The sequence below is a fragment of the Lissotriton vulgaris genome, chromosome 1_1 (assembly GCF_964263255.1).
Source record: "Lissotriton vulgaris chromosome 1_1, aLisVul1.2, whole genome shotgun sequence".
NCBI classification, from domain to species: domain Eukaryota; kingdom Metazoa; phylum Chordata; class Amphibia; order Caudata; family Salamandridae; genus Lissotriton; species Lissotriton vulgaris.
Window position 1 is genome coordinate 2,048,385,051 of NC_141685.1, and position 72,089 is coordinate 2,048,457,139.

The following is a 72,089-nucleotide window of genomic DNA, read 5'->3' on the forward strand; positions in this document are numbered from 1 at the left end:
ATTATTTACATCCAGATAGTCGGTCAGAACTACATTCAATTGTTTTTCCAGGACTTTGGCCCCAATTGGTAGGCCGGCAATGGGACAATAGTTTTTGGGTTAATAGGGGTCCAGATTGGATTTTTTTAGAAAGGGGTGAGATCAATGCTTTTTTCCAGATTTCTGGGTAATGGCCAGATTCTAGGGCTTGGTTTATGTATAATACAAAGGATATTTTTAGATAACCTTGAGTGCAGTCTCTTTTGTGGTGTGCCTAGTGTGTCACTTGTTTATCTGTGTTTTGCACAAATGCTTTACACATTGCCTCTGGGATAAGCCTGACTGCTCTGCCAAGCTACCATTGGGGTTATCTTGGTGTATAACTCCCTTACCCTGATTAGACTGGTGGGTTTTTCTGCCTGGCTTAGGTGCATACTCTCACCAACCAGAAACCCCATGTACTATGTTCAATGTGGAGAATTGTTCAAGGTCCTTTCTCAGCAAACTGTTCCAACATGAGAAGTGTTTCAGAGCCCATATCTCAGCAAACTGTTCCAACATGAGAAGTGTTTCAAAGCCCATATCTCAGCAAACTGTTCCAACATGAGAAGTGTTTCAAAGCCCATATCTCAGCAAACTGTTCCAACAGGAGAAGTGTTTCAGAGCCTCAGATGTAGCTGTAGATCTTACAGCGGCTGCCACTAGATAACGATACATGAAGTTAGGGTCCAAACTATTGATCCCAATCCCGCAGATTGTTTTCTTCTGCAGTTCGAAGCTGAAAATCTGTTCGCAAGGTGTTGCTGTTTGTAGCCTCTCTGTTACAAATGATCAGCAATGCCATGTATAATGTTTTCCTTCGCATGGTTGTATGCCTGGTGCTTTATTATTTGTGCAGTAGGCGATCAGAAGCCTAATTTGTTATGGGGTTATCTTTATGATACAAATGAAGAAAGCAAACATACAAACAAGAACTGGAGTATATTAGTCCATGATGTCAGCAGAGGGCCTCATTAGAGGAGACCATCACTCCCATATAATCAATAGATCCACGCTTTCTCGTTTTACTAGAATTCAATTTAGGTTTCCTTCTACTTACATAAGAACAGAATGGGCTCACACAGGAAGTGACTGCACGCAATGTCACATAGAAAGCGAAAGATAGCAAATCTCCAGCAATCTATCAGGATTCTGGCGTTCCTGTTTGACATAAACATCCATGGTTATTGTCTGCCTTTTTTTCCAGCCAAAGGAAAAAACACAAAGAAGGGCTTGAATGATTCAGATGTGTGTGTTGTTACCGCATGCTGAATTACGCTACTTCCATCTCCCTTCTCTGTAATGAGGCATGCAGGTACACGAGAGCTTCAGATTTGTGTCGAAATGGTGTGGGCTGTAAGACAATGAGACTGAAGCATCCGGGCGCAGCTTTTCTGACTCTGAATAGGATGCATTGTTTTACGGAGCTACAGTGTTTTGTTCTCACATGACAACAGATTATGGTAATTGAAAATATTCAGGTACTATAGTAACACAATATGCTGTGGTAGTAAAGCTACAGCTAGAATTTAAATGTGACAAGCAGCTTCAAAGCATCCTGCAGTTTTATTTCGGTGGAACTTGAAAAGCCATGCATTTTAATCAAATTACTAAATACCACTGTCTAACTAGGTTTTTTGGCTCTGGATTTTATTGATGTAAGACTAAGCACGCTTAAAATGGTTGTTCTTCCATTGCCAGGGGCTGATACAATATAATGTGTTCATTATTATACACGGACATACATTTCAAAGACATTCACGGTAGATCGTCGAGGAGGTGAGAGTAAACAAAATTATTCTCGTGGAATAGCCTGGCGACTGAGCAGTGAAATGAAAGATAGCCTGTATCTACCGGGATGCTGAGTGATGCTGACTGAAATTGAGATTTACCATGCTTTAGAGAAAAGGTGTGTGCAGGGGGAATATGTAGAGGTGGGTGAGCCAACAAATTAACAGAGACAGCCGAGCCAGAGCCGAGTCAAGGGTCTAGCTCAGCTCTGATAATCAGGGTATGAGCCGAGTCCCGAAAAATACTTAATTTGTTTATTTTTTTGTTTTTATCTATAAAGTTTTACATAGCGCGTACTAGACCCTGGAAGGGTATCAGAGTGCTCTACAAGTGTTACATCAACTAGAATGCAGAATTAACTAGAAACATCTATGTGAGTAGCTAACAGAAAACATAAAAGTCAATACTGGTTGTAGATCCGGAAAGTACTCAAGAGTGCGTTAGCCATCTGCATGTAGAGCCAAGTGCAGATCCTGGTAGGTGAACCGAGTCTGATTAGTACCAAGCTAAATCAAGCATTGGGATCAGGGTAAAGTTGTATTCATTGAAAGCAGTTTGACTTCTTTTTTGAAGGAAGTGAGTGAAGGGTTCATTCTGATTTCCAAGGGAAGGGCGTTCTAGATCCTAGGTGCTAGTCCGAAGAAAGTATGGTTGTATGTTTCCTTTTTCTGAGATTTTGGAGGTTTCAATAGCAAGGCGCTGGTGCTTCTCGACGTTCTGTCACTGCCTTACAATTCCAGTTTATCAGCTAGATACCTTGGTGTGTTAAAGTGCGAGGCTTAATTTTAAATCAAGCAATTTTCAACTGTGTTCTTGCCTCATAAGGGAGCAGGTTCAGTGCCTTTAGATCAGGGGTGATGTGGTTGTTCTTTTTGTAGCCAGTGACAAGTCTTGCAGCCAAGATGAGGGAAGCTCTTAGTGGAGCCAGTCTGGATGTCAGCAAAACACATAGGGTTGTATTCCGATAGTCTATTCTGGGTATCACTAGAGCTTGCAATGGCGGATTTGAGGTCATCAGCGTTGAGGAAGGGGTTTCGTTTTCGAAGAATGTTCATATGAAAGTTTGAAAGTTTGCTTCTCTGGAGGCTGAGTTGTTCTTGCATTTTAAGATTGTTATCGACTGTTATTCCCAGTGATCTTGTGGAATCTATGAAGTGTGGTGTGCAGTTGAATGCTGTTAAGTGTTTTATCCAGTCTTAAATGTCAATGTGTCTTTGTGGTGGGGCAATTAGGGGGAATTTGTTTTTTAGCAAGTTGAGTTTGAGGTGGTTTCTGGTGTGCCAGTTGTGGGGTTTTTGCGAAGTTGTGTTGAGTAAACATATATCATCAAGGAATGATAATTTTAGGTTTAGTTGGGTATCATCCACAGACATATGGTAATGAATATTGGAGATATTCAGAATTTCTATTACGGTCTACATGAATAGATTGAAGATGGTAGGTGATAAGGAGGAACACTCAGGGACTCCCAGGGTGACTGAGCGGTAGTGGACAACGATTGGTTAATCTTGATTCTTTGAGTTCGGTTGTCTAGAAAGAGATAAACTACTTTAGGAAAGCCACTGATAAACCCTTTCTGTGTTCAAGTAAGTCCAGGAGACTGTTATGTTTGATTGTATTGAAGGCTGGGGATAGGTCTAGGAGATTAGGAGCCGGGATTCATCTTGATCTAGTATTCTGAGCGTGTCATCAGCAATGTGTATCAGGGCTGTTTCCATGCTAGGGCCCTAATGGAAGCCTGATTGGAATGGTTCAATAAGGTGGAATTGAGCTATGTGGCTGCATAGTTGGGAATGGCCACATTTCTCCAGTAGCTTTGCTAGGGCAGGAATAGTGGATATTGGACGGTTGTTATCTGGGATCAGCTGTGGGTTTTTTTCAGGGCCAAACTGGTGGTAGCGGGCACCAGGAGTTTCCCTGGTGGGCTGCCAGGGTGGGGGCCAGCTGTGGGCCCCTGGGGGCCGTTTTATTACTGGGCGCCCCCCTGTAACAAAATCGTTCATAACTGCATTAACTAACAGTTTGGATGCACCTCCCTCTCCACCCCCCTGTGGGCCAGCCGAGCAGTTTGCCAGGGCTACTTTGCTTCCCAGACCGCCCCAGTTTTTTTTTAGAATGGGTGTTACCTATCCTGCTTTTAAACAGTTTCGAAGGGTTATTTGTAGTAGTGAAGCATTTGCTATCTTGGTCCAGAGGAGTTTTAGAGAAGTTTTGATCTTGCTGAAGGCCACAGAAGTGACTGGATGGTTAAGTGTTGTTAAGAGCTTAAGAATGGCATTTTTGTCGAAGGTTTTCAAAGTGTTCCATGACACTTTAGTTTTGAGGGTGATTCCATGGTGGTTAGGGTTTTGTACAGTCAGCGGCATGTGGGGGATATATGGAGGTATCATTGTGAGGTGTTCCTTTGCTGTTTCGAAGTCATTTTTGATCTTTTAAGATTTTTCAAGGCAGGAGAAGGCAAATATATTGCAGTTCGGTTGTGGTTTGAGGCCTAATGTGGATGTGTTGAGTTGCTGAGTGTATTGGAGGTTTCTTGGGCGATTTCTGCCATTGTTTAATTTAACTTTGAAGAAATTTGCTTTTGAGATTCTAATGTGGTTGTTGTTGGTGCTCCTTCTTGATCTCAGGTGCTTAAATGAGTACCATTGAGTTGGGTAACAAAAAACATATGTCATTCAGCGCCAAGTTACCTACAGGTGAACGTGTGCTTAACAAATACAGATGCTATGTTATGTTAAGGTGTTCTAGGGACGGTAAAGATTTCCATGCATGTTCATCTTGTCTCAGGTTGCATCTTCATTCATTTAGGCTTCCACTGTACAATGGTTTGGAGTCTTTAGTGGACAGTCTTTTCAGCTGAAAGGGAGCAAATATGTCACGTATGCTACTCATGGAGTTGGTATAATCGGTTGTGAGGTCATAGACATCTGTCATGTCCACTGGCAGAGGCAGTAAGTTGTTGCAGACGTTTGTCAAATCATTGAGTCTTATGCATGCAAGTGTTCTTTTTCCATTGTTTGGCTTTCTTAAGTTGGGGTTCATGTGTCTTCGTTGGTTCAGTCAATCAATCAATCAAAGCATTTATATAGCGCACTACTCACCCAGAGGGTCTCAAGGCGCTAGGGGAGGCGGGTCCGCTACTGCTCGAACAGCCAGGTCTTGAGTTACTTCCTGAAGGTGAGGTGGTCCTGGGTCAGGCAGAGGTGGGTCGGGAGGGAGTTCCATGTCTTGGCGGCGAGGTAGGAGAATGACCGTCCCCCTGTGGTGGCTCTTCGGATGCGGGGGACGGCGGCGAGGGCGTGGCCGGTCGATCGAAGCTAGCGTTTGGGAGTGTAGAAGTTGAGGCGGCTGTTGAGGTATCCTGGGCCTTGGTTGTGTAGGGCTTTGTGTGCGTGGGTGAGGAGTCGGAAGGTGATTCTCTTGTTGACCGGGAGCCAGTGCAGGTCTCTCAGGTGTCCAGAGATGTGGCTGCGACGGGGGATGTCCAGGATGAGTTGTGCTGAGGCGTTCTGGATCCGCTGGAGTCTCTTCTGGAGTTTGGCAGTGGTTCCGGCGTAGAGGGAGTTGCCGTAGTCCAGACGGATGGTGACGAGGGCCTGGGTGACCGTCTTCCTGGTCTCGGTGGGGATCCACTGGAAGATCTTACGTAGCATGCGCAGGATGTTGAAGCACGATGAGGAGACAGCGTTGACTTGTCTGGTCATAGAGAGGGAGGAGTCCAGGATGAAGCCCAGGTTGCGTGCGTGGTCTGTTGGTTTGGGTGCGCTGCCTAGGGCGGGGGGCCACCAGGAGTCGTCCCAGGCGGAGGGTGAGGATCCCAGGATGAGGACTTCCGTCTTGTCCGAGTTCAGTTTCAGGCGGCTGTTCTTCATCCATTCGGCTACCTCTTTCATCCCTTCGTGAAGGTTGGCTCTGGCGGTGGCGGGCTCGTTGGTGAGGGAGAGGATCAGCTGGGTGTCGTCAGCGTAGGAGATGATGTTGAGGTTGTGCTGGCGTGTGATGTCTGCGAGGGGGCTCATGTAGACGTTGAAGAGGGTTGGACTGAGCGAGGAGCCTTGAGGAACGCCGCAGATGACTTTGGTGGCTTCAGATCTGAACGGGGGGAGGCGGACTCTCTGTGTCCTTCCGGCGAGGAAGGAGATGATACACTCCAGTGCCTTCTCCTGGATTCCGATGTTGCTGAGTCGCTGCACTAGTGTACGGTGGCAGACAGTGTCGAAGGCCGCGGAGAGGTCTAGGAGGATGAGGGCTGCTGTTTCTCCGTTGTCAAGCAGTGCTCGGATGTCATCGGTGGCTGCGATCAGGGCAGTCTCGGTGCTGTGGTTGGCCCGGAAGCCAGACTGCGAGAGGTCGAGGGATCCGTTCGTCTTGAGGAAGGCGGCCAGCTGCTTGTTGATGGTCTTCTCGATGACTTTTGCAGGGAACGGGAGCAGCGAGATGGGGCGGTAGTTCTTGAGGTCGGTGGGGTCGGCTGATGGCTTCTTTAGTAGAGCGCTGAGTTTGGCGTGCTTCCAGCTCTCTGGGAAGGTAGCGGTGTCGAAGGAGGTGTTGATGATGTCCCGCAGGTGGGGTGCGATGACAGCGTCGGCCTTGTTGAAGACCTGGTGACGGCAGGGGTCGGTCGAAGATCCGGAGTGGATGGAGTTCATCGTGCAGACGGTGTCTTCGGTGCTGATCGGGGTCCAGGCGCGGAGGGTGGTGGTGGGGGGCGGTGGTTCGGTCGTGGCGTGCGTCGGTTGAGTGCTGAAGCTGTTGTGTATGTCTGCGATGTTCAGTGATAAGGAAGGTGATACAGGGGTGGTCCATCAAGTTCACATGAGACAATCAATAAATGTTTACTGGAGTATGTCCTAGCGATGACAAGAACCAGTGTTGCACCCAGGTTGTGCATTGGACTGTCACAGATTTGGACCAGGTTGAGGTCAGCTAGGAAGGGTTTTAGGCTATTAACTGAGGTGTCATTGTGGTCATTCCTATGAAGGTTGAAGTCTCCGAGGAAGATTTTGGAGCAGTGTTGCCCTACGTTGGAAGTGATAATTTCCATGATTTGTTTGATGAATTGTTGTTGCTCACAATGATTATGCATAGGTATTCACAAGTGGAAAGGTTGATGGTGTGTAACTGATTCACCATAAGGCTATTGCGGTGTAAACATGCTATACCACCCAGATCTTTTTGGTTGGTCTGCTCTTATAATGCCATAGCCTGGTGGGAGTAAAATGTCAAGGATTGGTGCGGAGGCGTTATTTAGCCTTTCAGTTAGGAGAACTAGGTCAAGATCATGCATAAGAATGAAGTCAGCTATGTCCACTTCATGTTTCATGGCTGATCTGCAATTTAAGAGCATGTACTTCAGGTGAGGTTTGGTGTCTGCCGAGGTTTTCTCTGTGATGGGTACTGGTTTGAGATTGGCCGTATTTACATCTCTAGAGTTTGGTCTCCATTCTCTGTGTGGGTTTGAGGCAATTGTTAGGATGGTATTCAGGCTATGTGGCTGGTCATGGTGTGCAATATGAACATACAAAAATCCCCCCTCGGCCAATTCCTACTTACATAACTAGTTACATCAAGCAAGTTTATTTACCTTCTTAATAGCATGGGTGAGACAACAACAAGAATTTCATTTTATATATTTTGTTTATTTTCTTTTTTTAAAGTGTATCAAAAGATATATATATTTTTACTTTTTTTGAATCATTTCTTGTATATACATCAAGTTCATAAATATCATTTTAAATTCAGTTCAATTAAAATCAAAGTGCAAAGTGCCTTGATCTTCACAGTGTTATTAGAATTTCAATCCTTAATATAAAGCAAAAACAATACAACCCTCCCATCCACACATCAACCAACAGTCACACTACCACATTCATACATTTTCCACATTTATTCCAATCACAACAAAGAGGCTGATTCTAAGGTTCTAGTGACACAGATGTTATTTGTGTCTTGTCCACGCCAGGTCTACGCGCGTTTCGGTGGGTTGAGACCACCTTCCTCAGGACCAGACAAGAAAGAGTATTTACTCTCTCTTCCGTAAGTGTGTGCAGGGTACCTGAAATTACAAACAAAATATAATATACCCATGCCTTACACTAGACAAGAAGGACATGTGATTTAATCACAAACACTTAATACAATCATTACATTTTTACATAGGCTGTGAAACACCACATTACACCTGGGGTGGCTAAGTGTGGAAGGGTATTATATTATCCGGGTTTGTGAGGCTCCTAGTGAGTTTCAATAATAGTGAACCAGGTATTTAGACTTCGTTGTTTGCAGTCAGGGACACTAATCACCAAGGGGCATGGCATAAATGCTATAAGGGTGACTGCGGGCATATAACACAATACAGAGGTTATTTGCAGTATTAATCTCACCTTAAATACAGATGGTAGCCTGAACTATCTGGGTTCTTATATAAATAAGTTTAAGATTATCTTCATAGTCAATTCAAATGGGGAGACAAAACCTAAAAGGGAAAAGGAAATTATAAGAGTTGGAGCCTCTATATATGACTTCATTTAACTAATGGGCGCAAGTAATAATATAGACAGCATTCTTACCCCCGAGTTATATCATGAGTCCCTCACTCAGGGAAAGTTCCTTATCTTCAGTTGTGGAGGGGAGGCAAGCATTTCGTGGTTTAGCTTTCTTGAAGAGACCTCCTAAGCAGGGTAAATACAGACTAAGTCATATTGCCCTGTATACCTGTTGATTGTATATATATTGCCACAAATTACATTTGTAAACTGACCTGATATTTAAAACGGGAAGACGTGCTTCTCAATCCTTTTTAATGTAGGTGATGCCTATTTCAAGCTGATTTAGTTCCTTTCTTCCTTAGTGGCAGCAATCTATATAAAAAAATATATGTCGATAATCAATCGTCTCATGTTCTACCTAGCTGATTATTTTACGTTCCCCTATCTACAATCCCTTTCCTATAAGTCCTCTATCTCCAGTTGTAGCCATATTTTCTGACGTATATGTAAGGACGTCACATGCCAGCCAACACTCAAGATATGAGTTTATTGTAATCAATCCCCAGCTGGTGAACACACTTTGCCAAATCTAACACATCAAGTATTTATTAAATGCCCCGGACCCAGTGCCAGCCTCATGTAATCACGGACAAATGTCCTACCCAGTGAGAGCCAACTCCAAGTAAACATTCTGCAGTTCCTCACTAACACTAAACTATTGTTTAAAATTATTTTAGCTGCTGGCTACTGGTCATGGTGTGCAGTCTTGACCATGAGGAGAAGGGAGTGGGAGTGGATGTCAATGTCTGATAAATGGTCTAGTTGAGTCGTTGGGATAGGGTGTGGATCGCCATCTTGTGACAAGGGGTGGCTAGATGGTAGCGAACCACTTGTAAGTGTTTGTTGGTAGGTGAGATTAATATATGTTATTATTAGGGTGGATCGGCCTATTACTAACAGGTATCTTTGAGGGTCTGCCTGTTGTAAGCCAGCTCTGTTTTGGTGTTCATTAGGTTCTGTAGGTCAGATGTGAGTTTCTGTGGTTCCTAGATAATTTCCCCAAGTCTGGACTCTATCTCGGTGTAGTAACATGATGATGTGGTTTGGGGCATGGTGTACAGAGGTGTGTGGGTGATTTGCATTTCATTGTTTTTTGAGGTTTTGTTGGGAAGGGTTAGAGGGGGGAGAGGTATGTGTGGTGGAGATTTGGGCCTTATACCCTGGGTTCGGATGTGGGGAAGTGGTGGTGGATATATTTTGTCATAGCATTGCTCTATGGCCCTTCTAGTAGTGGCGAAAGGTCATGGATTGGTGTGGTGAGTCAGGGCTGCCTCTACACCATCAGGAGGTGTGACAGAGTTGATATTGTGTGGTCTGATTGGTATGGTGGTGCATGGGGGAAGGGGTGGACTGTCTATAGTGATAAGGCTATGAGAAGACAAAACGTGGGGCTCCGGCTGGTCAAATGTAGATCTGGGGGGATCTGGAGAGGGGTCTGTCTCCTGTTTGATGATAGGGACAAATGCATTGAATAAGTCAAGGTTGTGGTCAAATAACTGGATGGGTATAATCCCATTCTTAAAAAAGGAGATGGTTAATTTTGCATTGAGGGCAGCTGAGGGGGCTACTGATAGTCTTAGGCTGAGTGAGGTTTTCCTGGATGGAGAGATAGATAGCATCGAGTAGGGGGTTTTCCTCCATTGAGTTCTTTTTTGTATGTAAAATATGAGATTATTACTTATGGTTCCTTTAGATGTGAAGAAGTATGGGTCAGATATTAGGGTTTCTGGGGGCCTTTTGAGACATTGGTGTTTGAGGGCTTTGCAGGCTTTTTTTGTTAGATTAGGTGGGTATTTAATTTTATCGGCATTGCAGCCATCTGATTTTAAGTTGTTGTTGAGTGAGAAGTATGACGCAGGATCTATGTCTGATGGGAGAAAGTGTGATCCTCAAAGGGTGTAATATTCATAGTATACATAGGAATGTGGGCATCTAACAATTTCTGGTAAACTGTTAGGGAGGTGGGTCTTTGGGAAGGGACTGCATGCATCAGTGACAACTCATCAAAAACTATAATCATGGTGGGAGTAATCAGTAATACCGAGGGAAGGTATGAAGGTGAGAGCTTGCGGTATAATAGATGTGGATAGCTTGTCTGGAAAATAGTAAACTGGGAGGCAAACCCTTAAAAGGCAGGTTTCCCATTAGCATTCAGGAAGAAACTCAGTTGGGGGGAGGGATCTGGGATCTTCTTACTTACAGTTTTGTTGCAGTTAATGAGTTCAGTGTGGGAGCAGCCATTATTGTGTCAAGATTTCCCATACTTTATACCAGGATGTTCCTGCTTTGGTGGAGGGCCAGTAGTCCTCTTACCATTTCATCCTTTAAGCTTCTCTAGGTCCTTCTTTATCTGATGTGAGTCTTTGAAAGGCCAGTCCTCTGCGCTTTTGCTTGTAGGGAGGGCCTCCATCTTAGATCAAAATCGTAAAGTAGTTTAGAAAGGAGGGGTCCCAAAATGGCTGTCTGGAAAAAAATTCAAGACAGACAGACCCTGGATAAATGAAATCAATCAATGTGTTTGCATCTGATCAAGCCCAATGTAGAAACTGTTAATCACTGAGGTGGGACCCATATCCATGTTGCAGTGCATTTAAAATGCTGATGCTCCTAGCCAACCCCTACAGTAAAGAGAACTGTCTGTCCTCACTTTGGATGGGGTAACATATCAGAGCCCGTGATTCAGAGGTGCGGTTTCTCAGTATCACAAAGTCACCAGGACCATCTTGCTGGACCGCATAATACCCCTCTCCCGGGCTGATGGAGATAGCAGGACGACAGCCTCTGGGAAAGGGACAATGCCGGAAACGGATTGCGGAAGACAACTGAACAAGTGGATGGGCTCCTCCGAGCAGGAGCTGCCCCATCCACAGGAGAGGTTTGCTGCCACCTGCCAAGATGCCCAGATACCGTAGAGGTTTGCTGTCTTGGTCCGCAAACGTGTGTGAATCTGGCCAGATGGGGTAAAACATTAGAAGGCAACAGGCATTAAGGAGTCTGGATCGCAGCTACTGGGTCCCGGTGCCTCCTGGGGGCCGCTGGAGCTCCTCTGTGGCTAGGCACTGTGTCTGGCAGACGGACACGATGGAGATCGAGCCAATGTGTAGCTGGTGGGAATGGGCAGCTCGTCAGGAGGCTTCGGGCCTCGCGTAGTCCTTAGGAAGTCTTCCATATAAATAATGCAACACCTTGAAAAATTATGATTAACTTGCTTCCAATTATTTGAAATTGTATTTCTTTAATCTGAGAGCATTATACTTTAGTATACCAGTTTATGTCACACTTTACAATTAGATTTCACTTAGAACTTTAAACAATCACAACTCTGGTTATCCTGATTGGATTTTGCATATTGGCTTGGGATTTTTCTTGTGTGTGTTGTGGTTTCTCTTTATGATTGTGTGCTGTATGAACATTTTGCACAATGCTTCTAAGTTAAGCCTGACTACTTTTTTTGCCATGCGACCCAGGGTTAAGCAGAGGTTAGTTTAGTGATGTTTGTGGTTTCCAGAGCCTCTGAATATGGCAGTTGCTTGACCAGGACTCACATTCCAATCTACAACCAACCCAATTCCTCACATTGGTGTTCAGCGGTGTGGATCAGGACTTGTGTATGTGCAATACCATACAGTGATTTGTGTTATGCATGAATCCCAGATATATAATTTTACATCAGCATGACCCCTTTTTAAATACCTCCTTAGTTTAACATTGGCCATTTTCTCCCTTTTCTAAATGTAAATGCCCTACCTTCTTTGTTTGCACCATGGAGATGGAGCTCTGTAACTTTGACACCTTGAGCAGGGCTGAGCTGAATAAACTCTGCAAGTAAAAATAACTAAGATCTTCAGGAAACCCTAGAAGCCTTGCAGGAGGTGCAACATGGCAGTCCACTTCAGTAGAGGATGATAGTGATAAGGAGGGAGGAGCAGTATCACGCCATGAGGAGTAGGACTTAGAATGGGGTCCTGAGCAGCGGGGAGAGTTCAACGACCCCCAAGAAGATAACCAAGATACCCGGAATGGGACAGGGAGAAGTGTATCATCCATCTCCTATCTCATGTGGAGTTGGAGGACATACAAGAGGACAGGAAGCCAAAGCTGGAGCTAATCAAACTAAAACTGAACTCTGAGGAGAGGTTGGCAACAGAGAGTCTTGCCAAGGAGGAGAAGAGACTGGCCCATGATTTCAATCTCAGAGAGCTGGACTTGAACGCCAAGCAGATGGAGTCCAACAATAATGCTAGCCGTATACCAGCAGTGTCCAATTGAGAGGTGAGAGTCCAAATACCCAAGGACCTGGTACCCAGTTATGTGGTGGAGATGATATTGATAAATGATTCTCAGCATATGAGGTAGCTCTGAGGGTATACAAGGACCCAGAGGAGTACTGGCGGTAGGTTGCAGAGGGTCATGCCCATGATCGGGAGGCACACACTCCTGAAACCAGAAGTAGAGGACCAGACAAAGTATGCCCCCATGTAGGCTATTCTTCTTAACATATTGGGTTGACTCTTGAGAGGTCTATACAGAGGTTCAGGGACAGCCACAAATTCTCAAACCAGTCCTAGGTAGACTTCTTAGAATATTCCAGCAAGGCATTTGAGAGCTGGGTGAAGGGCTGCAAGGTAAATGATTTTAACGGGCTGTACTACCTGATTGTGAAGGAGCACATGCTCAATACCTGTTTTACAGAGTTGCACCAACATCTGATTGACAGCAAGTTGACTAACCCCAAGAAGGCTGATGAAGAGGCTTACCTCTGGGGCAGGACAAACATGTACAATCAGGTTTGTGGGAGGGGGGGGGGGGACTCCCAAAAGAGTGGTCAGGGTTCCCACCTGAAGAAAGAGGGGTAAGATAAAAAAGGACTTCTCTCAAAGCCCCCAAACAGTTCAAACGGATAAAAGGTCCCAATCTAAATCTGGCTGCCAGAAAAAGGCTTCTCTGATAAGAATCATTGCAAGACTGTCCTCAAGTGCTATGAATATTTTGGGTATAGGCACATCAAGGGTGATCCCATGTGCCCCAGAAGAGCACAGCCTCTCAGTGGAGGTGAAACCTATTGGTTGGCTAGCAAAGAGCTTGAGGAGGAGATGGCCCCAGTTAGTGGGGTTGAAATCAGTAAAGTTACCCCAGTGTCCCTGGGACAAGGAGATGGTGCCTAAACTCACGTGCCCTCCAATACTTCCAGGTATAGGTGGTGGATCACCATCAATGGGCAGAGAATGGAGGCTACGAGGGACACATGAGCCAGTAGGACTTCAGAAAAATGTCATCTGGTGTCCTCAGACAAATTGATTCCCAATACATTCACTGGGCTGTTATACCAGACAACTGGGAAAGCCACTACTCTGTGAGTCTAGTTGCCTTAGAGTGGGGAGGGTCTCAGGTCTTCTGAAAATTGCTGTGAGCCCTGCCATGCCTATGGATTGTTTGCTATGGAATGGTCTTGATCCCCTTACCTGTAAGGAAGGTGAGCTTGGTCCAAATCTAAAAATGTTAGGTTGCCTGAGTGGGCATGTGTGATGACCAGGTCCAGGGCTGCCCATAAAGGGAGTCAAGGAGGTCTGGAACCTTAACAAAATAGCTCAGACAGCTGCCAAGAGAGGGAAAAGAAGTCCCGAAATGTTCTAGAGAGAAGGTGGATGAGACTCCAGAGGAGGTCATTCTGGAGTCCACTGGGGAGTAAATGTACCCTCTTGGGGACCAGCCTGCACTTGCTGGATGGCAAGCAGAGGGGAACCCACCAAGGAGAAGCTCTGTAAGGCACAGAGGGAGTTCCCAATCCTGGAAAGCATGAGCCAACAGGGTGACGCCCAGGCAACATGTGATATATCTGTAGATCAAAGCACTTACTGGGAGAATGGCCTCCTGTCTATTGAGCCAAAGCCACCTGTGCATGGGGCAACATGGGCAGTGGTAGTTCCCCAATGCTACAGAAGCCTCGTACTGACTCACTCATGATACCCCTGGCAGGACATCTAGGGCAGGACAAGACCTTTTCCAGGCTTGTAACCCAATTTGACTGGCCTAGATGAATAGTGTCTCAGATACATTCTGTCTGAAATGTTTCACATGCCGGGCCAGTGGGAAGACAGGCCATAAGCTGAAAGCTCCCCTGAATTTCTTGCATGTCATTACCACACCCTTTGAAAGAATGGGCATTGACATTGTAGAGCCCCAGGACTCCAAGTCACCCTGGCAATAGGTTTTTTCTGGTCTTGGTGGGTTACGCCACTAGGTACCAAGAGGCCTTACCTCTGAGGACTGCGACTGCACCTGCTTTGGCTAGGGCCCTGAAGGAGATTTTCACCAGAGTGGATATCTCCAAGGAAGTGGTTTCAGACAGAAGATCACCATGCTGTTGATGACAAATGATGGGGAGGAAGTGGAGAGTGAACCTCTCCCTGACGTCCGATCGTCAAAGCAGAAAGATGGGTCAGTAGAGTCCACCCTGACCTCAGAACAGCATCGAGAATGTCACCAATAGTTTGGGCTTTTTCTCTCTCTGTTTTACTCACTCCGGGGCCTACTCATTTGTGCACCTCTGACATTGATACAGGAGACAGCCCCCTGTCAAAACCAAAATCTACAGGCTGCCTGACAAACTGAGGGCCAGGATCAAGGCGTAAGTCTCTAAGATGTTGGAGTTAGGGATAATTGAGCACTCCAAAAAAACCCTGATCCAGACCAGTGGCGGTTTTAACAAAAGCAGCCCTACCAGTTGCCACCCCAGAATTCCCAATATGTGTGGACTACAGGGGGCTCAACTCAGTCACCAAGACTGATTCTTACCTCATTCTCAGATCTTATGAGATCATTGATAGGTTAGGGGTTGCCAGTTCCTGAGCACCTTTAACTTAACTTTAGGCAACTGGCAGATTGCCTTAACTAAAGAGGTTAAGGAGAGGTCAGTTTTTTCTACCTCAGAGGGCCAATTTCAGTTTACAATGATGCCCTTTGGCCTTAAAAATGTTCCTGCCACCTTCCAGAGGCTGTTGGACTGGTTTTTGTCTGGTATGGAGGCCCTCAGTTCTGCTTACCTGGAAGACATATCTGTCTTCAGTAGCAGCTGGGAGGGCCCTTCCTTTCATGTGCAGGAAGTGCTTCAGGCCCTGCAGAATCCAGGCCTATCATGGGCAGTAAGTGTCACATAGGCCAGGGGTCTGGAGTGTACTTGGGACACCTATTGGGAAAAGGTAAGGTGCAATCCCTCCAGGCCAAGAAAGAGACCATCCTAACCTGGGAGCCCCCAGAAACTCAGACTGAGGTGAGGGCCTTCTGGGCCTCACAGCCTATTACAGGAAGATTGTCAAGGAGAATGGCACCATTGTTGCCCCCTTGAATGAACTGACTACAAGGAAGGGGTCGAGGAAAGTGATCTGGACCGAGGCTTCCCAGAAAGTCTTGACTCCCTAAAACAGGCCATGTGCCCAGCCCCTGTGCTCAAGACCCCCTGACTTTTCTAGGAATTTATCATCCAAACACCTAAATTATGAGGGCAAATACCAACCTGTATTTTTGTGCTCTAGGGAGATACTTCCCAGGGAGCAGAGGTGAGAAAGAAGCCTTTGCTGTGGTCTGGGCACTGAAGAAGCTGAGACCAACTCTGGGACATCATTATCCGAGGCCACCGAAGTCATCTGCGGCGTACCACAAGGGTCATCACTCAGCCCAACCCTCTTCAACGTCTACATGAGCCCTCTCGCGGCCATCACACGCAAACACAACCTCAACATCATCTCCTACGCCACCCAGCTAATCCTCTCCCTTACCAACGCCAGAACCAGCCTACACGAAGGGATGAAAGACGTCGCCAAATGGATGAAGAACAGCCGCCTGAAACTGAACTCAGACAAGACGGAAGTCCTCATCCTGGGATCATCGCCCTCCGCCTGGGACGACTCCTGGTGGCCCCCTGCCCTGGGAACCACCCCCAAACCAACGGACCATGCACGCACCCTGGGCTTCATCCTGGACTCTTCCCTCTCAATGACCAGACAAGCCAACGCCGTCTCGTCATCATGCTTCAACACCCTGCACATGCTCTGTAAGATCTTCATATGGATCCCCACCGAAACCAGGAAGACGGTCACCCAGGCACTCGTCACCAGCCGACTGGACTACGGAAACACCCTCTACGCCGGAACCACAGCCAAACTTCAGAAAAGACTCCAGCGCATCCAGAACGCCTCCGCACGACTCGTCCTGGACATCCCCCGACACAGCCACATCTCCGGCCATCTGAGAGACCTGCACTTGCTCCCCGTCAGCAAGAGGATCACGTTCAGGCTCCTCACCCATGCACACAAGGCCCTCCACGACCTGGGCCCCAAGTACCTCAACAACCGCCTGACCTTCTACGCACCCACCCGCCAGCTACGATCGACCAGCCTCACCCTCGCTGCCGTACCACGCATCAGCAAAGCCACTGCCGGGGGAAGAACCTTCTCCTACCTGGTAGCCAAGACATGGAACTCCCTCCCGATCCACCTCCGGCTAACCCAGGATCCCCTCTCCTTCAGGAAGCTCCTCAAGACCTGGCTCTTTGAGCAGTAACGGACCTCTCCCCCCAGCGCCTTGAGACCCTTCCGGGTGAGAAGCGTGCTATACAAATGCCCATAATTGATTGATTGATTGATTTGGAACTGACTACATGATTCAGACAGACCACAGGCACTGCAGGTGGCTAATGCAAATGAAAATAAAAATTGTTTAGTTAGTCTATTACCATACAGGGAATGGACTTTATGGTAGAGCATAGACCTGGGTCAAACCACACCAGTTCTGGTGGTTTCTCCAGGTTATTCCACCTTAGTGAATAGAATGTCCTAGATGCTGGGTGATTCTCTCCATTTCAGCTGGGGGGACATGTTTTAGATCTGTCAGCCTTAGGGTGGTCTTCCCCAAACATATTTGTCTGTTTGCCTCAAACTTTTGCCAGATGTTTGTTTCATTTGTTCATAGGACTTGGTATAAGTGAAGAAATATAAACCTCCTAAGGTGTTCACTGACTACTCCTGGTCCTTTCAACCAACAAAGAAGAGATTTGCACAGAAGTTGTAACATCAAGAAAACATATTTATTGACCTCAGATGAAGGAGACTATGTCACACAGTACTCTCAGGCCACTGTAGGAGGCATTCTAAGGAGTACAGAAAACATGGGCCTTATATATGCATAGGTTTACATAGTCAGCATAAAACCAAGGGGAGGTCCTGGCATATGTAAGCATGCAAAATGACTAATATGGGTATACAAAATTTGCTTGCTCAACACAGTGGGAGGAGAGACATTTCTCCTTACATCAGCAAGAATAGCCTGACAGTTCTATACTAGAAGCAGGTGCATTCTATCAGCTAGGCCTTTCTGAGCATGTGCAATGCTCTGGAAGGGAGAAAAAGCAAATTGCAAGCACATGGCTAACTAAGATGGCTGCCAGGTACAAAATGGCTTTCAGCTCATGGTAAAAGCGATCCCTGCAATCTTTAACATGAGTCCCTAATAGAGTGGTGTACCATATACATAGGGCCTGTAAATTAAATTCTACCAGTGGGCCTGCAGCACTTATTGTGCCACTCACTTAAGTAGCACCTTAAAACATGTCCCTGGCCTATCTATATTTTGATTACTCTCCAGGTTCCTCAAGAGATTTTAAATTCTATGAGAGTGTTTACGTATCATTGCTTTGGGTTGAGTGCATTTCTTTACACTGCTTAAACATCTTCACCCAACTTCTCTTGGCAAGTGTTCCATTTGAAGATAAGTTAAGATTGAGCATCCCCCTCATGTTTAAGTAAGGCAATTTTAGAACTTATCTTTGGTTCAACCACTCCCAGTCTTGAGAACTGAACACCCTCTCCCCACTTCTCCTCTTGAGTTTGCATTTTTGTTCTTTCACTTCTGTTGCTCTGTAGGTCATTCTATTTTGGTTTTTGCCCGCATTTGTCCTTTCCTTTTCTTTTCTACAATCCTTACATGCCCGTCTAAGTGGTGCTATAATATTGCATGTACACAATTTCTTCTTTACAGAGAACATAACTACTCAAAATTGGGTAATATCTTTACCCAAATGTATTTCTCATTGCATTTTTTCTGTATGCTATTATATAATAGTGCCATGCTGTTTTACTCACTGTATCAGGATTAGAGTGTTCAAGATAATTGCTTTCAGATAAGATGTAATTATGAATGAAACGTTTTCTCTTATATTTATATATTTTTTTCTTTTCTTTTTTGTCTCCAGCCCTGAAGAAGCAGCTGTGTATTCCGCAAAACACGTGTTGGAAACTTCAGTGTTTTTGTGTTAGTGTACATCAGCACAGCACTGTAGAGATTGTAACTATACTGAACCTTAGTTTGATTTGTGTTTTTTTTCATACAAGGATAAAATATGAACAACATATTTTGGTGTTTCATGTATTTGTACTGAATTACTGATTCCCCACAACTCTTGTTCTCAGGTTAAAGTTATATGACCGTAGGGTGACTGAAATTAGTGCGTGAGCATGCAGGGCCATACACATTGTTTATCATGTTTGTTGTCCTAGTAATGGTGAAATATAGGGTTTTTAAGTTCTATAAAAGCCCTCCGTGCCCTGAGCCGACAAGTGAGCTGCTCTTTATGGGGATATTTGAAATACAGCAATTCATATGGTAAACTAGAATTAATTAAAACTGACTACGAGGAAAAAATGTGTATTTCTGAAATGTTCAGAAGGTACTGAGTTTAGGACCAGTGTTTATTTGTGAACCTATGCATGTGTGGTTAGCCGTTCTATCCTGTGTTTGAAATAACAAAAATGGTTGTCTTCTTATACGTGGCTTTCATATGGAAGTCACAAATGCAGAGAAAGCCAATTGATAATAACAAATGTTCTTCTATTCTGTGTTCCCACACATCTCCTGATGAAAACAGTGCCCCAATTTTGAGGGTGGGCCTGGCATTTAGGAAAGAAGAAGGCCCAAAAAAAACAAGCAGAGATAATTTTCACCTGAAATCTGACATTGTTTTTTGCAATGTGGGTAGTTGTGGAAGGACTCCGTTTCCACCAAGGTAAACTTGCTAAACCAAGACATTTCTGAAAACTAGATATCCATTGGAGTCCAGGGTGGCATGACTTGTATGGATATGACAAGTTTTTTTTTCTAACCCAGAAGTCCCTGCATCCTACAACTTTGTCTAAAACAAACATTTTCCTCACATTTTTATAAACAGAATTTCTGTGTTTCAATAGGTCTCTTAATAAAAAACGCTACACCTCTGGTATGGGTGAGTCTAGTGCCAGTGACAGGAAATGGCCCAAAGCACTCAAGATCAAAAATTTACACTCAAAACCAACCTTTTATTTGCAATGTGGGTGGCTTTGGATTTTGTGCTGAGCTTGGCTGTCACCCAGGGAAACATACCAAACCCAAATATTTTGGAAAACTAGAAACTTAGGGGAGTCATGGGTTGGGTGAAGTGCATGGATTTCGAAGTTTTTTGGGGGGGTTTTCTTTTTAATCAAACTTTGTCTAAAAACACACTGTTTCTGTCACATACTCTAGGCCACGCTATACAAATGGGTATAGCTTTTATCAAGAAATGTGGGGAAAAGCTGAGTGGTAGGAATTTTGTGGATTCAGGCAGTGTATGGTAGCTTATGTCACATAAAAGTGAGGAAACTGAATGATTTCTGAGCAGGTTTGAAGAATTGTAGGGCATTGTGAGTGTTGGAACTTTCGGCCTTATGGCCATCTTTCCTCAACCGTTTTTCTTTTCTCTTCCATTTTTGCTGATTTCGTTGTTGCTGGCCTTAGAACTCTGTGCGCTTTACCACTGCTAACCAGTGCTTGTAAGTCCCTATCAAAGTGGTGCTACATGTGCCCAGGGGCTGTAAAGTAAATGCTACTCGTGATCCCTCAGCAATGATTGTACTGCCCAATTAAGTAGCAGTTAAAACATGTCTCAGGCCTGCTATTGCAGCCCATGTATACAGTTTTAAACTGTCATGTCGAGCTGATAAAATAAATCTTTTGCCAGACCCAGTCCTTCACTTCCTTTTTGATACATATGTCACCAGGGTTATGCCCTGGACAGCCCAGAGGGCAGGGTGCATTGTATTTAAAAAGTAGGACATGTACTTTTAAATTTTACATATCCTGGTAGTGGGGGCGTTGCTTGGAAGCCACCGATTTCAGACGTGTGAGTCTGTTACTCCGCACTGGCCCATATTATATCCTGGAAATTAGCAGTCCAGCCTGCCTGATACACCACATGATGGGTGGCACTACACGGTAGAAAGATCAGAGGGCACAATACTAACACTCAGAAGCTTGGAATAAGCCGTAGGACCAAGATGGAGAAGACAGACTCTGCGAAGGACTGGACCCCAAGATGGCAGCATTGGCCTGGTGAGCAGTGAATTACGAGGGAGAGTCCAGTACCCCTTGGAGACGGAAGGCAGCCGAGAGGCAAGAGGCCCCCCAGAGAGATCGAGGAAGGAGTAATCTAGTATTGGGGGCAAGGAAATCCAAGACTGACATCAGTGCGGCAGAGACAGTGGGGAGGAGCCCTGAACCTGGCCATGGCAGCTGCCCCCCAGTTTACAGTTGGGTGTACTGATTCCCCGACGTGACAGCCAGTGGAACGCCTGCATGGATGTGTGGCAGGGAGCTCTATTCTCCTGCGAGGTGCCGGCAGCCAACAACAAAAGATTGTTTACTCCGGCTGTTCTGACAGATTATGTGTGGTGGAGGCTGCTGATAATGGGATCACTTGAGCGACTGGGGAGGCAGGAATCGGCCAGCATTAGAGGATGCATTGGAAATCCGCTGACACTCTGCCCCAAATCTGGACCCAATTGATATTCCTTGCTTGCGGCGCCACTCAGGGGTGCTGGTGGTCTCCCACTCGTAAAGACTTGATTGGACTCCAGGGCGAGTACCCCACCCTGCAGGCTGGTGACACCAGACGGAGTGACTGAGATGTGGTTAAAGTGGTGGCAGGCCTAGAAGCGGCCTGAAAACATGCCAAAAAGAAGTGGACAGGGGAGTGGGACCACACCATGCCCCCATGCATGCACCCTGCCCTCGCTCGAAACCATAGGAGATCCTGGTGGGAGCTACACATTTTCTTTCTGCCTTTTATGAGCAGTTAGGAGCATGGACCTGTGGGAGAGGTCTGGCTCTCCAGAACCACCTTAATGGCCCCTGCTCTAGTGCTCTATTGCATCTGCCAATAGTCTGTTAAACCAGAGTACCTGGGGTGCGGTAAAGAGTGCATAAACATCTGTATAAAGCGCCTGCTCCCCACACTGAGTTCATGAGACCTGCCTGGCCTCGGCTGGTGCCCTTGAAGATACATACCTGGCTAAAATGGAACAGGCCCAGACGAAGATGGCAGGACTGCCCTCGGACAGAGGGGAAGACACCACTTAGCAACAACAGTAGCCGCCAGAATTGACGGCTCTGGTCGACTCAGAGCAATAACAACTGACAAAAATTCTTGAAATCATTGCAGACATCAAAGGCCACCCTCCACCAAGACAATAGTACTGTGTCCATTGGGCTAGGACTGTTTAGCCGAACATCACAAACTGGCAGAAAGGGTGAAAGTTGCAGAAGCCTCAATCAAGAACTTAATCCAGCAAAGGAAACAATGACACACCAGCTCACGGAGCTCACAGATGGGGTCCACACATTGAAACGTGTGGCTGAAGATGCGGAAGGAGAAAATAGAAGAACCAATACCAGAGTAGTTGGGACACTGGAGGGGTCCGAAGACAGAGATATTATCGCCTTCCGAGGACCTTGGCTACGCAATATTTTGGCACCAGACAGTCTTTTGGCATTCTACACACTCAAAAGGGAACACAGGGTCCTGGCTCAACCCCCATGCCAGGCCTCTCACCACAACCTGTGAAGGCGAGAGTCCTTCATTATAAAGTTAGAGATGCCCTCCTACAAAAAGAACGCTTGTATGGTCTATTCATGATAGAAAACAGCAGCATCTCCATCTTCCTCGACCACACTGCTGAAGTTCAAAGGCCAAGTTTCTCATTCCTTGAATTCAAAAGAACCCTACGTGAAGAGAATCTGCAATACTCCTGAATGTTCCCTGCCAAGCTCCACATAATGCTTGAAGGGAAGGCACACTTCTGACGTGGGACAGGCTTGAATCCTACAAAGCTGTGGGGCCACCTCGGAAGACAGACACTGCTTCGACAACCAGAAATCCACAGTTCAGGAAGAGGACATGGAACAAGTCCAAGCGGAGATCATCCAAAAAACTGAGCCCCTCCAAGACTGAGGAGAAGACAGCTGCTGCATTACAGGCAGTGGCCGAAATTATGAAAGAAAGAGATGTCTCTCAGAGCCTGGCTCACGTTCAACTAAGGGGACCGGGGATTCAGACTCGGATGCCTTCCACGCTGATAGCATCACGTTGCCAATGATCACCCTTTAGGTGTGTTCGCCCAATAAGAAGGTACAGAATATTTTGCTGCCACCTGACCCAGACAGGCTGGGGGTCCTTACTGTTTGGGGTGGTGCGAACTGGTCTGTAGTTGATTGTACACATGCTGCAGCCAGTCCCTTGCGGTGGACCACATCTTTGACTTGGTGGGGTTTCCAGATGACCATGATGGTTTGTTTGCAGTTTAGGTAGCTGTTTGTTGCCAGGCTTCTATGGGTTAAAGGTACTTTTGGTTTGTGGGGGTTTCTGTTGACATGTTCATGTTTTAACTGCAGTGGAGGTCCTAGATAATTCTCCCTGGGGTTGGCCGGGGGTGGGGAGGGCTGGTTTTGTGTAATGTGGAACTAAAAAAGATGCCCGATAATGGAGTCTGCACATAACTCACTGAAACTCATAACGTGAAACATTAGAGGGATGACCTCTGCCTCAAAATGCCACAATCTGCACAGATATTTACGTAGGAGGGGTTTCATATAGTTTTGTAGCAGGAGACACACCTAACTAACAGTGAAGTGGAGAACTTACACAAAAGATGAAGAGGGCAAGTATTTGCAACCTCATACTCTGAGCATGCCACGGCAGTGTCCATTTGGATACGGGCCGGAGTGCCCTTCGAACCCTTGCGCACACTAATAGATAAAGAGGGTAGATATGAGCTACTGAAGGGTAAACTCTTCGGACATGATATTAAATTGGGCAGCATTTAAATCAAGACCAGGTGTCCTTCGTCCAGTTCCTCTCTGCTCCTATGGCTGAGTTGACAGTGACAGAGATCCAATTGGGTGAGTTTTTAACTGTGTTGCTGATATAACAGTGGAGAGCTCCCATCCCCATTGCCAGGTGTTCAAGCTCATCACACAACAGCAGTGTTCTGGGACAGGAGGGGACACTGGGGGCTAGAGAACATTTGGGGAACGCCACACATGAAGGGCAGAGACTAATCGTATTACTCTCCCATACATCAAATACACATGACACTGGACACCTTCTTGTGCACCCCCAAACTGGCCTGCTCTATCACCCACATGGAATACTTGGGACATATGCTCTCAGATCATAGCCCCCTGTTGTTGACCTTCCAACATGTGGGGAAACGCCCACAGATTCCATTATGGCAGCTTAACTTGTTGACGCTGGAGGATACGGGTTTTAAGGAAACCAAGGCTGCTGTGATAGATACATATACAATATGCGAACGGCATCCACAGCACTTGTAGAATGGAAGGCATTCAAATTAGTGATGACACTGCCTGGGGCAATCAATAGGGGCACAGAAAGAGCTGCACTGGGAACTGGAGAATAAATTGCATGAGTTAGATAATGCACAAGGAACTAGATCAGGTGCCCAGGACACTTTATGAGGAACACGTGCACTTTATCACCAGTCCCTCAAACGACTGCTGTGCCATGACTACAAGGGGTATCCTACTAAAGTACAGGAGGAGGAAGGAAGGCCCGGTAGGATGTTGGCATGGTGACCAATGAATCCCTGATCACACATGTCCGGACTGGTAATGGGGACTCTGTACATGACCCTGAGATGATTAATGGACTCCTTTGGGAACATTCTGTTGTCCTTTACAGCGCACCTCCACTAACTTCTCTGGAAGGACAGAGAGAAATTCTGACAATGTTAAAGCCTCATCAGGCTAGATCAGCAGGCAAGGGAGGCGCTGGGGGGCTGTGAAGGTACAAGAGATTCATGGTGCTCTCAGGAGCATGGCCATCAGGAAAACCCTGAGTCCAGATAGCCTCCCTGCAGAATTTTACTTGGCATATGCCTCACGACTGGCTACCCATCTAGAAACACTATATTCAGAATCCCTAAGTTTTGGGCACCTCCCGGAATCAACCGCTTTCCATGCTCAACATGGATTTTAAAAAACTTAGCAAAACCATGACATACCATTGGCTCCCAGACATCCCTACTCTGGTCCATGCAGACCAGAACGGGTTTATAATATATTTGAAGGCCTTTGACACAGTACAGTGGAATTATTTACTTGGGACCATGAGGCGTATGAACCTCAGAGAGGGTTGGTTGAATCGGATGACAGTGCTCTATCACAGGCCTATGGCATGGGTCAAGATAGTAAAAATGGTATCTGCACAATACGGCATCTTGTGCAGCACACAAAAGGATTGCCCACTGTTGCCCCTCCTGTTCGCCATAGCTATAGAATCTCTGGCAGCGCTGTTCAGGCAGTGAGGTGAGGAGATAGGCCTAACTGTGGGGGGCGGGGGGGCAGGCCCAAACTATTTCCTTATATGAGGACAACCTTTTGATCTATTTTAGTGATGTGGTGGTGGCCTCTGCAACAGTACTGGTCCTGCTGGGAACGTTTACGTGTCTTTCAGGACCAAATGTTAATAAGGATAAGGCCTATTTGTTCTCCACAGTGGTGGGGCTGCCCTGCCCACTGAACCTCCATGTGGGCCTCAACTGCGCCCCTTCAACTTTTTTTGTACTTGGGGATTCATATCTTCCACTCTTGGAATGACTTGCGTGAAGGAAATCACTTCAGTCATGTGTCTCCTCTAGCACTCTCTTCGGTTACCAATAATGGCCCAAATCTCCCTATTCAAAATGGTTATGCTGCCATGCCTGCTATAATTTGTTATTAATCTTTCAATCACAATACCTGCCACGTGGTTCCTACAGTTAAATACGATGCTACTACACCTTATATGGGAGAAGGGTAAATGGAGGTTATCCTTAGCAACGTTGCAGTGCCCCGTAGCCGAAGGTGGCTTGGGGATGCTGAACTTTGAGCTCTATTTCCTGGCCTCCCAGCTGCAGCGACTAGAACAGTGGTTGAAAGGCACGGGCCTGGAGGGTATGTACAGGACAAATTCTGGAACCCGCACAGATTTGCTCTTGGACAAAATGCTTGATTTAGCTGTGGTCATCCCCCAACAATCCCTGTTACAGACCACAGAACTGCAATGCTGGAAAGGCTGCATGGTTAAAGTGGCAAGGGGCCCTTTTATATTCCCCGATCCTAACTCTGGTTGGCCTACCCCATGGTAACACCAAGACGATATTCACATTTGAATCAATGAAATCCTGGACCGAGGAGGGCTGGAGACATTGGGAAACTGTTACCAACAAGTCTGAAATAAACACAGTTTAATTATATACACATTACCTACATGACACCTCACAAGCTCAGGATCACCTATGGTGGAGAAATATGTAAGTGCCAGAGATGTGATTACAACAACACGGATTGCATACATATGACCTGGAGCTGTGCTGTGCTGTGCTGCGTAGGTTCTGGGAAGAGGCACTGTGGCAGTGGTAGGGCATACTCCAGAACCCATGATTGAGGTCTGCCTGTTGGGGTTCTTACCCCGGCCACCTAAACATAAGGTATGAAATACATTTCTGGATCTCTCCTTGGGCCTAGCTTAGAGGAGGATAGTCATGACCTGGGAAACTGTGCCTAAACCATCGGTTGAGCCATGGAAACGAGATGCAACCCATTGGGCTGGAGCAGAGGTAAGGGTCCTGGCCAGAGAAGAAATGAGAGGGCAGAGGCAATGCCCCATTGTAGGGCTCTTGAGAGAGGTCCTGGAAGCCTGGGAAAACCCATAATAGGACCCGACTGAAAGAGAGAGGATTGGTGAGAGTACCCAGTCTGATGGGGAATGCAACTAGATAGTTGAAGTCCCTGATAGGAGTAATGTTGACACTGGGGAATAAGGAAATTATTGGTGTGTAACGCAATAACACAGAAGCACCTAGATAGCTGACAGGAGACATTTCTTGATGGATCCCTCCCCAGTCTACCTGTGATACAGAGCAGTTGCCATTTTAGTCAGAAGTCAAACAGGCAAGAATTGAGGTCCCTGACCTACCCCCGGTACACTACACTTCCTAGCTCCCTACATATGCTCCTATAGCTTTAGCTGTTTTACATAAACTGATTGGCTTTCCTCTGCAGGCAATCTTTCTATACTAAAATGTAGACAATAGGCAACTACACTTGCGTTATGCACAAAGAACGATGTTCAAATGTTATTCTACAGTGAATTTCAGCACACATGTATCCTTGGATTTGTGTTATTAGTTCGACTACTCAGAACCAGGGTGGGGTAACAACAAAAGTGAAAGTATGCATAAACCTATATATGATACAGTTATGCTGTGCATTATAATTTGATATGTGTACTGCTATAAGTCAAGACTCCCGATTGAAGATAAATTAAATGTCAATAAAAATATGCTTGAAAAAAATCCTGATAGTGGAAAACTCTTACATTTTTTTTTACCACTGCAAGACCTACCTCTTCCATAGGATAACATTGGAGTTACCTTATTACATTTAACTATCTGTTAATTCTAAATAGGAACAGGTAAACATTTCCTCTTTGGTGTGTTTGAAATTATAATGAAAAATCTTCTCTTTAGATAAAGTTGGATTTTCAATTATGATTATTTTTTAAATGCCACTTTTAGAAAACTGATGTTTTCCTGCTTTAGCAGTTAAGTGCTGATAGCCTGTCCCTGGGTCACATGACTGGCTGTAGCTGACAGTTGGGCTGTTGTATTCCTCCTAGACAACCACACAAAATAGAGAATTTAGACATGGCTGGATGGACCATCCCTTGCATGGTGTGAGGATGCAGCCTGTGTACTTACACTTGAATAGCCTGTGCCCTGACTCCACACAAAGGACTGCATACTTCCTGTAGTTAGTCTGAAGCCGGGCCAGGGAAAGCATGATACCAAAGGGAAACCTCCGGAAGCTTCTTCTACTTTCCAGAGAGGGGGAACAATGTATATATATATTGGATCTCGTGCACCGCCTCTCCAGTACACTTCTGTACCTGTGGGCCAGGAATGAGGACTAATTTGCTGTGGAAAGGACTGCCATTCCGCTGGACTGCTGCTTTGAAGGAATTTCTGCCCTGTTGTTCTGACCTGCTTCCCTCTTGCCTTGGTAATAAGGACTGAACTCTGCATCTGTTGAACCAAGGACCCCAAAGTGACTCCAAGGGCTAGTTGGCTGGCCTCCTGACTAGAGCTTCAGGGACAAAAGGCTCCAACAACCTTGAACCCAGCACCAGGACTGTGCCATCTGTGAGCCCCATTCTGTCAAGTGGTGCCACCCCATTCCTGGACACTTGAAAGTGGGCCTGAATGTGCCCTACCTGCCAATCTGCGGAACCAGCAGAACCAACACAAATCCTTTCCTGTGTATCTCAAACCCGAGTAGAACTGACATGTCATGTCTGCTGCAAGGGTTCTCCATATGCATCAACCTCACAGCTGGCCTAGGAGTCGCCCCCTAGGCCAGATTTCCCAACCTGGCCCTGGCATCGCAGATCTCTCATTGAATGAAACCTTGACAATAATGCAGGGTCTCATATTGCAGCCTCGCAGTTCTTTGCCTCGACAGTGCAATAAACCCCCAACAACGGTCTTCGAATTGCAAGCTTTCATTAACAGGATACTCTATGACACAGGACCTCGCATTGCAGCTTAGTAGCTCCTTGGAACCGATGCATTTAGGCTGCACGATGCAACCCTTAGCGCTGGACCTCGCTTTGAAGGAATTTCTGCCCTGTTGTTCTGACCTGCTTCCCTCTTGCCTTGGTAATAAGGACTGACCTCTGCATCTGTTGAACCCAGGACCCCAAAGTGACTCCAAGGGCTAGCTGACTGGCCTCCTGACTAGAGCTTCAGGGACAAAAGGCTCCAACAACCTTGAACCCAGCACCAGGACTGTGCCATCTGTGAGCCCCATTCTGTCAAGTGGTGCCACCGCATTCCTGGACACTTGAAAGTGGGCCTGAATGTGCCCTACCTGCCCACCTGTGGAACCAGCAGAACCAACACAAATCCTTTCCTGTGTAGCTCAAACCCGAGCAGAAATGACATGTCATGTCTGCTGCAAGGGTTCTCCATATGCATCAACCTCACAGCTGGCCTATGAGCCACCCCCTAGGCCAGCTTTCCCAATGCTGGCCCTGGCATCGCAGATCTCTCATTGAATGAAACCTTGACAATGATGCAGGGTCTCATATTGTAGCCTCACAGTTCTTTGCCTCGACTGTGCAATAAATGCCCAACAACTGTCTTCGAATTGCAAGCTTTCATTAACAGGATACTCGATGACACAGGACATCGCATTGCAGCTCAGCAGCTCCTAGGAACTGATGCAGTTAGGCTGCACGATGCAACCCTTAGCGCTGGACCTCGCAACACTCTGCAACTAGGCCCTAAGGTACTCCATGCTGTGGGCCCAACAGGGTCCCTGTAGCTGACTCGCGCACCATCGCAGTCAGCCTGACCTATTGACTTGCTTTTTGGCGCTATTTTCACTGTAATCTTTTAACCTACACATCTCCTTTCTACTGATCTGGATTTTGTCATTTGGCATTGTTTTATATATGAAAAATGTAACAGTTTTTTTTATTTTACACAGGTTTGGGATCTTTTTGTAGTGTGTTTTTGCTGTGTTAGCATTGAAGTGTCGCACAAATACTTTACAGGTTGCCTCTGAGCTAATTCTGACTGCTCTGTGCTAAGCTGCCTGTAAGGGCTGAGCACAGGTTAATTTAGGGGCTGCTTGTGTCTTCACCTTGACAAGGACTGTGGTTCCTTCTTGAGAAGGGTTTCACTCCCCTCAACCAACTAACCCAAATGATTACAGTGGATAAAACAGAGTAGTAGGATCCATGAAATGCATTCCACCCTGGCATCGCCTAGGTGTGTAGCTTTAAACCACACTGCTGGAGAGGTGGGGAGACGATCACTGTCTGTCCCTGCTTTGGACTAACATGCAAGACATGGTAGTCAGATGCATGGAAAACAATTGCAGATTCTGCTAGCTGTTAGTGAAGGAGAGTCCTGATTTTATTAAAGTCAATGAGGCAAATATTGTGCAGCTTCACTTCTTGCTGTTTTTATTTCAGTAGTAAATTACTTCAAAGTAGAACTACAATAAGCATAAGTCTGCTTACCTGGGCAGCAAGTAGAAACACAAATGTTAGACCTGTCAGCTTTAGGGTGATCTTCCCTCAAACTTTTTGCCTTCTCCCCTCTTTCGTTTTTTTGGCACTAGGTCTCTGCGAGCTTCACTACCGCTACCCAGTGATAAAGTGTTTATGCTCACAGCCTAAAATAAGGTAAAATTGACCTAACTGGCATATTTAATGTCTTTATGTCTCTAGTAAAGTGGTATACCATACACCAGAAGCAGGTAATTTAAATGCTACTAGTGAGCCTGCAGCATCTATTTTGCCACCCACTTAAGATGCGCCTTGAAATATGTCTCAGGCCTACCATTGCAGCCTGTGAGCAGTTTTAAACTGCCAATTAAACTTGGCAAAATAAAGCTTTGGCCAAGTCAAAAACTCCCTTTTTATCACATGTCATCCCCAGGGTAGGCCCTTAACAACCCAGAAAGCAGAGTGTGTTGTATTTTTTAAAAGTTGGGCATACACCTGTAAGTTGTACAAGTTTTGATAGTGAAAAACTCACTAATTAGATTTTCATTACTGTGAGGGTAGTTTGCAATTGCCCTTTGTGTATGCCTCCCAGACAGTCACACTATACAGGGATTGGATGGTGGCAGGATGGGCCATTGTGACAAGATGAGAGGGCTGGCGCTGTGCAAACTCAGACCTGCACATCAAAGCATCTGCCTAAGTTCACCAAAGAACTTCACACTAGCCTTTTGTGTGAAGTTCAGGGCATGGGAGAACGCAATTCAAATACCATCTGTTTGGGGAGGAACTCTAGAAGGTTTTATCCACTTTAAAGCAAGAACCAGGTATACAATTAGGACCCTTGGAACCACTCTTTAGTTCACTTCTGGACCTGTGGAGGACTCTCTGAGGACTGACCTACTGACTATGGCCTGCTGTGTACCCCAGAGGATTGCAATGCTGTATCAAGAGGTCTACCCTGCTGCCCGAAGCCTGCTCTGCTCCCTTAAGCCAAAACCACAGATCCTCATTCGGGAGGGAGATACATGATTATCAGCGACACCACTTATTGACACATCACTACAGAAGAAGTCATTAGGAGTCCCAACACTCCATCCCTCACAGAGACACGATACACAACCTGGAAGTGGGGATAGGGTGTAACCTGCTGTTATAGGGTAATAGTTTGGGAGTAAAACCATTCCTCTACTTTACCTTAATAGAAGGATCCTGAGCTCCACTAACAGGGCAACCTTGGAGATTGGCAACCAAGAAAGTCAGACAGCATCCACCCAATTTGCAAAAGAAGTGGGATGACTCTCATCTTTTACACTTTCCCGGCCCCCTAAACCTTTGGCCTGCTCCCTGTACAAAGTTGTTGGTGCAGTGTTCAGGGTATCAGCTTTCGGGGGGATATTTGGTCGCTGCTTTATCAACAAGATGTCCCTTTACTGATTGGTTATCTACCTTCTGGTGACCCAATAATACGGCTGATCTGGACCCATTATTAGTATGGCAAGAATGTTGCTGCTGGAACATCATATATGCTAGAAAATTAAGAATTGCTGGTATATGTGACAAAACAGTATTAATGCTCCGTCCAGGCTGACTTCAATGCCTTTATTGTTCCAATTATCCAGGATACCCTGATGAGTTCAGAAGCTTATTCTGGAATTTCTGTAGGAGCCCTGAAAGATTTGAGGTTCCCTCCTAAAACTAGATTATGATAATGCCCTTCCAGGCTTGTCAATGGCTGTGGGAAGCCGGTCACTATGATTGCATGGTCTGTTGATAATTCATGTAGAGCCAGGGCTCAATCTGTAGTTTACCAGTTCTGTGAAAGACACCTGAATGTTATCACAAAAGATGGAAATGCATAGAATGTTCTGCTAGTCCAATCTTGCAATAAAGCATCTCTTGCTAATGCCTCCGGATCTGGTCTCCGACTGAAAATCCATTGTGGATGAGTCTTCGACTATGAAGCAAAAATGTCTACTGCAAAAGTACCTCGGAATTTACTGAGGGCTCTGAAGACTTTAGGATGCAGAAGCCAATTGCTGTAATCCAAGATCTTTCTCAAATGCCAGTCTGTTACCATATTGCATGGTTCGCGCAGGTATTCCGCCTTGCTTGATATTCCTTAGCAAAGGCAGAAGTCCCAAAGGGGCTTGGCTATTTTTTTTATATTATTCCAACTAGTCGATTGATATATTTAACTGTGGTTAAATTGTGAATGCGCAAAATAATTCCCACAGGTGCCCGGGCACTTGTCCAAATGCCCCTGTTGATAACCCATCAATGAAAAGTGGCCTTATAGAGCCTTATAGAGCCTATGACTTTTTAGCAAGTTTATGTGAAATGATCGTTTAAATTGCACTATTTTACTCCATTTTAAAGACAAATTCTTAGGTCGGTGCATCCCTCCAAACTCTTCTAGGTGAAGTTAGTCTTGCTTTGTTCGCTTGCTTGCTGGAATTGCTCATAAGCATTATACCCTACCATTTTCAGAGATCAACAGCTGCTACTAGAATGGCTATCTTGATAATTTCATAGTGTTTCGTTTCAAAACTTGTATTTTGTGAAATTGCAAGCTAAAAGTACATGGGAACATTCAACATTGTGTCTATTTTCAACACTATTATTTCTGTACTATATTAAAAAGGCCTCATTGCAAGCAATTTGCTCCTCTGCTTATAACAATGTTTTTTTTATATTATGCAATATAGATTGCAGAAAAGCAATTACTAAAACAATGAAAACCAATTATATGAGATCAGGTTGGCCTGGCAATCAGAAGTGTAGTAGGAGTTTGTAAAGTGTTTGATACGGTAATACTGTACACTGACATGAGTGCTTGTCCAGTTTTAAATTCAATACATTGCTTTCCTGTTTTTATAGCAATTCTAAAAAAAAATAAGATGCAATTGGCGAGACATCCATGCTAGTGGAAAAATTAGGCAAACTGCAAACATTGTGTTATCCACCACACATTACCTATAAAAAGTAATGGATTATTCAAAGGCGAAGCTTAGCAGCCTTTTAGTAGAACTCCCAGCTCTGTGTTCAGTTTTTAGTGTTATAAAATACAGGTATTTTTAGGTCACATCTCCTATCACACAATTGTATTTCCACTCGTTTTATAATGCATTGTCTTGTGGAGTACTCTGCAGGGCTGTGTTGCACAGTTCTGTTTTTAAGCTCTTTGTAATAGCATTCTGCAGGCTATGTTTGGATTACAGCAGTATGCTTCTCTATTTGTGGGCTGTTCTCCAGTGCCACACTCCAATATGCTCTACAGGGATTGTATCATGATTCACTAGTGTGTCTGGGAGGGGCAGCTGGGTCCAGTGCCCCAACTTTATTTGTCCTGCCTTCCTCACCCTCCCCAACTGCCCCAAAACCTCACCATTCCCACTACCTCAGCAGTTAAATGTGCCATGAGGTGACCAGGCCTATAGCAAGGGTAGATGTCTTATGGGGCCCGGTCACAAAGGATAACCACAGCATTACGGGGCCTTGACTGGACTGGAATATGGCTCCACCACTATACTGTTTAATAAAAGGTATAATACAGTGAGATTTTAAAGAACGCAACACATTTGTCAGTATTTCTTAAAGTATTCTACCTTGACAGCTATTTGTGATATGTAGTAGGACATCATGCTACTTAAAAATAATGAGAAAGGAATATCGTGTTTTTTCTGGAAATGTGTGTCTAACGGTGGTCTGAAAGCACGACTGGGCAATAAAACTAATGAAAACAGTGGCTGTCCGAATTGTGCATCATGCTCTCTCAGTCAGAATTCGGCTTCATTGCGCTGCACGATTCGGCTACGAACGAGTCGTACGGACAGGTTCGGGTCCCGGAAACGATTTGGTCCTAAGCAACCTTCTCATTGTACTTGGTCATTCAGACCTGTGTACGATTTGTTCGGAAAGAAGGGCCACGAATCGGATCCGGGAAAGCAAATCCGATTCAGGGGCCTTCCGAACGACATCGGTATTGGGCCCTAAATAATAAAAATAATCAAATTAACTAAAACTACAATGTTTTCTTTAATGTTCACAGATTACACTTCACTAAAACTCAGCCTGAAAAAATAACCAAAACACAGATTAATTTCCAAAACAAGAACAAAATCAACATCAAACAAAAATATAAAATTAAGTAAGTAAAAAAGTAACCAACAAATAGAGGGTGAAGAATTGTTTGAGCTTAAGATTCTGGATAAAGCAACATACATCCACGCGGGTGGAGGCATATTTAAATGGTTGGTCAGGGCAAAAGTTCAGACCGAGAGAGAGCAGTTGTTGTTCGGCTTTAGAAAGAATGACATCGGAGAGATTGATAATAGATTTTCCATTTTCTACTTCCTCTTCTGCCAATGTTGATTCGTCTTCTTTTTCTTTATATTTTTGCCTTTGTTTTCTCCTTCTTTCTCGTCTTTTTTTGTTGCGACGTTTGTTGCCGCATTTCTTTGCCGTGGTCTCAGAGTGGACAGTCTTTCCGCTAAGCATGGGCGAATTTTGCGAATCTCGCGTTCGCGAATTTTGCGGATTTGCGAACTCGCAATCCGCAAAATCCGCGAATTCTCACGAATTTGCAGATTTTTTTTTTTGTGTGTTTGCGGGGGTTTCTGCCAGTTCGCGAGGGTTTTGTACAATTTCGCAAATTGCGAACTTACCTGTCGGGTCGCAAGTTTCGCGAACTTGTTGTTTCTACGTGTCCAGCCTGTTTGGGACACTCTTCTTCATGTAAATGTAAATGTAAATGTACATGTATTTATATAGCGCAAATTACCCACATCGCAGGCATCTAAGCGCTTGCTTAGGGAACCCGTCCTGGTATTCCCCTGTGAGATAACCCCGGCAGGGTATCCACAAGGTGAAAGCCAGGCATCCCGCCGCGAGGGGCCGTTGTGGAGATTAAGCAAGCTATTGCCCAGAGTCGCAGAGTGTGAACCCGTGAGTCGAGTAGGCACCGGAGCGAGAATTATCGAGTCCGTGGAATTATTGAGCCCAAGCCCCATCGAGGCGGGGAATTGAACCCTGGTCCAGGGCTGATCTCAGCTTCCGGGTCTGCCGCCTCTAACCCCTGAGCCACACTTCATCACTGCCACTCTCTGTCACCACTGCCACTCTCTGACTACTCATGCCACCCTCTGGCCCACCCATGCCACCCTCTGTTTCATCACAGCACCCTCTGGTTGTCCAGTCAGTGTACATTATTGTGGCAACGCAAGCACACCTTCCCTGCCTCAAGTGACCTGAATTAATTTGGGGCTGATTAATGTGTCACAGAATATTTTTTTAGCTGGCACCTGCTTCCTTAGTGCTTCCTGATTAGTGATCTTTTGCACTTGCTAAGTGCTTTTATTGTTGCAAAATTAGTTACAACACCTGCCCTGCCCCAACTGACAATAATTAATTAGGGGCTGATTAATGGATTTGAACTTCCAGCCTGGCTCCTGCTTGTCTCCCTTAGCTGTAATTCAGGACCTTTGTGGCATATGTGTAACTATTCTGAGGTTCAGAGCAGGGTCACATAATAGTTGCAACTGGCAACTGAACTCTGGAGGGGCCCCTCAGGAAGCACTACAGGAAATGGCTACTAATGATGAGCCTGAACTTTTGAACCTGGTAAGTAGTTTCAGTTTTGCTAAGATCGTATTTCTGCAATTTTGCACTTATTCGCGGGGCGCGAAGTTGTACTGGGAAGCCGCGAACTCATGCGAACAGTGCGAGCAAAATCCGCTGCTCGCGGATTTTGCGGGAGATTCGTGAATCTCGCGGATTGCGAATTTACCGAAAATCCGCGAAATCCGCGAGCGAAACGGATTTTCCGCCCATGCTTACTTTCCGCAACTAAAAAATCAAGCTCTTCCTCGAGATTTAAAATGGTCACAGGTTTTTCATGACTTATAGACTCGTAGCTTGATTCACTAGTAAGCGACACTGAGCTCAGACTGGAAGTTTCATCATCCCTATTACCAATTTGACATGCTGCCGCTTGAGGAGGCTTTTGTTTATTTCCTTTATCACTATATTGTTGGGGCCTGATTTATGAAGGACTTGCGCTGCTGATGCGTCACTTTTTCCCATGTTAAAAGTGACGCACCGGCGGCGCAAGTCCTTCATAAATAAGGCCCTTGGCGTTTAGTGTAATTGTATTTTCTCACAAATGTAAAAATCCGACCATTTGCAGAGTCAGCTTGGTCTCGCCCGAATTTGCTCACTTTTCTGGTTTTAATCTTTTCCTCATGTTTTTTAAGCCTTTCCATCATAGATTCCTGTAGTTTTTTAATTGCACCCGTTTCGTTTGATTTGTCGATTTCTTCCTGAATTTTGTCAATTATTTTTAGAATCTCTGTCCTGTCAATGTCTGCGTACTTGATAAGTATACGGACCAAGTTCATTGACGTATCTAGATTGTTTTTACCCCATTCCTTCAACATTTGGGGGTTCGGGTTCTCAAAGCTGGGCGCGAACATAATTCGCAAACCTCTCGGCACTCGATTGACCTCGACGTATTTGGTTAGAGAGTAGTGCTCCCACCACTTCGTAATCTCTAAACGTTTTTGTTTTTCAAGGTCTTTGTATAATGTTTTAATGTTAGAGTCTTCCCGTACCTCTGTACTTGCCGATGTTTTTTTAGCTGATTTACCCGACGCAGAGATTTGTCCAAACAGCTCATCAGCTTCCTCCTCCCTGGCACGGAGAGTTTCCGCAGACATGTCTTCACCACAACTGAAAATGCTTTTAGTAATTTAGCCGTATACAAAGCGCTAATAGGAAGCTTTACAGCGTTTTGCTCGGTATCGATTTCCCGGCAGGGAAAAACCTCTCCACCTCCACACTGCCACTGTATAACTCACTGCGTTTAGATGACATCCAGCAATTGGCCGAGTCCTCCGACCCCGCCGCAGGTGATTGTCCTCGTCGAACGCTGGCTTGAGTTTTTCGCTGGCTGCAACAGGGGGTACCCGTTGAAGTTCCACACGGATCCAAGGAAAAATAGCTTGTATACGGATACCACTTTGGGAGAGGGGGTCCGTTAACGGAAGCAAGCTCACTTCCGTAATTATGAGCGGGAAAACTCCAAGCACCACCTCCAGTCCAGTGCGGATCGGCGAAGTAAGCAGGAGACGGACCACCAGACAGGATTACAGGTTTCTTTATTGCATTTCTTGGAAGGGTAGAAGGGCAAGACACGTTTCAGGCTGGAACAGCCCTTGTTCACATGCAAAAGACTAAATGTAACTTTTTTCTTTTTGTAATGCTAGTGACGCTTCTGTGGCCCACCTCCAACACGTTCATGTGACCGTAAAAATGGAAGAAGTACTATGCATTCAGTTTCTAGCGTGCAAAATGAGCCATAAATAACAGAGTATTTAAGTTATCCATATATAAATATACATTATTTAAAAATAAAATCAGAAACATAATTATAAAACCAAAGAAGATTGTTATATATATACATATGTTAACAGATAGAAAAAAAAATGGCAAAAGTAGCTAAATTCATTACATCACGAAAGGGAAAACTACTTCTGTGCTTCATGGGCTAACTGATACGCAAGAAAAAATAACTGGTAAAAAACACCCATTGGAAATGTAGTAAATACTACATCCAATTCTTGCTATGGGAGAGCCACAACAGTAGACGCAAATGTAGTTAATTTCAGGGAACATAACCACCCCCCAATGTGACAGAAATCGTAGTTGGAGATGCTCTTGAAACAATCAGAGAAGCAAGCACCAGCTCCCAACAGATGTACCCAAATGCAAACAAAATTGTGTCAACTAGGGTCCCTGAGCACAACTTCCATCCATCCCCACTCTAAAAAGATTAATATCCAGAACTAAAAGAGCTACAGCTCAAACATCACCCAACCCCCCCCCCCCCAAACCTTTGCAGGAAAAGAAATCTTACCAGAATACACTGTCACCCACAAAGATGTGAAATACATTCTTCATGACAATAACAGTCATGAAAAATGAATTATCATCTTTGCCACCAACAACAACATACAAAAACAAAAAAACTGTGAACCCTGGATGATAGATGGCACATTCAAAGTTTGCCCCAAGCCTTTTTACCAACTATATACCATCCACGCACAATAACATCCCCTTCATAAACGCATTACTCCCTAATAGGCAAAAGACCACCTACATAGAGCTCCTTACAATAATAAAACAACACACTGACAACTACTTTCCACAAAAAATAATCATTGACTTTGAACAAGCAATGATTGAAAAGAATATACCCACACACTGCAATACAAAGTTGCTATTATCACTTCAGGAAAAAAGTAGCTGGCGACACCTACAAAAATCTACTCTAAGTATAGATTACACCATCAATAGCAACTTTGCCTATCAAAAAAAACATTTATAGCCCTGGCCTATGTACTAACAACTGAAGTAGTCAAACACTATAACATACTTCTTGAAAGCCTCTTCTACCAAGCAAACGGAAAAAAACGTACTCCCTTCCTAGACTACTTTGAAAATACTTGGGTAGGAAGGGTACATAGGTCAGGGCACCGTAGACAACCAAAGTTCCAAATCCCCTGGTAGAATGTCTACGATAGCACTCTAGCTAAAACTAATAACGCAGTGGAAGGACTGCCCTCACTTTGCAGGCCACAATAGGAGGAGGACAACCAACCTTACACAAACTAAGAGAAGTCATAAAAAAGGAACAGTGCTATCAAGAGCTAAGGCTTGAGCAATCCCTAACTTAGAGGTCAATTACAATGGCGGACGGAAGTATGCGGAAAATGCTTTTAACAGTCCGCAAGCCGCGGATAGTCTGTTCGCCATAATAGGATGGGAAGCACTGCCAAATTTCCGAACGCCCCGGAAATACGTGTCCTGCCGCGAAAACACACCCGACCCCACGGCGGACGTAACCAATCCAGAGACAACGCCGTACGGAATGACGTCTCTACCGTCCTCACAATCACCATGGCGGAAAACACACAGCAAATCGCTGCGGAAAAAAACACCAGCCCGAACACGCCCACCACAGGCAGACCACCATCATTGACCCAGCCCTACACGCATTCCCAGTACTCTTAGTGCTCCACCACCAGCAAGTCATGGACCGTCGCCGGCGACGACGCAGGTACGCAAACACACAACACACACAACACACACACCACGCACGTGTCGAAGCCCCTTCCCACTACAGAACCCCAGGTCTGGACAGGAACACACATACATGCACCCCCAGCAAAACCTCCTGGCTACAACTGACCGCACGCACCCTGAACACCCACCAGCCACACCACGGACAACGCAACGTAGCGGATCAGGTGACAGAAATCATACCCACAATCAACTAGGCAGGCAGGCAGGAATGGCTAGACCACACAGCTCCCAGGCTCACATACACACACCAACACACAAAGGCATAGCACACATAAGGAGACATGCTGGCCCACCCTCCGGCCAACACCACACCTACCCCACTAACAGACAGGGCCCATACACCACACACCACAAAAATCAACCCTGCCTTACACACATCAAGAACCAACACACACACAATGAGCCCTGACATGTTGACTGTCAAAGTCGAGACTGAACAAACTCTTGGGTAGCCACAAATCATGACTGCTCCATATGAAACGATTCAGAAAAGGGGGTGGTGATGAACAGAGTGTCTGAATTAAGCAGACCACTCTTACCCAGTCCAAAGATCAGGGCTTGATCCATCACCGTTATTTATCTCACTGCACCATCCCAGCTCAGAACCTGGCTATATGCAAATCAGTCTGTCCCTGGCCCAGTGCATCATGGGAACAGGGCAGATTAAACTACCAAGCCAATTCTTCACCAGAAAGGAGAAAAGCTACCGGGGACCTGTTTCTGGCATTTCAGCCGTCTTCGGCCCGGCTTGCTTGAATCCTGATGGTGCAGTGAGAAAGGGACTCATGTCTGAGTATACCCTGCCACACCTATAGTGGCCAAAAACGATTCAGAAAAGGGGGTGGTGATGAACAGAGTGTCTGAATTAAGCAGACCACTCTTACCCAGTCAAAAGATCAGGGCTTGATCCATCACCGTTATTTATCTCACTGCACCATCCCAGCTCAGAACCTGGCTATATGCAAATCAGTCTGTCCCTGGCCCAGTGCATCATGGGAACAGGGCAGACTAAACTACCAAGCCAATTCTTCACCAGAAAGGAGACAAGCTACCGGGGACCGGTTTCTGGCATTTCAGCCATCTTCGGCCCGGCTTGCTTGAATCCTGATGGTGCAGTGAGAAAGGGACTCATGTCTGAGTATACCCTGCCACACCTATAGTGGCCAAAAACGATTCAGAAAAGGGGGTGGTGATGAACAGAGTGTCTGAATTAAGCAGACCACTCTTACCCAGTCCAAAGATCAGGGCTTGATCCATCACCGGTATTTATCTCACTGCACCATCCCAGCTCAGAACCTGGCTATATGCAAATCAGTCTGTCCCTGGCCCAGTGCATCATGGGAACAGGGCAGACTAAACTACCAAGCCAATTCTTCACCAGAAAGGAGACAAGCTATCGGGGACCGGTTTCTGGCATTTCAGCCGTCTTCGGCCCGGCTTGCTTGAATCCTGATGGTGCAGTGAGAAAGGGACTCATGTCTGAGTATACCCTGCCACACCTATAGTGGCCAAAAACGATTCAGAAAAGGGGGTGGTGATGAACAGAGTGTCTGAATTAAGCAGACCACTCTTACCCAGTCCAAAGATCAGGGCTTGATCCATCACCGTTATTTATCTCACTGCACCATCCCAGCTCAGAACCTGGCTATATGCAAATCAGTCTGTCCCTGGCCCAGCGCATCATGGGAACAGGGCAGACTAAACTACCAAGCCAATTCTTCACCAGAAAGGAGACAAGCTACCGGGGACCGGTTTCTGGCATTTCAGCCGTCTTTGGCCCGGCTTGCTTGAATCCTGATGGTGCAGTGAGAAAGGGACTCATGTCTGAGTATACCCTGCCACACTTATAGTGGCCAAAAACGATTCAGAAAAGGGGGTGGTGATGAACAGAGTGTCCGAATTAAGCAGACCACTCTTACCCAGTCCAAAGATCAAGGCTTGATCCATCACCGTTCTTTATCTCACTGCACCATCCCAGCTCAGAACCTGGCTATATGCAAATCAGTCTGTCCCTGGCCCAGTGCATCATGGGAACAGGGCAGACTAAACTACCAAGCCAATTCTTCACCAGAAAGGAGACAAGCTATCGGGGACCGGTTTCTGGCATTTCAGCCGTCTTCGGCCCGGCTTGCTTGAATCCTGATGGTGCAGTGAGAAAGGGACTCATGTCTGAGTATACCCTGCCACACCTATAGTGGCCAAAAACGATTCAGAAAAGGGGGTGGTGATGAACAGAGTGTCTGAATTAAGCAGACCACTCTTACCCAGTCCAAAGATCAGGGCTTGATCCATCACCATTATTTATCTCACTGCACCATCCCAGCTCAGAACCTGGCTATATGCAAATCAGTCTGTCCCTGGCCCAGTGCATCATGGGAACAGGGCAGACTAAACTACCAAGCCAATTCTTCACCAGAAAGGAGACAAGCTACCGGGGACCGGTTTCTGGCATTTCAGCCGTCTTCGGCCCGGCTTGCTTGAATCCTGATGGTGCAGTGAGAAAGGGACTCATGTCTGAGTATACCCTGCCACACCTATAGTGGCCAAAAACGATTCGGAAAAGGGGGTGGTGATGAACAGAGTGTCTGAATTAAGCAGACCACTCTTACCCAGTCCAAAGATCAGGGCTTGATCCATCACCGTTATTTATCTCACTGCACCATCCCAGCTCAGAACCTGGCTATATGCAAATCAGTCTGTCCCTGGCCCAGTGCATCATGGGAACAGGGCAGACTAAACTACGAAGCCAATTCTTCACCAGAAAGGAGACAAGCTACCGGGGACCGGTTTCTGGCATTTCAGCCGTCTTTGGCCCGGCTTGCTTGAATCCTGATGGTGCAGTGAGAAAGGGACTCATGTCTGAGTATACCCTGCCACACCTATAGTGGCCAAAAACAATTCAGAAAAGGGGGTGGTGATGAACAGAGTGTCTGAATTAAGCAGACCACTCTTACCCAGTCCAAAGATCAGGGCTTGATCCATCACCGTTATTTATCTCACTGCACCATCCCAGCTCAGAACCTGGCTATATGCAAATCAGTCTGTCCCTGGCCCAGCGCATCATGGGAACAGGGCAGACTAAACTACCAAGCCAATTCTTCACCAGAAAGGAGACAAGCTACCGGGGACCGGTTTCTGGCATTTCAGCCGTCTTTGGCCCGGCTTGCTTGAATCCTGATGGTGCAGTGAGAAAGGGACTCATGTCTGAGTATACCCTGCCACACTTATAGTGGCCAAAAACGATTCAGAAAAGGGGGTGGTGATGAACAGAGTGTCCGAATTAAGCAGACCACTCTTACCCAGTCCAAAGATCAAGGCTTGATCCATCACCGTTCTTTATCTCACTGCACCATCCCAGCTCAGAACCTGGCTATATGCAAATCAGTCTGTCCCTGGCCCAGTGCATCATGGGAACAGGGCAGACTAAACTACCAAGCCAATTCTTCACCAGAAAGGAGACAAGCTATCGGGGACCGGTTTCTGGCATTTCAGCCGTCTTCGGCCCGGCTTGCTTGAATCCTGATGGTGCAGTGAGAAAGGGACTCATGTCTGAGTATACCCTGCCACACCTATAGTGGCCAAAAACGATTCAGAAAAGGGGGTGGTGATGAACAGAGTGTCTGAATTAAGCAGACCACTCTTACCCAGTCCAAAGATCAGGGCTTGATCCATCACCATTATTTATCTCACTGCACCATCCCAGCTCAGAACCTGGCTATATGCAAATCAGTCTGTCCCTGGCCCAGTGCATCATGGGAACAGGGCAGACTAAACTACCAAGCCAATTCTTCACCAGAAAGGAGACAAGCTACCGGGGACCGGTTTCTGGCATTTCAGCCGTCTTCGGCCCGGCTTGCTTGAATCCTGATGGTGCAGTGAGAAAGGGACTCATGTCTGAGTATACCCTGCCACACCTATAGTGGCCAAAAACGATTCGGAAAAGGGGGTGGTGATGAACAGAGTGTCTGAATTAAGCAGACCACTCTTACCCAGTCCAAAGATCAGGGCTTGATCCATCACCGTTATTTATCTCACTGCACCATCCCAGCTCAGAACCTGGCTATATGCAAATCAGTCTGTCCCTGGCCCAGTGCATCATGGGAACAGGGCAGACTAAACTACGAAGCCAATTCTTCACCAGAAAGGAGACAAGCTACCGGGGACCGGTTTCTGGCATTTCAGCCGTCTTTGGCCCGGCTTGCTTGAATCCTGATGGTGCAGTGAGAAAGGGACTCATGTCTGAGTATACCCTGCCACACCTATAGTGGCCAAAAACAATTCAGAAAAGGGGGTGGTGATGAACAGAGTGTCTGAATTAAGCAGACCACTCTTACCCAGTCCAAAGATCAGGGCTTGATCCATCACCGGTATTTATCTCACTGCACCATCCCAGCTCAGAACCTGGCTATATGCAAATCAGTCTGTCCCTGGCCCAGTGCATCATGGGAACAGGGCAGATTAAACTACCAAGCCAATTCTTCACCAGAAAGGAGAAAAGCTACCGGGGACCTGTTTCTGGCATTTCAGCCGTCTTCGGCCCGGCTTGCTTGAATCCTGATGGTGCAGTGAGAAAGGGACTCATGTCTGAGTATACCCTGCCACACCTATAGTGGCCAAAAACGATTCAGAAAAGGGGGTGGTGATGAACAGAGTGTCTGAATTAAGCAGACCACTCTTACCCAGTCAAAAGATCAGGGCTTGATCCATCACCGTTATTTATCTCACTGCACCATCCCAGCTCAGAACCTGGCTATATGCAAATCAGTCTGTCCCTGGCCCAGTGCATCATGGGAACAGGGCAGACTAAACTACCAAGCCAATTCTTCACCAGAAAGGAGACAAGCTACCGGGGACCGGTTTCTGGCATTTCAGCCATCTTCGGCCCGGCTTGCTTGAATCCTGATGGTGCAGTGAGAAAGGGACTCATGTCTGAGTATACCCTGCCACACCTATAGTGGCCAAAAACGATTCAGAAAAGGGGGTGGTGATGAACAGAGTGTCTGAATTAAGCAGACCACTCTTACCCAGTCCAAAGATCAGGGCTTGATCCATCACCGTTATTTATCTCACTGCACCATCCCAGCTCAGAACCTGGCTATATGCAAATCAGTCTGTCCCTGGCCCAGGGCATCATGGGAACAGGGCAGACTAAACTACCAAGCCAATTCTTCACCAGAAAGGAGACAAGCTACAGGGGACCGGTTTCTGGCATTTCAGCCGTCTTCGGCCCGGCTTGCTTGAATCCTGATGGTGCAGTGAGAAAGGGACTCATGTCTGAGTATACCCTGCCACACCTATAGTGGCCAAAAACGATTCAGAAAAGGGGTGGTGATGAACAGAGTGTCTGAATTAAGCAGACCACTCTTACCCAGTCCAAAGTTCAGGGCTTGATCCATCACCGGTATTTATCTCACTGCACCATCCCAGCTCAGAACCTGGCTATATGCAAATCAGTCTGTCCCTGGCCCAGTGCATCATGGGAACAGGGCAGACTAAACTACCAAGCCAATTCTTCACCAGAAAGGAGACAAGCTATGTAGGAGAGTAGGGTCTGCTATCCTATGGTCACCCCAAATTTTAGCTTTTTGCTTCACTGGTTTCTGACTTAATGTGGCTGTGGGTCTGCTAATCAGACCCACAGCCTGCTGTTCTCTCTCTAAATTACTGCCAATGCACTTTAGGTGCATTACGAATTGGAACTGGTTCACCTTATGAGCCCCTGTATTAGTGCACCCTAGGTGCCCAGGGCATAGGTGTATCCAAGGCCTATCAGGGGCTGCAGCATGTATTGTGCCACCCCTGGCCTGGCCTCCATATTTGACACAACTGGCTGATCACTCAGCTGGGGTAAGTCGGTGTAACCACCTCTTACTGAGGTACAGTATGTCTGTGCCTAACCCTAAACTGAACACATATGTTCCTATCAGCCACTCCTATGGAAGGCCTCATCAATCCTGGAGGCAGAGTGCTTGGAAATATGTGAGATGGTGCTCTAGCATGAGCTGAGCCTGTCTGCAGCTGTCGGGAACCACTCCCTAAGCTGTTCCGGGATATTGCCATACCATATACTCTTAAGTGCATTATAATCCTCGCGGTTAAATGCTATCTTTGGTTTGGCTCTATCAAAACATGTCGAGTAAGGTGTCATACGAATTGGAATACTATCCCCTCGCCAATTCTGGCGACGGGGATAGCATTCCACCCTTCTAGAGGGACACGACATGTGTGTAGCCTTAACCCCGGTTAAAGTTAAACAGAGCCTCAGCTTCACAAAATGGACGCTGCCACCACAGACACAAGTCTGGCCTCCTGCTGCTGACCGAAACTCGGCAGATGGTGGCCTGGACAAAGGGTTTCCTGCCTTGGGAGGTGCAAGCACCACCCCAGACAGGATTTTGTGTATTGGGTAGGACAGGGCTGAATAGAATCAGACATGCCCGGGGCACACAAGGTGTCCCCGTGCATAGGCCAGTCCAAACCGGTTCTGGGGCTTTCCAGCCCCAGTCCTGGCGCGGAGCTGGACAAAGGAAAGGGGGTGTAACCGCCCCCCTTCCTGGTTCCTCCCAGAGGAGGGACCTAGTAGGTGATCCACCCCCAGTTTGGGAATAAGAGGGGGAGCAGTGCCATTGCACAGCAGATCATCCCGAAATCAACTTTAAACAAGAAGAAGACTGGACTTCGACATTCTGCTGCACAGAAGACTGAAGAGAATCTCCCTTGTGGCCTAGGAGTGGCCACCCTGTGAACACAGGTACCAACCAGCAACTCGACGTCTGCTTTGCCGCCGCCTCCCGCCGGAGACCGAGCCCAGAGCCTGACAAGAACCAGACTCCCAGACCTCTCAGAGCCCGATCCACAGTCCCTGCGAAGAAGGGACCTGTGGAGGCACCGAGTGACGTGGGACCGGACCTCTTGAAAGACACTCGAAAAGCTGACTGCGCAGCTTCTGAGGCATCCTCGACGTTGTGCTTTGGGGATTGAGAACCCCCACCACCGAGCAGCCCTTGCACCGAAGATCAGCCCTCCAGCATCTCCACGATCTGCGTGGGGCCCTTTTGCATTGTGCCACTCGACGCGCCATCCTGGCCACTAGCCACGCGGCCAGCGGCCATCTTGGCGACGAACCCGAAGATTTACACAGCAGGTCTGGTTGCTCCAGACCTACCCAAGCTCCTGTAAAAAGGAGCACCCGCTCTGACCTTGCTGGTCCGAGTGAACAGCATCTTTCAACTTCTGCGTGGCTTGCATTTGCCAAGGCCTGTTTGCTCCGATCAGGTCGCCGACACCGCCAACCGCGAGAAGCCTACGTGGGACAGCTCGTGATCGACTCCTGGACGTCCTCGACCCCGGGTATCCACGTGGCTGCAGAAAGAAGCTACCCGACAACGCCTGTTTGCACCCGACATCGCCTGGTTCCAATCTGGTTCCACGGTAGTCACTGGCTAGTGACTTTGAACACTGTCCCCTCTGCTTTCAGGTCTTCACATCTTCAGATCCACCCTTGGATCCACCGGAACCCTTCTCATCGAGCCGCCTGCAGCATCTTCAGCTCCAAGCACCATCGACCAGCGTGACGAAACCCGACACAACTTCGACCCTGTGCACCCGCTTCCTGTGGGTGAGGTAACTCAGCTCCGCCGGTGCTCCTGCACTGGTACACATCCCAAGGGCCTGTGTTTTAAGTTTCAGCTCCGTAGGTCACTCGGAAGGTTCCTAACTTTCTAACTTTGTGCTTTTTACGCACCATAGACTTTGTATTGAGAAGTGCGTGCACTTTGAACACTGCACCCGAGTCCCGTGGGCCTTTCCCGACTTAGTTAACTCCAGTCTCGAATAGCTCCAGCGATTCCCAAGGCCCTAGGCCTCTTCACTTTCCTCCTGGTATCTCTTATACCACTTTCTTAGTATATGGTTTAGGTGGCCCCTAGGGCTCATCCATATTGTGCAACTTTTGTGTATTTTAAACTGTCTTGTGATTTAACGCTTGTGCTTCTGTGCTCATAAAGAGTCCAGGGGATTTTAATAGTTAATAAATCAATATATATTTTCAATATATATCTGTGTGGTGTCCCTTTCATTTGGTATTCAAGGGGGTTGTGTATGGTATAACAGCTGGCTTCACATGCCTTTCAGAGTTTAGCCTAAGACTGCTTTGTCCACGTTACCACTAGGATAACTGGTCTACAAGGTTGAATTACAACCATCATCATAAGGGTTGCTTGGCATGGTACAAAGTGATCACTAGAATTAGTGAGCATTATATACCAGGCCAACTTCTCACATTGGTGAGCAGCGGATTGGGATCTGAGCTTGCTGTTGTTTTACCATTACAATCTTTGAGATTATCATTTGAAAGATCATACAGGTACCTGCTAGGTACATATAAAACAAGACTAGTATACATAAGTTCTACTGAACTTAGTTGTTGTAGAGCAAAGGGAGTAGCACACCCTAGCTACAACTACTAGATAGGTTTAGTAGGTAAACACCAGTGTAGGTAGATTGCAACACATCCACCCACACTAGAGCAATGTCTGGAACAGAGGGGTCCAGTGGACTTACTCCTGTTGAGAGTGACCCTCCAAGGGCACCATCCCAGTTTGCTATTTTTCCCTTTAAGGAATTAAGACAGCTTTGTGTCTTAAGGGGTCTGAAGACAGGGCCTTCCCCTACTACAGACCACCTAAGAGAGCTCTTGGATCAGTCTGAGGCTCTAAAGACCTCTAAAGCAAACCCCACAGGGGATGCTGAAGGAGGCCATCCTTCAGAGGATGACACTGTAGACACCCCTGCCCCTATCATCCTGGTAGATGAGGAAGCCTCCACCACTGGAGCTCCTCAGGTAGATGTAGAGGAAGAGGAAGAGGAAGAGGAGGAGGTGGAAAGCAGTGAGTCAGATGATGACAGAGATAGTCAGGTGCTGGTCAGTAGACTGAACCAGGCTAACTTAAGTCAACTTGGGAATGAATCAGGTAACAACCCATTCAGACCCCCAGGTGGACTTAACCAGGGCCATAGGAGGAGGAGGCATCACTCAGGTGAATCCAATACCTCCCATGTCTCTAGAGGCTCTCATGGTCACTCCAGAAAGGAGATGACTAGCCCTCAGAGAAGGGAACATGAGGCCAAGATGAGAGAGGCTGAGCTTAGGATCCAGAGGCAAGAGTTAGAGGTTGCCCTGGCTAAGGAGAAACTTGCTAGAGCAAGACAGCCTAGAGAGAGTGGGGTAATAGAACCCACTGGTGGCAGCAATATCCACAAGGATAAAGACAGGTCTTTTGATAATAGAAACCTGAGTAAGATTGTGCCCCCCTACAAAGCTGGGGATGATATCCATAAATGGATTACTGCAATGGAGAGAGCCTGCAGAGTACAGCAGATCCCTCAGGAGCAGTGGGCAGCAATCTTGTGGCTCTCCTTTGAAGGTAGAGGCCGAGACAGACTCCTCACAGTTAGTGATGGGGATTCTAGAAACTACCTGGTCCTGAAGAGTGCTCTGATTGATGGGTTAGGCTTAACCACTGAACAGTACAGGTTAATGTTCAGAGATACCCAGAAGACACAGACTCAGGACTGGTCTGAATTTGTTGAGTGTGCCACTAAGGCTCTGGAGGGATGGTTGCTGGGAAGCAAGGTTACAGACTATGAAGGATTGTATAATTTGCTGATGAGAGAACAAATTTTAAATAATTGTCAGAACCAGCAGTTGCATCAACATTTGGTTGACTCAGATTTGACCTCTCCCCAAGAATTGGGAAAGAGGGCAGATAAATGGGTAAGAACCAGAGTTAAGCAAAAGAACCAGAACCAGAACCAGGGTGGTGACCAGAAGAAAACAGACCAGAAGGGTGGGGAGCAGAAAGCTAAAGACCAGAAGTCTTCAACAGGGCCCCAAACTGAGACAGAGGGTGGGTCCCAAACTTCCAAGAAGAAGAAGAAAGAAGGTCAGAAGAAACCCTGGTGTAAAACTTGTAAGAACACCTCTCACTGGACAAGTGAGTGTAAAAAGGGTGGAGCCCCCAGCACTGCAGCCCCTAAGGCACCTGCACCCACTAGTACAGTTAGCAGTGCTGGTCCTCAAGCCAAGGGATTAGTGGGAATCACTTTGGGAACTGAAGGAGATTCTGACCTAGTCAGAACTCTTACACAGGCTGTTCTGGTTTGTGAAGGGGACATAGATTTGACCCCTGACATAAGTCCCAGTAACCTGGGCAAATACAGACAGATACCTTTGATTAACAACAAAGTGGCTCAAGCTTACAGGGACACATGTGCCAGTGTCACTATGGTGACACCTAACTTTGTGGACCCTGGACAATACATGCCAGGCGATGATTACCTGGTGACCAATGCCAGCAATGTCACTACTACACATAGTGTGGCACTTGTTAACTTTTCCTGGGGAGGGGTAACTGGCCTAAAGAAAGTTGTGGTTAGTGCTGATCTCCCAGTAGAATGTTTGTTGGGCAATGACCTGGAGAACTCTCTATGGTCAGAAGTTGAGTACAGGACTCATGCAGAGATGTTAGGGATATCATCACATGTCCTTGCTGTGACCAGGTCACAGGCCAAAAAGTGCCTCTCTGAACCTCAGGTCTTGGATCCTGGAACAATGGACCAAGTACCTCCCAAGAAGAAGAACAGGAGGGTTAAGGCTGCGCCTTCCCAACTGCCTACAAGTGAGGATCAGGCTTCACAGGAAACTGATCTGGAGACCCCTGAAGGAACTGTCCCTGAAGAACTTGAACCTGATCAGGTTGAGTTTCTGGGGACAGGGGGACCTTCTAGGGCAGACTTGGGGCAGGCTCAGTTAACCTGTCCTTCTCTTGAACCCCTCAGACAGCAGGCTGCTGCTGAGGCTGCTGGGAATGCTCAAGGTGCCCATAAAGTATATTGGGACGATGGACTCCTTTATTCAGAGGCTAGAGACCCCAAGCCTGGTGCTACCAGGAGGTTGGTTATACCTCTGCAATTCAGGGGCTTCCTACTCACCTTGGCCCATGATATTCCTTTAGCAGGACACCTAGGCCAGAACAAGACTTGGGACAGGCTTGTCCCTCACTTTCACTGGCCTCACATGTCTGAAGACACCAAGGAGTTTTGTCGCTCCTGTGAAACCTGCCAAGCCAGTGGTAAAGCAGGTGGAACAACAAAGGCCCCCCTGATACCACTACCTGTGGTGGGGGTTCCCTTTGAGAGAGTGGGGATTGATATTGTTGGTCCAATGGATCCCCCTACAGCATCTGGGCACAGATTCATACTGGTGGTAGTGGATCATGCCACCAGGTACCCAGAGGCAATTCCCCTTAGGACCACAACAGCTCCTGTTGTGGCCAGGGCCTTACTTGGAGTTTTCTCCAGAGTGGGGTTTCCTAAGGAGGTAATATCAGATAGAGGTGCCAACTTCATGTCTGGATATTTGACAGCTATGTGGAAGGAATGTGGTGTAAACTACAAGTTCACCACTCCTTATCACCCACAATGCAATGGGCTTGTTGAAAGATTTAACAAGACCCTAAAGGGCATGATTAAAGGATTACCTGGAAAGCTCAGGCGAAGATGGGACATCCTTCTGCCCTGCCTTTTGTTCGCTTACAGAGAGGTCCCTCAAAAGGGGGTTGGCTTCAGCCCCTTTGAATTGTTGTTTGGGCACCCTGTAAGTGGACCCCTGTGTCTAGTGAAGGAAGGATGGGAGTTACCTCTCAAAAAGCCTAAACAGGACATAGTGGACTATGTACTTGGTCTCCGCTCCAGGATGGCAGAGTACATGGAAAAGGCATCCAAAAACCTTGAGGCTAGCCAAGAATTACAAAAAGCTTGGCATGACCAAAAGGCTGTCCTTGTTGAATTTCAGCCTGGACAGAAGGTATGGGTGTTGGAGCCAGTGGCCCCAGCAGCACTCCAAGACAAATGGTCTGGACCCCATACAATTCTGGAAAAGAAGGGAGAGGTTACCTACTTGGTGGACCTAGGAACTCCCAGGAGCCCCCACAGGGTGCTCCATGTGAACAGATTGAAGGCATATGTCAGCAGGGCAGACATGGGCTTGCTCATGGCTACAGATGAGGGACAGGAGGAAGAGAGTGACCCTCTCCCAGACCTGCTCACTCAGAACCCTGAGGATGGCTCAGTTGATGGTGTGGCCTTAGGTGGCAGCCTCACTGAACATCAGCAACATGACTGCAGACAAGTTCTACAGGCATACAGGCATATGTTCTCCTTGACACCCAGTCAGACTAACTGGTGTACACATGTGGTGGACACTGGTGACAGTCTTCCTGTAAAGAGCAAAATTTACAGGCAACCTGACCACGTCAGGGACTGTATAAAGACTGAGGTGCAAAAGATGCTGGAATTAGGTGTCATTGAGCCTTCAGAGAGCCCCTGGGCTAGCCCAGTGGTTCTGGTCCCCAAACCTCACACCAAAGATGGCAAGAGAGAGATGAGGTTCTGTGTGGATTACAGAGGACTCAATGCTGTCACCAGGACAGATGCACACCCTATTCCAAGGGCAGATGAGCTCATTGACAAGTTGGCTTCTGCCAAATATTTGAGCACATTTGACTTGACAGCTGGCTACTGGCAAATCAGGTTAGCTGAGGAGTCTAAAGCCAAGACAGCATTTTCTACCCCTAGTGGGCATTATCAGTTTGTGGTGATGCCCTTTGGTTTGAAAAATGCACCTGCCACCTTCCAAAGGTTGGTGAATCAAGTCCTCACTGGGTTGGATGACTTTTGTGCAGCTTATCTGGACGATATTGCTGTCTTTAGCTCCACCTGGGAGGATCACCTGGTCCACCTGAAGGAAGTGCTTGAGGCTCTGCAGAAGGCAGGCCTCACTATCAAGGCAACAAAGTGCCAGATAGGGCAGAGCAAGGTTGTATACCTGGGCCACCTTGTAGGTGGAGGCCAAGTTCAACCACTGGAGAGTAAGATCCAGACCATCAAGGACTGGTCCCCTCCAACTACCCAGACTCAGGTCAGAGCTTTCTTGGGCCTGACTGGGTACTACAGGAAGTTTGTTAAGAACTATGGGTCCATTGTGACTCCTCTTAATGATCTGACATCCAAGAAGATGCCCAAAAAGGTTCAGTGGATTGAAATCTGTCAAAAGGCATTTGATGACCTGAAGAAGGCCATGTGCTCTGCACCTATCCTGAAGAGTCCTGACTACTCAAGAGAGTTCATTGTCCAAACAGATGCTTCTGAGTTGGGAGTGGGAGCAGTGCTTTCACAGCTTAATGTAGATGGCCAGGACCAGCCCATTGCTTTCATTAGCAGAAGGCTGACCCCCAGAGAGAAACGTTGGTCAGCTATAGAGAGGGAGGCCTTTGCTGTGGTGTGGGCCCTGAAGAAGTTGAGACCATACTTATTTGGCACTCACTTCAAGATTCAGACCGACCATAAGCCCCTCCTATGGCTTAATCAGATGAAGGGTGAAAACCCCAAACTACTCAGGTGGTCCATTTCCCTATAGGGGATGGACTTTACAGTGGAGCACCGCCCAGGGACTGACCATGGCAACGCAGATGGTCTCTCCAGGTACTTCCACTTAGAACATGAAGACACAACTGGTCAAGGTTAGTCTAATGTCCCTGCGTTTGGGGGGGTTATGTAGGAGAGTAGGGTCTGCTATCCTATGGTCACCCCAAATTTTTGCTTTTTGCTTCACTGGTTTCTGACTTAATGTGGCTGTGGGCCTGCTAATCAGACCCACAGCCTGCTGTTCTCTCTCTAAATTACTGCCAATGCACTTTAGGTGCATTACGAATTGGAACTGGTTCACCTTATGAGCCCCTGTATTGGATACACCTATGCCCTAGGTGCCCAGGGCATAGGTGTATCCAAGGCCTATCAGGGGCTGCAGCATGTATTGTGCCACCCCTGGCCTGGCCTCCATATTTGACACAACTGGCTGATCACTCAGCTGGGGTAAGTCGGTGTAACCACCTCTTACTGAGGTACAGTATGTCTGTGCCTAACCCTAAACTGGACACATATGTTCCTATCAGCCACTCCTATGGAAGGCCTCATCAATCCTGGAGGCAGAGTGCTTGGAAATATGTGAGATGGTGCTCTAGCATGAGCTGAGCCTGTCTGCAGCTGTCGGGAACCACTCCCTAAGCTGTTCCGGGATATTGCCATACCATATACTCTTAAGTGCATTATAATCCTCGCGGTTAAATGCTATCTTTGGTTTGGCTCTATCAAAACATGTTGAGTAAGGTGTCATACGAATTGGAATACTATCCCCTCGCCAATTCTGGCGACGGGGATAGCATTCCACCCTTCTAGAGGGACACGACATGTGTGTAGCCTTAACCCCGGTTAAAGTTAAACAGAGCCTCAGCTTCACAAAATGGACGCTGCCACCACAGACACAAGTCTGGCCTCCTGCTGCTGACCGAAACTCGGCATATGGTGGCCTGGACAAAGGGTTTCCTGCCTTGGGAGGTGCGAGCACCACCCCAGACAGGATTTTGTGTATTGGGTAGGACAGGGCTGAATAGAATCAGACATGCCCGGGGCACACAAGGTGTCCCCGTGCATAGGCCAGTCCAAACCGGTTCTGGGGCCTTCCAGCCCCAGTCCTGGCGCGGAGCTGGACAAAGGAAAGGGGGTGTAACCGCCCCCCTTCCTGGTTCCTCCCAGAGGAGGGACCTAGTAGGTGATCCACCCCCAGTTTGGGAATAAGAGGGGGAGCAGTGCCATTGCACAGCAGATCATCCCGAAATCAACTTTAAACAAGAAGAAGACTGGACTTCGACATTCTGCTGCACAGAAGACTGAAGAGAATCTCCCTTGTGGCCTAGGAGTGGCCACCCTGTGAACACAGGTACCAACCAGCAACTCGACGTCTGCTTTGCCGCTGCCTCCCGCCGGAGACCGAGCCCAGAGCCTGACAAGAACCAGACTCCCAGACCTCTTAGAGCCCGATCCACAGTCCCTGCGAAGAAGGGACCCGTGGAGGCACCGAGTGACGTGGGACCGGACCTCTTGAAAGACACTCGAAAAGCTGACTGCGCAGCTTTTGAGGCATCCTCGACGTTGTGCTTTGGGGATTGAGAACCCCCACCACCGAGCAGCCCTTGCACCGAAGATCAGCCCTCCAGCATCTCCACGATCTGCGTGGGGCCCTTTTGCATTGTGCCACTCGACGCGCCATCCAGGCCACTAGCCACGCGGCCAGCGGCCATCTTGGCGACGAACCCGAAGATTTACACAGCAGGTCTGGTTGCTCCAGACCTACCCAAGCTCCTGTAAAAAGGAGCACCCGCTCTGACCTTGCTGGTCTGAGTGAACAGCATCTTTCAACTTCTGCGTGGCTTGCATTTGCCAAGGCCTGTTTGCTCCGATCAGGTCGCCGACACCGCCAACCGCGAGAAGCCTACGTGGGACAGCTCGTGACCGACTCCTGGACGTCCTCGACCCCAGGTATCCACGTGGCTGCAGAAAGAAGCTACCCGACAACGCCTGTTTGCACCCGACATCGCCTGGTTCCAATCTGGTTCCACGGTAGTCACTGGCTAGTGACTTTGAACACTGTCCCCTCTGCTTTCAGGTCTTCACATCTTCAGATCCACCCTTGGATCCACCGGAACCCTTCTCATCGAGCCGCCTGCAGCATCTTCAGCTCCAAGCACCATCGACCAGCGTGACGAAACCCGACACAACTTCGACCCTGTGCACCCGCTTCCTGTGGGTGAGGTAACTCAGCTCCGCCGGTGCTCCTGCACTGGTACACATCCCAAGGGCCTGTGTTTTAAGTTTCAGCTCCGTAGGTCACTCGGAAGGTTCCTAACTTTCTAACTTTGTGCTTTTTACGCACCATAGACTTTGTATTGAGAAGTGCGTGCACTTTGAACACTGCACCCGAGTCCCGTGGGCCTTTCCCGACTTAGTTAACTCCAGTCTCGAATAGCTCCAGCGATTCCCAAGGCCCTAGGCCTCTTCACTTTCCTCCTGGTATCTCTTATACCACTTTCTTAGTATATGGTTTAGGTGGCCCCTAGGGCTCATCCATATTGTGCAACTTTTGTGTATTTTAAACTGTCTTGTGATTTAACGCTTGTGCTTCTGTGCTCATAAAGAGTCCAGGGGATTTTAATAGTTAATAAATCAATATATATTTTCAATATATATCTGTGTGGTGTCCCTTTCATTTGGTATTCAAGGGGGTTGTGTATGGTATAACAGCTGGCTTCACATGCCTTTCAGAGTTTAGCCTAAGACTGCTTTGTCCACGTTACCACTAGGATAACTGGTCTACAAGGTTGAATTACAACCATCATCATAAGGGTTGCTTGGCATGGTACAAAGTGATCACTAGAATTAGTGAGCATTATATACCAGGCCAACTTCTCACAAGCTACAGGGGACCGGTTTCTGGCATTTCAGCCGTCTTCGGCCCGGCTTGCTTGAATCCTGATGGTGCAGTGAGAAAGGGACTCATGTCTGAGTATACCCTGCCACACCTATAGTGGCCAAAAACGATTCAGAAAAGGGGGTGGTGATGTGTATCCAGGTTCTGAGCTGGGATGGTGCAGTGAGCTAAAAAACGGTGATGGATCAAGCCCTGATCTGTTGACTGGGTATGAGTGTTCTGTTTAATTCAGATACTCTGTCCATCACCACCCCCTTTTCTGAATCTGCTCCATATGAAAAGCATCAGCATAACCTGCAGTGTATGGGAAGCCACTGTTGTCCCAAAATAAGCCTCAGAGTGCCTCTCCCACCCTTACACAGTCCACAGCCATATTGTAATGACGGTCACCACTGCCAAACGAAAGTAAACAGTGCTGGGCAATGGTCATGTTAAAGTGGCAGAGACAGCATGTACGACAGCAGCAATATATCAACAATGCAAGGAGACAACCAGGAATGACACAGTTAAACCCCAACACAGGGTTAACTTGCTTTATTGCACAGCACAGAAGTTTACTTTGTGAGTAGGCAGGAGCATGCACACTGAATAGAACAGAATAGGTCCAGCTGAGGCAGCACATGCGAGATGCAAAGAGCATCAACAGTCCATGGTACAGAACAGAGCAGGTGCATCTGAGGCAGCACATGAGAGGTCACAATGCAGCATCCTAACAGCAACAGGGCAGTGTTCACAACAGAGCAGGTACATCTGAGGCAGCACACGAGAGGGCACAATGCAGCATCCTAACAGCAACAGGGCAGTGTTTACAACAGAGCAGGTACATCTGAGGCAGCACATGAGAGGGGCAAAGAGCATCAACAGTCCATGGTACAGAACAGAGCAGGTCCATCTGAGGCAGCACATGAGAGGGGCAAAGAGCATCAACAGTCCATGGTACAGAACAGAGCAGATCCATCTGAGGCAGCACATGAGAGGGGCAAAGAGCATCAACAGTCCATGGTACAGAACAGAGCAGGTCCATCTGAGGCAGCACATGAGAGGGGCAAAGAGCATCAACAGTCAATGGTACAGAACAGAGCAGGTCCATCTGAGGCAGCACATTAGAGGGCACATTGCAGCATCCTAACAGCAACAGGGCAGTGTTCACAACAGAGCAGGTCCATCTGACGCAGCACATGAGAGGGGCAAAGAGCATCAACAGTCCATGGTACAGAACAGAGCAGGTTCATCTGAGGCAGCACATGAGAGGGGCAAAGAGCATCAACAGTCCATGGTACAGAACAGCGCAGGTCCATCTGAGGCAGCACATGAATGTGTGTCATGTGGACAGTCCCATGGACAATAATAATGCAAGGGTGGTTACAATGGACATTCCAGACATCAAGTACAATGAGATTTTAGGGATGGTAACTGCACCTTACAGCACAGAATCAGATGGACTGTGGGACCTCGTAGTTTCTGACACAGTAGCAGGATCTGATACAGGAGTGTGAGACACAGCCACAGCTCTAGTGACTGACACATGAGCCATAGACTCAGACAAACTGGCAGGACCGGATACAGGAGTGTGAGACACAGCCGCAGCTCTATTGACTGATACATGAGCCATGGACACAGACACACTGGCAGGACCAGATACAGGAGTGTGAGACACAGCCACAGCTCTAGTGACTGACTCATGAGCAATAGACCCAGACACACTGGCAGGACCGGATACAGGAGTGTGAGATACAGCCACAGCTCTAGTGACTGACACATGAGCCATAGACCCAGACACACTGGCATGACCGGATACAGGAGTGTGAGACATAGCCACAGCTCTAGTGACTGACACATAAGCCATAGACCCAGACACACTGGCAGGACCGGATACAGGAGTGTGAGACACAGCCACAGCTCTAGTGACTGACACATGAGCCATAGACCCAGACACACTGCAGGACATGTCCCTAGAAAAGTGACCAACAAATACCATGCCAGCATCTGAGACATGAGAGTGGCGGACACACACAGTGGCAGTACATGAAACAGGAGAGGGCACAACTGACACAGTGCTACTTCATGAGGCATGACAGCAAACAACAGACACAGTGACACTATCTGACACATTAGAGTGAACTGCAGCTGACCCACTAGGACCACTGAAATGATGAGCCACAGGGCTGTATGGGCCAGGAGGCAGGGTGGCTCTGGGAGCTGGGGACAGCTGTACTGGAGCGACATTGGGGTGGTCAGGTGTCACCGGTGTGTGTTTCCATTTCTTTGGGATATGTAAGGGCACCCTGGACATGCCTGGACTGGTAAGTGGTGCGGGCTCATCTGAAACATCACCCATCAAAGGTGGATCATGTGCTGGTGGGGGTCTGCTCTCTGGGGATGTGCTGGGCCCTGCTTGACGCTTGAACTGGCCCTGCCTTCTGCCCTCTGCATCATGTGTAATGGGGGATGCAACAACAGTGTACTCCTTCCTCTGCTTCATCGGGGTGTGGATGGGAGTAGAGGAATGGGGCGACTTCACCTCTGAGACATGTGGTTTACGTTCCTTCACTAACACCAGCTTCAGGAGACGCAGGGGTGATAGCTGCCTGTCCTTGGTGGATGTCCTGTCCATGGGAGAAGCCTTGGCCCTGGGATCTGCCTGCTCCCTGGGAGGTGCCTTGTTTGTGGGAGTGTCCCTGTCCTTGGGAGGCGTCCGGTCCTTGGGAGGTGGCCTGTCCTTTGCAGTGTCCCTGTCCTTGGGAGTGTCCCTGTCCTTGGGAGTGTCCCTGTCCATGGGAGGTGCCCTGTCCTTGGGAGGTGACCTGTCCTTGGGAGGGTCCCTGTCCTTGGGAGGTGCCCTGTCCTTGGGAGGTACCCTGTCCTTGGGAGTGTCCCTGTCCTTGGGAGGTGCCCTGTCCTTGGGAGGTGCCCTGTCCTTTGCAGTGTCCCTGTCCTTGGGAGTGTCCCTGTCCTTGGGAGTGTCCCTGTCCTTGGGAGTGTCCCTGTCATTGGGATGTGCCCTGTCCTTGGGAGGTGGCCTGTCCTTGGGAGAGTCCCTGTCCTTGGGAGGTGCCCTGTCCTTTGCAGTGTCCCTGTCCTTGGGAGTCTCCCTGTCCTTGGGAGGTGCCCTGTCCTTTGTAGTGTCCCTGTCCTTGGGAGGTGCTCTGTCCATGGTGTGTGCCTTGTCCATGAGATGTGACTTTGCCTTGGGAGTACTTTTGGAGGGGTATGCCTGTGTGCCCTGTGAATCTGTGTCCCCAACACCCCTTGAGGATCCTATGTGTCAACTCCAGGGTCGTGTTTTGTGAAAGATTTCCCTTTCTAGGGGATGGTGTCTGTGGCCTCCGTTGCCTGCCCTGCTGCCTGTGCCTGCTTCTAGTGCAATACCCAGAAAATGAGGCCTGTTCAGAAATGTCACTCTCCCCTGAGACAGTAAGTGGTGTGGATGGGGGAACTAAAGTAGAACCTTGTTCATGTGACTGTTGAATGGCTGCAGACACTGTGTTGGATAAGGACTGTACTGTTCTGTGGAGACCAGCAACATCACCATGCATCCCCTCCATGAATACTTCCACCTGCCCCAACTTCCTATTGTGGTCCAGGAATGCATTATTCATGTTTGTCTGCCCTACACACAGCTCCCGCAGCAGTTCAACCGCCTCAGCACTAAGGGCAGTTTGTGTCACAGGGGCAGGAGCAGCGGTGCCTGCACCAAAGGCCACTCTGATCTCCCTACTCTGGCGAGCACGAGCAGTACTTGTTGCAGTTGGTGGCAGTGTGGGCCCAGTGTGCTGTGTACCTATTGAAGGTGTAGATTGTCCACTCCCTGTGTCTAACAACAGTGCTGACTCACCACCGCTGTCTGAAGATGAGGACGATGGGGTCTCCACATGTGTGTCTTCAGGGATAGTTCTGTCCCCCTCTCCGGGTCTCAGTTTGCGTGTGTGTGATCTCAGATCCAGATGCATTGCCACCACTAAGCTCCATCGTATGTGGGTCAGTGCCCTCGTCCAAAGCTGAAAGAGAGAGAAAAGAGGTATACCTAAGTACCACACCCACGTACTGCAAATTACAAAATACAAACATTAACCACCCCTACCAGACATCCTCATGTCAGAGAATTATTGGGCCCTGTGACACATGTACATGAAACAAACATGGCAAGTGCATGCAGCCCACCACACATGTGATGGCATGGGACCACAGACCTGAATGGCATGTCCTGGGTCCCTGCACTACAATGCAACTGGTATGTGCAGCTGGCTGACATGGATGCTAACTCTCACTCAGCTAATGCCACCAACATGCAATAACAGCACACCATATACACCACGGATGTCACTACTGTGTCTGACCAGCAATACATGCATACAGTCCCAATTCACAGATCCATTCAGTGTGCTTACCGCTAGTTTGCTGCTGCTCCCCTCTCAACAGTGAAGACAGGTCAGGATGGGTCACATCCATGATACGTAGCATCAGAGGTGTCATGGTATGTCGTTGAAGACAGCCTGATCTTGGAATCAGCCCCACTGTCATGTCCGTCACATTCTTGCTGAGCCTGGAGATATCGTCCCACCGCTTGTGGCAGTGTGTGTGTGTCGCCTGTTGCACACCCCCACTGCCCGTACATCACATGCTATGGCCCTCCACATGGCCTTGCAATGGTGCAGCTTGACCTACCATAATGGGAGACAAGAGGGGGCAAGTCAGTGAACAGTTGGCCGTTCACACAGAAAGTAGTTACAGGTATCTGTCTGCAGTCATGCACTGTACAACGTATGGGACGGACAGGTCGATATGGCATTATTGCATCATGTGAAGCAGGTGAGGTACACACCCACAAGATATATGTGATCTGTTGTGACCCAGTACAGCCACAAGACTACACATGTCATGTTTGTCACTCCTAAAAGTTAACAATTTGCAGCACAGAGGTCAATCAGTCAGTGACAGAACCAGGAACACATCACAACGGGCCTGGGCTATTGGGGCATACCCACACTGACTCCCACAAAACACCTCCCAGATTGCAGAGGCCAGGAGTCAGGGACCATCTCATGCACACCAACATGTTCCCCACTGCATTTACCACCTGTCCTGGGGCACCGTAGAGCCGTTCATAGTGGCGGAGCACACCGTCCACAAGGACCTCCAGCTCCTCTGCACTGAATGGACGGCACCGGATCTGTCCAACTCTTGCCATGGCACGGTCCAGGACCCTGGCACAACAGCAGCAGTTGGTAGAGTGGGCAGCAGCAGCAGGTCGAGGTGATGGGTGCAGGCAGCAGTTGGTGGAGTGGGCAGCAGCAGCAGGTCGAGGTGATGGGTACAGGCAGCAGTTGGTGGAGTGGGCAGCAGCAGCAGGTCGAGGTGATGGGTGCAGGCAGCAGTGGCTGTAGCAGTGGATGTGTGGTGCTCAAACTCACATATTTATAGGGCCCTGAGCTGATTTCAGTTGCACACGTCAGCAGCAATTGGTGTTCCCGGGCTGCCTCATTCAAAATGAGCCAATGACTGGCCCCTCTGTGGCGGTGCACGGCTTCCGCTTTTTCGAAATCGCTTACGCATACCGCGGTACCTCTTTCCATTGGCTGCATGTGCAAGGACCATCACGGTCACACACCGCCAACCGCATGTGCGTGCTACTGCGATGGTGCATCATTTGAAAATCAACACTCACTGGCATCGAAATGGAGGAGCTGGCGGGTCTCAAGTGAGTCTTGCCGCGCACGATCCGCCTGTGCCTGCGACCGCTCGTACGATGCATGCACTCTTGAAATTAGATCCAGGGTCTCGGTCCTAGGATTGGCTGGGTCTTGTCCCCCACCAGGCCTTGCACCTGCCCTCCTGTCCGGAACCTGTGTCCTCACCTGTGTCCTCAGCTGTCCACTCTCCCTGCTAGCCTGTGATGTTGATGGTCTGGCATCGTCCAATGCGTCAAGGAGGTTGGCATAGGCAGGACTGGTGGTGGTGGTGGTGTTAGCTGCACAGGTCACAATGGCCGAAGTTGCTGTGGTGCCACTGGTCAAGGTGGTGGGGGCAGAATGTCCGGGGAGCCTGATGGCCCAGGGAGTGTATGCGGACCGGCATCGCCCTCCGCATCCGAGGTGTCCAGGGAATCATCACCAGAGTGTCCATGCTGGGATGGGGGCGACTGGTGCTGGTGGTTGCTGGCTTCACCTGTCAGTTCTCGGTCACCTGAGGGACAAACATTTTAAAATCAATGCTGTGGACATGACAGGTTTGTTGTTGTTACATTACAATTTCCTAGGGATTCAGGACATGGCTGTTGATGTCATCACATCGGTGTGGCACACAGTACTGGGCATTATGGTGGTGTGGAGGTGGAGAGACAATACTTGGATATGTGTAGTGCTGTTCTGCTATTGGTTGGTACCCCTGGACTCTGTGTAGTATTGGAGTCATTTTGACATTGTTGGTGTTGTTCAGCAATGTGGACTAGGGCATGTTCACCAGGGCTGTGGACAACCTACCTTGCTACTATACCTGGTCTAGTCACTGTCATAAGTGGCATGTGTTGGTCTTTCATGTGGATGGTCTACCTTGTGTTAGTGACAAGCTTTGGACATTGCATCCATGTGCCTTGTGTCAGGACACACATTGTACTTGCTGTTGTGGCTATGTCAAGTCTCACATCATGCACAGATAGCCTACTACATGGATTGTGTGGACTGCCACCATGTCTGAGTTTCCCCTTGCAAGTTCTTTGATGTGTGCAGATGTGACGCTTCTCTTCCATGTGTCCAGGGTCTGTTATTTGTGGGTCCTTATGTGGACATATGGTACTTGTTTGTTGTTCGACTAATGCAGTATGCAGGCACCGCATGTTCACCTGTCCCATGTTTTATGTCACATTTTCACCATGGAGTTACTACGAAGCCATGTGTTGTGTTGCTCCTAGCTGCAATAATGAGGGTGGATTATGCACATTTGTATTTGGAGTACAGACTTCCCCCTCACACCCACCCCTCCCTGTGAAGATGGCAACCTATCTGTAAGTTTGAAGAGGGAGATGCACTGGTCAGCACATGGTGGGGGGACCCCATTTAGCTCTGGGGTAGGACATGGGGGCCTGTTGGGAGTTGTAGTGCTGGCCTCTCACCCAGCCACCAACCCTCCCTGCGGACATGGGGACCTGTTGGGAGTTGTAGTGCTGGCCTCTCACCCACCCTCCTCCCTATGGACATGGGGGCCTGTTGGGAGTTGTAGTGCTGGCCTCTCACCAAACCACCCAACCACCCACCCATCCTCTTTGTGGACATGGGGGCCTGTTGGGAGTTGTAGTGCTGGCCTCTCACCCACCCATCCACCCACCATGTGGACATGGGGGCCTGTTGGGAGTTGTAGCGCTGGCCTCTCACCCACCCACCCACCCTCCCTGTGGACATGGGGGCCTGTTGGGAGTTGTAGTGCTGGACTCTCACCCACGCACCCTCCCTGTGGGCATAGGGGCCTGTTGGGATTTGTAGTGCTGGCCTCTCACCCACCCCGCCTCCCTGTGGACATGGGGGCCTGTTGGGAGTTGTAGTGCTGGCCTCTCACCCACCCACCCACCCTCCCTGTGGACATGGGGACCTGTTGGGAGTTGTAGTCCTGGCCTCTCACCCACCCTCCCTCCCTGTGGACATTGGGGCCTGTTGGGAGTTGTAGTGCTGGCTTCTCACCCACCCACCCACCCTCCCTGTGGACATGGGGGCCTGATGGGAGTTGTAGTGCTGTCCTTTCAATCCTACCCTCCTTGTGGAGATGGTGGGCCTGTTGGGAGTTGTAGTGCTGGCCTCTCATCCACCCACCCTCCCTGTGGAAATGGGGGCCTGTTGGGAGTTGTAGTGCTGGCCTCTCACCCACCCACCCTCCCTTTGGACATGGGGGCCTGTTGGGAGTTGCAGTGCTGGCCTCTCACCCAGGCCCTCCCTGTGGACATGGGGGCATGTTGGGAGTTGTAGTGCTGGCCTCTTACCCACCCTCCCTCCCTGTGGAGATGGGGGCCTGTTGGGAGTTGTAGTGCTGGCTTCTCACCCACCCCACCTCTGGACATGGGGGCCTGTTGGGAGCTGTAGTGCTTGTCTCTCACCCACCCACCCTCCCTGTGGACATGGGGGCCTGTTGGGAGTTGTAGTGCTGGCCTATCACTCACCCACCCACCCACCCACCCTCCCTGTGGACATGGGGGCCTGTTGGGAGTAGTGGTGTTAGCTGCTTGACCACATGCATGCCTGGGAATGGGGGAGGCTACATTTGTGGTTAATCATGGTGGGTGCATTTGAGCCCTGGGGATTCACAATTGGGTGACTGTGTGGTCCACATGCATGGATTGGAGACTAGGAGATGTGTCTTAGCAGTTGTGAGAGGCAGGACATTACAGTGTGATGGTGGTCATTGGTTTGTACTTACCAGCCTCCACTACCTCATCTATTCCTTCCAGGCTCTCAGGGTGCAGTGTGGCTAGCACCTTCTCCTCCCATTGGGTGTATGGTATTGGATCCAAGAGAGTGCCACCGCCAGTTTGGTGTGCCCGCAGGTGATTCTTGGCCCTGATGCCTTTCACCCTTGCCTTGAGGTCGTGCCACCGGCTCTGGATATCGTGTTTGGTGCGTGTCACAGTCCCTAAAGCATTCACTCTAGTCACAATCCTGTCCCACATTGTGGTCTTGTTTGCCAAGGTGGTCTGCTGGACTAGGGTACCGAACAGATGTGGCTCTACACGGATAATTTCATCCACAATTACCTTCAACTCACTCTCTGTGAACTTGGGGTTTTTCTTGGGGGCCATAGTGTGGGATGTGAAAGGTGTTGGCAGTGTTGGGTGTGCAGGTGTGTGGTATGTAGGGATTGTGTTGTCGGGGTTGGTGTGGTGGGTGTGTTGGTGTGCAGGTTGTATGTGTGTTTGTGTGTGTCAGTTGTGTGTGATGTGTGCCTCTTTCATGCAGCTGTGCTATGATGCAAAGGATTGTGGTGATGGGAGGGATTCCTTTTATAATCTGTGTGGTGGTTGTGTCCCAATGGTTTTTTGCAGTCAGGTGTTCTGTTTGTGTGGAGACTTGGATGCTTTTGTTTGTGCTGGGGGTGTGTCATTGGGGCGTGGAGTTGTTGGGGGTGGGTTTTCCAGGTAGGTGTGTGTCCTTTTTTTTGGTTTACTATTTACTTCCGTCCGCCATTTTTGTTTCGGTTTGACGGCACAGGTGATGTTTGTTTGGTTCTTCCGCAGTCAAGTTCCGTTTGTCGATGAATTTTTTTTGCGGCGGTCGTGGACGGTGGTGAGTTCCATTGGGTTTGCGGGGTTATTCTAATCGTGCAGCCGGTCCCTCCACAGGCCTTGCGGAGGTTGGGTCTGTTTCTGCGGGCATTGCGTCCGCAGCGGACGGTTTATATGTGGTACCGTCCACGTGCGGCAGTCTTTGGTGTGATCCGTCTGCCGCGGTCGGTCTGTGCTGGCCGAAAAATCCTGATTGCACCAGCGGTTTGTCCGCAATGTGGTCGGGAGTATTTTTACCGTGACCATGGCGGTCGGACACGTTTTTCGTCCGCCATCCTAATGGGCCCCTAAGTAATCGGCCCTAAACTCAGTAAACAAACAAAAACAATGTATGGATACCTACAACAGAAAATTCGACTATTTCCAAATACCAAAGGGCTAGAATACCTAGACATGATTGCTAAACCAATACTATAAACAAAAAACAATCCTAAGCATTATAAGCAGTTTAATAACACAAAACATTTAAACCACACAAGTCTACTCTTTTTTTTAAAATTAATAATTGTAATTGTCATTTAAAAATTAAAAGCGTGCATATAAACATATGACATAATATTGGGGGGCCATTAAAATGGGGACAAACTTAATTCCGTCCCCCTTCGCTGAGGGGAGTGGGGCCACCTGTAAGACGTTGGCCCCGCACTTGAGATTACGATGCGACCGCCACCTTGGCGGTTGCATTGTGTATCTCTAACATTGCGGCAGGTGCTTTCTGGCTGCAGCACCCACTACAATGTTTGAAATGCACTGGAGTAGGGAAATATACAAGAGTACCATAGGTACCCCCCTAGTGCAATGCCAGACTTCCCAGGCACAAGGGGGAACTCAGCGGGTCCCCAAAGTCAATCACCACCAACCATTAAAGGCTTTTGAAATGCAGCATCCCTTGTGGCAAACGGTGCCTGATAGGCACGCCACCATTCTAAGCATCTGCTGGATAATAACCCCCCAAAATGTACTATTCCTAACTCCATAACCAACTAAACTCAGGGAAAATGCTGGATAATGAGCCATAATAAATTACTATTCCAACTCCAAAACCACCCACACTCAGGGAAAGTGCTGGATAGTAAAGTAAAATAAAATACTATTCCACCTCCAAAACCAACTAAACTCAGGGAAAGTGCTGGATAATAAACCCAAAACAAATTACTATTCCAACTCCAAAAGCAACTAAACTCAAAGAAAGAGCTGGATAATAAACCATAATAAATTACCATTCCAAATCCAAAACCTACTAAACTCAAAAAAAGTGTTGGATAATAAACCCTGAAATAATACTATTGCTTAATCCAAAACAAAAAAACTAAACTAAAATGTTACACATTTTATAAATTACAAATATGAAAAAATATACAATAATTCAAAACTATAAAAAAACTCAAATGTTAAATTAAATTACATTTTTTATTAGAAATAAAAATTTAACACAATTCTTTTTCACATTCCTTCCAAAAATGTAAATACATTGTTTAAAAAAATGTATTAAAAAATACAATTATTACAAAATGTAGTATTAAAAAAATTATGAAACCCCTTCCAACAAAATAAAAACGAAACCTAATATATGCAAAATGCCAATTAAATGGAAAAAGTTTATATTTAAAAATTATCCGAAGTGTAAATTCGTTATTGAAACTAAAAAAAAGAGAAAATTATATTAAAAAATTAAAAATAATAAACTGATGATTTACCCAATTTAAATCAAAATATTGACACCCCAAAAAAATGTCAACTTTTTAAAAATGTTGAATTTCAATTTCTATTTTTCTAAATTATTTATATCTTCGAATAATCTTTTTAACCTTTAGTTTTTCACCAACATTCTTAAATTACACCCCACCCATATCTCCTATAAACCGAACATCCTGATCCTACATTTTTACATAACATAAAAAAATGACAAAGTAAACACATTTTAAACAACTATTTTAAAATGACTCCCCACCCTTAACCCCTACAAATCTAACATCCACTCCTAAAAATAAATTCAATTCAATAAAAACAAACATTTTCCCATAAAAATGAATTGAAAAATATAAAATAACTACTACCAAATGAATAAAAACATTAATCAAAAACAAAAAAAATAGAGTTGATGTTATTTACAACAATCTATTTGCCATCGATATTTACAAAATCGATATTTCTACATTGCACAAAATTCGATATTTTAAACAATGGAAAAACATACCTCGATATTTTCCACCATCGATATTCTTGACTCAATATTCATGGAAGTCCATATTTTGACGTTGATATTCTGTCTCTGTACAGTGAAAAACAAAGAGAGTGAAACAGTGAGATAGGGGGATAACAATCTGCACGAATAAGAAACAAACACGAAGTGGTGTTAGAAAGTGTCTGACAATGCAATAAAAACAAAGCGGCCTTTGTATTTGGAAGGTCTGGCATTCAGTAATGTTGTATCAGTCTTCTAAGAAAAAAACTTTGGCCCCTGCACTCATTATTTTACTTTACTAATTAACCATGGCTTGGACCCCAAACCACTGAATGGCATGGGAACACTGACCCTAGAAACAAGTAGGCTGATTCTAATACAGAAACAGTGATACAAAAGCAAAAGCATTAGGATACGGCTGGAAGATATTGCAATACATTGTTACTTACACTGAAATGTGACACAGCACTAGGTGCCAGACTGGAGGCAGCTACACTAGTTCATTGGCACTAGAGCTCCAAAACTAACATAGAGAAACTGTCAGAGGAGACTGGCCCCATTAAAAGTATGGAAATCATGAAGGTCAAAAGAGTTTCCAAGTCCACTTTTTTAAAGAAAAACGTTAACAAGTCTCAACACTGAATGGGACTTTTGAAAAGACATATCCTCCCTGAGGGGGGCCTGCTGAAATTGTATCTGTAGCTGTGAAGCTAAGGACCGGATAACCGAAGCTGGGAGTTTTCTCCCTGCATATGTTTTAAAGTTCCAATGCAGAATGGGACTGAATTGTTTTTTTAAATGTGTGGGCATCTCTGAAATCCAATCCTAAACAGTGGACTGCTAGTCGGCTACTTTTTCAAGGAGGACCCATTGGAGCTCTGTAGGAACAATTTTTAAATGTTTCCTAGCTTTCTTCTGGTGCCCAAATGACCACAAGAGTACACTTTTAAGACACCAAAGCACCTCAGAGAAAGGTACAGACAGACTCTCTGGGTGTCAGGCAGAGGCCAAGTACAAGTCCAGGTGCCAGCTGGGCATTTCAAATAAAGACCTCTTGCAACTTGTTGTCTCCATGTAGCCATAAAAGGTAAGCCAACTGACCCTTAGAATCAAATTCTTTGTCCTGGGGACAAGAGGGAGCAGGTCCTCCCCTCCCCCCTCAGATCTCAAACAGCAGTTGCAGTCATTTGGTGATTTGGGGTGCCACTTTTATACTGGGCATTAGTTAGTGAGTGGCAGGGTCTCCTGGCGTTCCCTAACAAGTAGAGTAAACGTTCTGAGGAGCAATCTTAACTACTTTTGCAGCATGTATTTGTTTGCCCTACTGTAAGAAATCCCACAGTACACCTTATTCCCAAAATACGAAATGGGGAAACTGTTCTCTCCTTTTTTAGAGCCTGTGTGCCCGCGCATAGGTGTGGCCAACATAATAAGCAGTCCCCTCCTCCGTTGTCATTCAAACCCCATTCTGGAGGTTGCTATCACCCACTGGGTTTGGTGCGAACTTGACTATGGAATAAAAGGCTGGGCCTTTCCAGATGTCACCTGACATTTGTTTGTGGCAGAGCAGGTCTTTTTGAAGGTTCTTAATTTCCTGGGCCTATCCCAACTTTTCTTCCTGCGGGAAAGAGAAAGCACTACCCCTCTCCCAGGTCACTGTCCCTCTAAAAGCAGTTAACACACTCTATTAGGGTCAAGTACTAGTTTGACAGCTGCTGGAGAGCTTCAGATGGAGAAAATGTACTTTCTAAATGTTATTTTTCCTACATTTAATTATTAAAACCCGACTTCACCAGTGAATTGAGCTTTCAATATATATTTAAACGAGTGGTTGAATTATTTTTCTTGCTGGTCCCAAAGCCAAGATACAGAATTAATATTTTAATCTACACACTCATTTTCTCATTGTAAAGGCAGGACCTTCCATAGTAAAATAGGTTTGACAGGCTGTAGGGACATAGTAACATTACATTTCTATATGCCCCAGTTTTAAATATTATACACTCTACTTTGTGTGCCACAAGGCCTACATAGGGCAGACTTGTAAACATTTAAAAAGGAAGGTTTTGCCCAGCCAAATCTGTTATTTTGGCCGGTCTGGCTGCAGGTTTAATCTGTAAAAGTAAGGCTAAAGTGATAGGCTTAAAGTCATGTTTTCTTTGTCACATTAGTGGATGGCAGAATAAATGCTGCAGTGCAGAGGTGACATTTAACTTTCTATGTTATAGGTGTAATTCTACATTTGTTACTACGGCCTTAAGGGTAGTTACGTTTTAGAGGTCAGAGAATACACAATGAGCACTATACATCAGTTGGTTCCCTAGGGGTCCACTATGATGGCGGGCGGACAAAGTCTGCCCGCCACTGTAATGGAATGCGGGACCGTCTGCAGGCAGTCCCGCATCTGCAATTAGGATGCCACCACCAACATTGCAGTGGCATTCCCTCTTCCCAGCATTGTGGTGGGCGGTGTTCACAGCACCGCCTGCCACAATGCTGGGAATGTACGTTGTGCATTAGCATGCGAAAGGTGACAGGCACCGCAGGGTGCCTGCCACTTTGCTCCTTTGGGTACCATAGGTACCTCCATGTGCACCCCCCACCCTCCCGCTACAGGCCTGCATGCTAATATGGATGGCGGTGTCTTGTAGACACCACCACCATCTTAAACCCCTTTACAGCCCGGTCGACTTGTCGATGGGCGGAAAAGCGGCATGCGGTCTTCCTGGCCACTGCGGACCCCCCAACCATTCATAATATGGTGGGGGTCATTCATGCGTGGATGCCGGGCGGATCCCCCCCGGTCCGGTGGTGGCTACAGCCGGCCCGGCAGGGGCCATGTGCCGGCCATCCTAATGGGCCCCCTAGTGTGCAGAATCTAAAAAGTCCAATAATATATAGCAGAAACAGTGAGATGATCACTCAAAAAGGGCCATTTTCTCAGTGTCCCAGTGAAACTCCTGCACTCCAGTGTCCTAAAATTAGTATGTGTACCCCATGTCAGCATTCCATTTTCACTGTTCTCATGTCAGTATTGGTGCTTCTGTTTTAGTGTCCGACTGTGGGAGTGACCCAGGGTCGGAGTTGATATGCCTGTGTCAATATCCATTATGAGAGCACCTATTTGTATTGTCCCTGTGTAAGTGTTTCCTTGTTAGTGTCCTCTGGTCAGTCTACCTTTGTCACTGTATCCATGTTAACATACCTGTATCAATGTTGGTACTCCTGTTTAGTGAGTCAGTGACGATCTTGGTTTCCCCTTATTAGGGACCCTGTGTCTGTTTTCTGGTGTCAGTGTGAACCCCTCCTCCTTTTCTACCAGCATTAGTATCCTACATGACGACAATGTTTGTTAATAAATTACTTATTCTATCCTACGTCCACTAAGGGGATGGATGACCACTGAGGGATAGGAATAAAGATGGAATGTTCTTATGATATAAAAATGGAACCAGAGGTGATTGGTATAAAATAATGATCACCAGTTTACAGTCTGATGAAATCTAGTAAATCAGCAGCTTCATTCTGGATGATGAATTCATGGAACAACTGAGCTGAACAAAGAAAGTCAATTTTGCTCACTGTAGTTCCTTGTGTTCCCCAGTCATCATGTGTCACAGAAGCGGTCCAAAAATAGCTGTCCCTTACAAATGCCATTTTAATGTATGCTTAGCTGTTACGACACACACATTGCACAGGCATTTGGACACAGAGTTTACAGACACTTTGGCACTCATGTAGATTTAGGGTGGGGAAAACACATTCTGTATACCTGTTCAACTACTGAGTGCAGGTGCAATCCACAAATCTCTAATTCTCTATGTGCCTCAAATGTCACTAATAGCAAAGGGTCATGACATGTATGCTCCTACGCTTCTCAGTCATCAGACTGCTACATGGTGAGCATTAGAAACCTAGCATTTTAAAAAAGAACTCTCTGCTCATGACAACCATCCTATATTATTGGTCCATTATTGGTCCATGCCCGCAATCTATTCTCCATTACAACAGTTGACAGAAACCCATGCATGCATTTACCATTCCAATCCATGTGGTTTATTCCTTGGAGAGACTTTCAGTTATGATATTTCACCGTATTGTCATGTCACTGTAGCAAACAAGACATTTCTTATTGGAAATGTAATTGGTAGTTGTAAGAATTTGGCTCATTGGTTGAGGGGGTGGAAGCCCCATTCAGGGAACAACCACAATCCTTGCAGTGTGAACCATAAAAGTTACTATATTAACCTGTGCTTAATCCTCTGTTTGCTTGGCACAAGAGCAGTCAGGCTTAACTCAGAGGCAACATGTAAAGTATTTATGCAGCACACCAACAGTAATATCGTGAAAATGCAACACAAGCAAAATCCCAAATAAATGTAGAAAAATAGAATAAATTGTAATAAGTAAATAAAATTACACCAGAATGACAAAAATCCATTCAGTAGAACTGGTGATATTCAATTTAAAAGTTTCATAGTATATAGTTTAAAAGCACAAAGCGCCACTCAGTGTCATCTGGCCATGCCAGACCAGGAGAAAGTCTCAAGTTCTGCCCGACCGCGATGAAGCACAGGTTGAATACAGGGAATAGGTTAGTACTGCGGAACAAGTTATCTTCTCAATGTCTTGAGGAGCAGGAAGACCTTCACGGATGCTCATCATTGTCTGTAGCAGTAAGACCAGGTCGGGTGTCTTGGACGGTCGTCACTGGAGGTTTGCGTTGATGGTCATCGTGGACTGTCAATGCAGTAGCATGAATCTTACATTGCCCTCCCCTCACAGCCTCTAACGTGTTGTTCAGTGGGTGCCTGGGATGGGTACTGGGGCACCCTTATATAGCTGAAGAGGGTCCTGGGGTATGGGTCTCTGGGGCCAAAATAGGCTTGGGGATTGGGCAAAGTGCCCCTACCCTTCTATTTACATTTCGTCCCTATGACCTAATTTGGCTCGGGAGGGAGGGTCACATGTGCCCCTTTCTTTTTTTATTAAATTTGGTCCTACAAGAATGCTTGGGAGGAGGATCCCACGTCCCCTCCTCTTTTTTAATTGGATTTGGTCCCAGGGATGGGGTTTTCCCTGTCTGCAGGCAGGGAAACTACTGTGTCCTGGGGAAGGGCTCCCCAGGACACAGTCCTGGAACTGGGCCCGGTAGTGGGCTCAGGGAGGCGGGAGGCGCATGGCCCTACTCTCCCCTTTTTATTTACTGATCGACCCCAGGGGATGGAGTGCCTAGGATCTTCCTCGGCTCGGGGGTGGGGCCGCATGGCCCCTCCCTTTTTTGAAAAATAAATCTGGCCTGGGGGGATGGTGTTACTGGGGCCTTTCAAGACTCAGTGAGG